Source organism: Chelonoidis abingdonii, chromosome 13 (assembly GCF_003597395.2).
Source record: "Chelonoidis abingdonii isolate Lonesome George chromosome 13, CheloAbing_2.0, whole genome shotgun sequence".
In the NCBI taxonomy this organism is placed as follows: domain Eukaryota; kingdom Metazoa; phylum Chordata; order Testudines; family Testudinidae; genus Chelonoidis; species Chelonoidis abingdonii.
In genome coordinates this window covers 5,684,759-5,756,389 of record NC_133781.1, presented here as the reverse complement: position 1 = coordinate 5,756,389, position 71,631 = coordinate 5,684,759, and the positions used below count along the sequence as shown (strand labels likewise).

General features: G+C 49.1%; 1 protein-coding gene across 1 annotated transcript; it reads left to right on the top strand.

Moving 5' to 3' along the window:
- The first annotated feature begins 25,374 nt into the window (after positions 1-25,374).
- Positions 25,375-55,329, top strand: LOC116822724 (E3 ubiquitin-protein ligase TRIM39-like). The gene is made up of 6 exons (XM_075072008.1): positions 25,375-25,800; positions 44,907-45,002; positions 46,595-46,825; positions 47,660-47,682; positions 47,771-47,874; positions 54,770-55,329. Exons 1-6 carry the CDS (start codon positions 25,375-25,377, stop codon positions 55,327-55,329), a joined length of 1,440 nt encoding a protein of 479 aa, XP_074928109.1.
- Positions 55,330-71,631: the final 16,302 nt, after the last annotated feature.

Genomic DNA, 71,631 nt, shown 5'->3' with positions numbered 1-71,631 from the left:
CTTCCAAATTACCTCATATGGCCCCTGCCACCGGGCCAGTAGTTTTGATTCATTGGAGGGCAAGAGAAGCAGCATCCGGTTGCCAGGTTGGAACTCGCGAGCTTGGGCCTCCCAGTTATATGTCTGGGCCTGACCTTCCTGTGCCGCCTTCAAATTCTCTCGAGATAGAGTTCCGGCTTGTGCAAGATGCCCCTGAAGCTGGAGGACGTACTGCAGAAGGCACTGAGCTAGTGATGGAGTCTGATTCCAGGTCTCCTTCAGGAGGTCCAGGAGCCCCTCGGACACCGGCCATACAATAGCTCGAAGGGGGTGAATTTGGTGGAGGCTTGGGGTACTTCACGGACAGCCAGGAGCAACGGTGGGATCAACTGGTCCCATCGGCGCAGGTCTTCGGGGGAGAACTTGCTCAGCATGTCTTTCAGCATGTGGTTGAACTGCTCCACCAGGCAGTCGGTTTGGGGTTACACGGATGTGCGCAGCTGCTTAATCCTGAGGAGTTTGCACACCTACCGCAGCAACCGGGAGGTAAAATTGGTACCCTGGTCGGTAAGGATCTCCAGGGGCAGGCCCACGCGGGCAAAGACCTTGACCAGTACATCCGCAGTGGTCCTGGCGGTGATGTTCCAGAGCGGGACAGCTTCGGGGAAGTGGGTAGCATAGTCCACGATGACCAGGATATACAGAAACCCAGCCCAGCTTCTCAGGAGGGGTCCCACCAAATCCATCACCACCTGCTCAAACGGTGTCTCCACGATGGGGGCCGTCCGTGAGGGCGTGACCAGCTGGCACTCTGGACAGGAGCTACAATAGTTCCACACTTCCTGGTGCACCCCGGGACAGAAAAACCGGGACAGAATTTGAGTGAAGGTCTTTTCCTGGCCCAAGTGCCCGGCCACTGGGACGACATGGGCGAGCCTCATCACTGCTCGTCGGTGGCACCGAGGCACCAGCAGTTGTGTCTGGACCTCCCTGGTGCGGGAATCTTGATCCACCCAATAGAGGCAGTCGCATCGTAGCTTGAAATGGAGCCATACTTTGGCCCGGGCCGGATCAATCAGAGCGCCGTCTACCGCTGCCAGTTGTTCATATGCCCGACCCAGGGTGGGGTCCTCCCTCTGGTCCCAGCAGAAGTCCATGTTAATTCTGGGGACATCTGCAGACATTAGCAGGGGGGTCTTCCGACGCATCTTTCTGGCTATCAGGCCCCGCCTCTTCAGCTCTCTCTGCAGGGTCGTCGCGGCAGTCCCCTTCCAATGCTGGGGCGACCTTGAGGCTTTCCTGTGCATATGACCCCAGGACGCCTGGAAACTCTAGCCACTCACGCCCCAAGATCATGGGGTAGGTGAGTCGCGGGGCCAGGCCGACCACCATGGTTTGGGTGACTCTATCTATGGAAAGTGGGACTCGGGAACTGGCATAAGGTCGAACATTGCCATGGATACACTGCAACTGAATGGTTCCCAGTCGAGGGTCTTCTGGGAAGCCTAGGCTTTGGCAGACTAGAGTCTGACCACAGCCAGCGTCAACCAGGGCCCGCGTCTGGCAGCCCCCGACAACCACGGGCACGGTGACTTTGGCAGCCTGTGGCGGTCGGGCACAGTTTTCTCCGGCGCAAACGTGCCCAAAGCTGCAGTCCATCTCAGGGCAGTCTCGTTGGAGGTGCCCATGCTTCCCACAGGAGAAACAGGGCCCAATTTCGGGTCGTCCAGGTTGGGCCGAACCTCCCCTCTGACTCGTAAGGGGACTCCGCGGGGCACGACCAGTCCCGGTCTCGGGGTCCTTGGGGTTTGCCGAGGGGGACCCTCGGGACGTCTATACCGGGGCTCCTGACTCCACGGTGGATTCCGTGGTTCAACCGAGGTGCTCACTCGTCTTTTGGGGTTGGGGTGCTCGAGTCCTGGAGGGTGGCCCCGCGTAAGCGGGCTGACCGGGGTTTCCGCTGCCAGGAAGCCCTCCATGAGGGTGACGGTGGCTGCTACCATTGGGGGTCAGTGATAGAGGACCCAAGCCCTTCCCCACGATGGGAAGATGTGGAGGAACTGCTCCAAGATGATTTGCTCAGTGAGCTCATCGGGGTTCAAGCTATTGGGCTGTAGCCACCGTTTACACAGGTCTCTCAGCTCCTGAGCCTCCAGTCGGGGGCGGGCACCCGTGTTCTAAGTCAGACTCTGGAACCGCTGCCAGAAGGTTTCTGGGCTGATGTCTAAGGTGTCCAAAATCACCGCCTTCACCCGAGTATAGTCCCTGGCATCCTCCATGGATAAACCCCGGTACGCAGTTTGGGCTGTCCCCTTTCGAAAGCCACCAAAAAGGCTTCAAGGTCATCCAGTGATCCCATCTTGGTCAGCCTTACGGGTGGGGTGAGTCAGGGAGCCCCGTCCATGCCCCCCCGTCTGGGGCTCCATGGGGCGGGGCGGTGCTGATGCTAGCTGCTGCAAACATTGCTGCTGGAACTCCTGGTGCTGGACTGTCAGGTCCTGGATCGGCTGCTGCAGCTGGGCTCCCAGTTGCTCGACAAGCTGTTGTTGTTGCTGGAGCTGGGCGGCCTGCTGCTGCTGCTGCAGCTGGGCCATCTGCTGTTGCTCCTGGCTCTCCGTCAGGAGTGTGAAGAGGTTGGTCAAATCCATGTCTCCTATGGGGGATCGCTCTCCCCCAGACCCTTTCTCACAGGGGTCAAGGGCTCATGCTCACATTCTGGGCAGAGGCCCCACTTCTGGTACCACGTGTTGTGCAGCTTTGCCGCGGTTCATCTGTCAGCAGGGCTGTGGGATATCCCACCACCTCTCTCTAGTCCGCTGGATGTCGGGTCTGTGGTCATGGGGAATAATGCACACTCGGTTAGAGGCTCAGGCCCTTGGAACGGGGGCTGAGTCAATAGTCAAATGGCAGCCCAGGCCCTAGGTCAGGGCGGGGCAGCCAGCTAACAGTCAGAGACTCAGGCCTTTACGCGGAGACTCAGTCAATAGTTCAAACTGTAGCCCAGGCCCTAGGTCAGGGTGGGGCAGCCAGCAAACAGTCAGAGACTCAGACCCTTGAGCAGAGGCTGAGTCAGCAGTTCAATAGCAGCCCAGGCCCTAGGTCAGGGCGGGGCAGCAAACACACAGTCAAAGACTAAGGCCCTTAGGCAGCGGCTGAGTCAGCAGTTCAAGAGCAGCCCAGGCCCTGGGTCAGGGCGGGGCGGCCAGCAAACAGTCAGGGACTCAGGCCTTTAAGCAGGGACTGAGTCAATAGGTCAAATAGCAGGAAGTCCTAGCCTCTTCAGGCCAGAGAAAAAGGGGAGTCTGCCACCCAAGGAGTGGGTGACTTGGGGGACGCAGGCCCTCCCTCTCCACTGCATCCCAGCCCGGGGCCCTAGCAGCGGCAGAAACTCACTGCTGTCAGTGGGGATCCTGGTCGCAACACACTGACATAGGCTCTGGGGAGAGGCAGGCTCGGCTCCTCCTCAGGGTACCTGGGGAGGGGTAGGCTCGGCCAGCCTGGTGTGACCTCAGGCCAGCCGCAGCCTTCTGCTGTCTCCCCAAAGGGAGCTCAGTCGTGAACGTCTGGTCTCTCTGGAGGCTGGTTCCCAACTGATCTCTGCCGGTGAGCTTTTATACTTTCGGCTCTGCGCCGTGACCTCTGAGTGACAGGCGCAGGCCCCAGTGACTCCTCCCACGTGGGTGTTAGGGGAGGTTCATCTATCAGCGGTATCCCACCGCCTCGCTACATGCCCCCACCCCCAGTTCCCCTTGCTGTGGGGGGAGCAGCGGCAGCTGTGTGACTGCTGCTGGTGTCAGTGAGGTTCACGTGGCTAAGGCCAGACACCTGGCCTGGGGACCCCCCACCTCCGCCATATCACTGGGAGAGTTTCTTGGCCCAGGTGGTTCAGATGACCGTCCTCACCCTTCCCTGAGCCCAGCCTGGCTCCTCATCTGGAACAAAGCAGCAGCGTCCATCGGCGTCGCTGCTGCTAGAGTCCCAGGCACTGCTGCTGTCCCATGCTGAGCTGCTGGTGCTGGGACTGGGATCTTCCACCTCCTGGCCTGAGGGGGCTGGAAAATCCTCAGTGACCGATGCCTCCTTCTGGGAATGAGGGCTGGTCTCCTGGGGCCGCTGCTGCCCACACAACAAGCCCTAGAGCCTCCCTGCCCGGTGCCCCCCCTGGGCTGGGTCCTGTCTGCGAAACCGCATCCACCCTGTGCTGGTGGCCAGGGCTGTGTGCCCCCCCTGGGCTGGGTCCTGTCTGCGAAACCGCATCCTGAGTCAGCTCCATCTGGGCCTGCTCAGGGCCTCTCCCAGCTCAATGACTGTGCCAGGAGCTGGTTTTGTTCGCCAGACAGCTGGGCACTTCTGCCTTCTGGCCTGGATGGGAGATGCTTCCCTGTCAGCAGGAATGGAGAGGTTGCTCTGCCCCATGGGAAGATGGCAGCTGCTTCCCTCAGACTCTGGGGTCACCTGCAGAGCCTTCTTCCTGATCAGCCTCAGGAGTCTGGCCATCCTGGAATTGAGCAGGAAGCAGGTGTGAGACTAGGGTCATTGCAGCCTTTCACTCATGGGCCTCTTTGGTCCCTCTTCAGCCCTGATCCAACCAAATCAGCCCCTTCTCCCCCAACAGGATTACAGGGAGTGCAAGCTACATACACTGGCGGGAGTTCATTGCATGATCTGCTCCCAATGTTCCCCCTCCTAATCCCTGCTGCTGCTGCTGCAATATCCAGGAAATCTCATCCTTTTAGAGCAATGTGGTCAGTCCCAAAGACCATCGGTTACTCTGGACAAGCAGCTGCCTCCTGTCATCCCAGGCTACACTCCCCCACCCATGCTAGAGAAGGAACAGAACCCAGGAGTCTGGACTTCTCCTGGGAAACCATTCCCCACGTCAAAGTCATAAAGACCATCGGCACAGGAAGACCAAGGGCCTCCTCTTTACCCATTAATTTCCATGCTCAGCAGCTCACAGGATCTGGCCCAGCTCAAAGACTCTCAGCCTGGGGAACAGTGTCCCACAAGGGAAGGGCTGGGAGCCCCATTGTTGGGACCTTTCCAAACACACTGAAGATGGTTCTGGAGAAGCCCCTGGCTAGTCTGAGGGTGAGGGGCTCTTGGGAGCTGTTTGCAAATGAAATCCCCCTTTGGAGATGTTCTCTCCCCCTCTTTCTGCCTCTATCCAAACAGACAGGGGAAGCCACCAAGGAACCTTAATGCCACTCACATGCTCTATGTGATGGTATGATGGATGGCGGATGTTCAGGATCAGCAGATGTCCCTCGCCCTCCTCCTCACTCTCCAAGCCCAATGCAGGCTGGAGAGGGTGGTAACCTGAGGAGTTACCCTGCCCAGCCAGCAGGCAGGGTGATGACTCTAGGGCTATTGACTGGCTGCGAAAACAAGAGTCTGTCTTATTGCCAGGGGATGGAGAAACTCAGCCTGCAACAGCGGGGTGCAGAAAACTGCCCTAGTGTGGAGGTGACAGCGGCTTCAGGATCCTAACATCCCAGCACTTTGCATACCTTCCTGGAGCCTCCCAACCTCCCTGGGCCGTAGCAATGGAACTCCAATCCCACTGAAGGCAAACGGGCCTCAGCTACTGGCTCAGGGTCACACCGAGTGTCAGAGCCATGGATGGACCCCTTCACTAACCACTGCTGTACACTCCCTCCCACAGCTGGCAATTGCAACCAGGCCCTAATGTCTGGTCCCTCTGGCTTTGAGAGGGAGTGTCATTCCTGGTTTCATTGCTGCCTATTGATCTTTGGGACTGCGCAAGTTGCTCCTGCTCTCTATGGCTCTCTAGCACTCACATCCCTGAATGGCTTTAAAAAAGACCATGGTTAAAGTTTGGCCCCAACTCTTTCTTGTTTCTCTACACCAGCCATTTCAGCAAAGTTTAGAATTCTTGACATTCAATATCTGGAATCATCCCTTTCTCCTTCGCAGACAGCTTGAGCCTCCCTTCTCACCCAGGCTCTCTGCTGCCTGGAGTTAGAGAATTGACCCTATTCCCATTGGACGTACCCAAGGAGTCCTACAGCAAAGCAGTGACAGCGCCAGAAAGAGAAGCCAACAGTTCTGACTCCTGTTCTAAATAACAGACAACAACCCCCACAGAGGCAGGGATACAGCCCAGGAAATAAAGGGGTAAACATTTTCACGGAAACCATTTTCTGTCAGAAAATCCATTCAGACTAAACCACTTTGTTTCTTGAAATCATAACAAGTAGGATGAAAATTCTTTGCAAACAAATATTTGTTTGCAAAACAAGAGCATTTCCTGTTTGTTACAGTACATTAAACTGTCTCATTGTACACCAAGAGGAGACTGTGATCTAGACAGTTAGATGAGCTACTTCAGTCTTGGCTAAGTAGTTGCCGCTTTTAACACTTTCAAAAGAATAAAATACCAATCAAATAGAATATTATGTCATAATCTGATATGGCTCAATGTGATAGGACACCTCCTATTCTGCACTGCTACTAGTGACACTCTTCAATGGATCCCCATCATCCACCCATCGTGAGGTAGGTGGGAGAGGATTGTTATTCATACTTGACAGAAGGAGAAACTAAGGCTGAGAAAGGAGCAGTGACTTGTCTTAGCTGATGCAGCCAGTCAGTAGCAGAGTTGCTTTCAAATGAGCTACAGACCAACTATTGTTCATAGGAATTAGTCAGCAAGTATTTTAGAAGAATTAGAATGTTAGAGAGGATCATGAACTGCTCCCAGACAATGAATGGAGAGCAGCATCAACACTGGTCAAACATATAACTGGTTGTGACTTATTTGCTTGGTCATAAAGGAGAAAAACAAAGACCAGAGTTTCCTCCCTGTCAATAGCCCCCTCCCCAGCCAATCAAGGTTGAGACTCTGAGGGGTGGGAGGCTAAAGGTTCTCATCAAATAGCCCAAAGAATGGTGCAGGTCACCACTGAGGGGATCACTTTCAGAGCACTATTCCAGTCTCGCTTCTCTGTGAGGGCCTCCCACAACCACCCCCATCCACCCCCCTGGCCCCCGGTGCACACACAGAGCTCCTGGTGGTGGGAGGAGAGCGGAGGAAAGGGACAAAGGAAGCAAGAAGAGAAAGGTAGGAGGGACAGAGGAAAAGGGAAAACAAAAAGGAGAAACCCCAATGTTCCCAGTGATTCTAAGGGACAAGTCCTACGTTGGGAATACAATGTTGCCACCTCAATCTAGTGTTTTTCATTCCTAGAATTCAACTGGCACCTGATGCATCAGACTGAACAGGTTCCAAACCTCTCGGAGGCTCTTACCTTCTATACAGGGACGTCTGTTTTCTAACAAAATCAATAAAGGAAAAGGAGAAAACTCCAGAGAGGATCCTCTGTGTGCTCACGTACGTGAAAATGAATTCTCTCTCAGTCCTCAAGGAGAGACCTCGAGAAGGAGACATGCTGAAGCAAAGCCACAGGGATCTCCAAGGTTGCCTCTGTCCTGCACCCCTGTCCTGTCTGGCTGATGTCAAGATATCTCTGTGAGATCATCACCTCCCCACCATCTTTGTCCAATAGGCTGTGGTCCTGCCAAAGGTCCTTGTGATGTCACTGCCACACCCACCCCTCCCCTGCAGTGCTGATGTCCTGCCCCTGTCCAGCCACATTGGATGTTTGAGCTGCTTCCCCTGGATCACCCCACTCAATGACTCTTCACAGTAGAACATGAGAGGCTCTTCTCCAGGCCGCAATCAGGTTTTCAAAAGTTAGTAGACTTTATGGCCAGAAGGAATCATTGGAGCATTTAATCTGATCCCCTGCATATCTTAAGCCCTTCTGTATGTCAGAAGAGCTGGGTATTTCTTTACTCAAACATTTTCCAGAAAGGCATCTAGTCTATATTAGAAGATCTCAAGAGATGGGGAAGCCATCATTTCTCTTGGTAGTTTGTTCCAATGATGAATCACCCTCTTACAAAGCTGGGTCTTATTGTCAGACATTTTCTGATTTCTGCTCCCATTCATGGGGTCTTGTCATGCCTGTCTCTGCTAGATAACAGAGCCCTTTTATACTCAACATTTTCTCTCCATGAAGTCAAGCAACTCACCTCCCATTCTTCTTTTGTACCTACTAAACAGATTGAGCTTTTTCAATTTCTCATTACAAGGCATCATCCCCATCACTCAATTATGAATCTTTTCTGTATCCTCTCCATTTTTTTAACATAATATTTAAAATGTGGACACAGGAACTGGATTCAACATTCCAATATCAGTCTCACCAATGCTGTATCACTTCCCTTTCCATACTCACTACTCTATCCATCCAAGAATGGCTTTAACCTTTTTTACTACAGTTTCACATTGACAGATTATGTTGAGCAGCTTGTCCACTATGGCACTGAAATCCTTTTCAGGGTCACTGCTTTCCAGTGGACTGTCCCCCATTCTGTAGGGTGCCACCTGACTCCTTTGTTACTGGAAGCATGGGTTTGCATATGGCTTTATTAAAACCTAATTATTCGGTAAGTATTTTAGAAGAACTAGCCCATTAGAGAGAGAATCATGAATTGCTCAAAGACAATGAATGGAGAAAAGCAGCAAGAGCAAACAAACACATTTGGTTATGGCTTATTTCCTTGGTCTTAAAAGGGAGTAACAAGGACCTGAGTCTCCTCCCTCACAATAGCCCCATACTCGCCCAATCAGCACTGAGACTCTGAGAATCAGAAAGCTAAGAGTTCTCACCAGCTGTCCCAGGTCACCACCAGAGGGAGTTACTCTTAGAGCACTATTCCAGCCACCTGTCTTTGGGAGGGCCTCCTGCAATGAAAGTTGGAGTGCAACCCCCCGCCCCCGACTCCATATGCACAGACAGGTCCTGGTGGTGAAAGGAGAGCAGGGGAAAGGACTAAGATGCAAGAGAAGAAGAGAAAGGAGGGAGAGACAGGAAAAGGGAAAACAAAAAGGAGAAACTCCAATGTCCCCAGTGATTCTAAGGGACAAAGTCCTAGGTCGAAAATAAAATGCTGCTCCCACAATCTAGTGTTTTCCTTTCCTAAAAATCAGTCGGCACCTGATGGGTCAGACTGAACAGGTTCCAAACCTCTCGGAGGCTCTTACCTTCTATACAGGGATATCTCTTTTCTAGCAAAATCAATAAACGAAAAGGAGAAAACTCCAAAGAGGGTCCTCCTTGCGCTCACATACGTGAAAGTGAATTCTCTCTCAGTCCTCGAGGAAAGACCTCGAGAAGCAGATGTGCTGAAGCAAAGCCACAGGGATCTCCAAGGTTGCCCCTGCCCTGCACCCTTGTCCTGCCTGGCTGATGTCAAGATCTCTCTGTGAGATCATCGCCTCCCCACCACCTTTGTCCAATAGGCTGAAGTCCTGCCAAAGGCCCTTGTGACATCACTGCCACACCCACCCCTCCCCTGCAGCGCTGATGTCCTGCCCCTGTCCAGCCACACTGGATGTTTGAGTAGAACATGAGATGCTCTTCCCCATGCTACGCTCAGTTGTTCATAAATTAGCAGACTTTATGGACAGAAGAGACAATTAGAGCATGTAATCTGACACCCTACATATCACATGCTTTCTGTATAGCATAGTAGATAGTATTTCACTCAACACATTCCAGAAACACATTAATCTTCATTAGAAGACATCAAGAAACGGGCAATTCCCACCACTTCTCTTTCCAGTTTGTTCCTTTGGTGATTCATCCTCACTGTTGAATATTTGTGGCCTATTTCTAATATGAATTGGTCTCTTGAGTTTCCAGCCTCTGGGTCTTGTTATGCTTTTCTCTGCTAGATTAATGAGCCCTTTCATACCTGATATTTTCTCTCCATGAAGTCACTTCAACACTTCAATGATGTCACCTCCGGATCTTTTTTCTAATCTAAACAGGCTGAGCTCTTTCAATAGCTCACTAGCAGACATTTTTCTCCGGCCCTCAGAGCGTTTCATTGCTTTTTGCTGCCCTATCTCCAATATTTCAAAATCTTTTTCAAACGTGGATGCCAAAACTGGATGCAGTATTCCAGGATCAGTCTTACTGATGGTGTGTCACCTCCCTATGCTACTCGCTGCTCTTTACATACATCTAATGATGGTGTTAGCCCTGTTCACCAAGCATCACACTGGGTGCTCATGTTGAATGGCTTGCCCAGCATGACCTCTAAATCCTCTTCAGTTAGTGCTTTCCTGGATACACGTCCCATTCTGTAGGTGTGGCCTGCATGCTTTGTTGCAAGGTATAGGACCTCTCATTTGGTTCTTTTCAAACTTGTTTTCTTTGAATGGGGCCAGCTTATCAAGGGATCCGATTGCTCTGCGTCACTGGCCTGTCCTCACCATTAATTCCCACTCTGCTAGTATTTTATCACCCACCGATGTTAGCGGCAGTGATTTCATATTGTGTTGCAGTTCACTGATATTTGTTTTCAAGAATTAGTCCTTGATAGCCTCTTCATATCCTTAGTGCCCAGAACCTGCTATGCACAGGCCAGCGAGAAAAGGCTGTCCAGCCCAGCTGTTCCATAGTGACTAAGCACAGAACAAACTTAAGAGCTTGTGTTCTCCATAGGTTCTGAACAACATGTGGGGGTCATCAGCTTACAAAGACACTCTAGACCGATAGTGTAGATAGGCCCCAAATGTATCTAAGTTTCCGTCTTGCAACATAGGAAAGAAAAAAACATAACCTTGGGTCACTTTATTTTATAGTTGTGGAAACTGAGGCACACAGAGCAAAGAGATTCGCTCATGGTCAAAAAGCCAGGAATAGAAAACGGCAGATCTGCTGATAATCAGTCCTGGGCCCTAGACATGTTTATCCTGGCCTCTCTGCTTCAGCTCCTGTAACAACCCGAGAAGAGGTTTTCTTCTTCTCCATGTTCTTTAACTTCACATCACTGCAAAAGAAAGATTTTTTTCTTAATAGCAGGCTCAAATGCATGTAGATGTCTTTCCAGTACATGTGCTCTGGCTCAGTCACATGTCACAGGTTTTCTGCAGGAAGCACTCGGTGACATTCTAGGGCCTGTGTTATACAGAAGATGGACATAATGGTCCTTTCGGACCTTAAACTTTTTCTTTTGCTAGGAGGATAATGCTGGACATTTTCTCACATTCATTTTCCTTTGGAATAATTTAAATTTAGTCCAAAGGATTTCCTCTTCCATTGTGTCTTCAGCATCTTTCACAGAAACAGTTACTATTAGCCTGCAGGTTTCCAGTTTAGACTGTCCCAGGGTGAGATGGCCATTAAAGGGGTTGCAGCTCAACTGAACCCATCCCCAGGTGAAGGGAATAAATGCAGGGCTCACATGAGAAGGAGCAGCATGTAACTAGGATCCAGGCCCGTTGGGTGATAGAAGGGCAGCCTGTGCTCAGCCAGGGGAAAGACCTGCAGGCCTGGGAGGGCTTGGATAGTCCTTTAAAGGAAGTTTAGGTTCACAGTAGGGGATGAAACAGCCAAGCTGCTAGGGATGGAAGCTGGGCCTCCTGGAAGTGTCCAGGAATGAAAGCACAGCATCTGCCAGGAAGGGATTCCCCACAGAGGGAGAACGTAATCTCCCAGGGAGGGAAAAGGCTCTCGTTGCCATTTCTTAACTATATGGGGTGTTCTGCTCCGCCAGTGCCACCCCTATTTCAGCATCTCCAGGTGCCTTAGGGAGCAGGAACCAGAGGCCATCCTGCACCTGAGACTGAGATGGAGGTTGATGACGTACCTGCACGTGTTGAACATGGTGCAGGACAGCACTCAGGACATGCAAGTGCAGCTCCAGATGTGGGAGCAGCTTCCTTTTGCTGGCAGGAGACTGTGTATGAGACCTTGCAGGTTGGGGGTGGGGGTGGGGAGGTGAGACAGGCACTAACTTGGGTATGGAAGTTTGGGGAACAGGACAGAGGGCAGGGTTTGGCAAAGAGGGCAGGGATTTGGGAAGAAAGACATAAGATCAATCACTTTCTGAATGTGGGTCAGGATTATCCCCACTTTAGAGTGGGAAATTGAGGTACCACATGGAAGCGGGATTGCGATTTGGCTGAGCGTTTGAATAATCGCTACAGCCGAAATATAAAAGCTATTAAGTGTCAGAAGAAGATTAATCATGGAATTGGAGAGTTCAGGGCTGACCAGAAAAGGTGTAGTATATGTCATAAACCAGTATGCACTCTGCCACCTCACTGTGCTCGGAGACAGGGGTACATCTCTTGGACAGGGGTTAGAGGATCTTTCTCTCAGACACAAAACTGTGAATAGTTTGGAAAACAAACCCTACTTGTAATTTTGTTCAGTGGCCCTGCTAGAAACTCCACCCTCCAACCATTGTGAACCAGGACCAGGGACACCATTTCACTGTCCTGTCTGCATGTACCTGTGCACCTGCAGACATTGCAGCTGCCACATGCATTGGTGCAGGCACTGTAATTGAGCTGGATGAATCACGCTGCTGGCCCACATACCCAGCATTCTCTCCCTGAGCAATCAGTCCCGCTGTCTGCTCCACCTCTCCTCATCCAGGAACCTCTAGAGCAGTCTCTCTTTGTGGATTGTGTCCTTCTCCTCCTTGGCTCTTTTGAAAGCAAGGTGCTTTGGCCTTCTCTTTGCCCCTACTGGCAAATCTCCTGCACGGTCCTTGTCCTTCTGGCCCACTGCTGGCCACTTGTACCACCCGCAGTCCCAGGCAGCAGTCTTGGCCCAGCAGGTGTGCAAGTGTCTTCTGATGGAAGGAAACAGAGGCTATATTCATTGTATTGCCTGGAGTGGGGGAAGACTCCCCCACTTTGCTTTCTGTCTGTCCACAAGGCCATGATTTGCAACACTGTGGAATGCTTCTAGATCCCTCTTTCATAAATTCTCATGTACTCTCCATCTCACTTCTGTCCTTGAAAGATTCACAGAGGCACAAGCAACCTATCTTCTGACAATGGCCAATGCCAGGTTCTCCAGCCTGAACAGAACAGGTATTCAACAAGTGATCCATCTTCCGTTGACTATTTCCAGCTTCTGACTGAAAGAGGCTAAAGGATACCATTCCTACCCATACTGGCTAATAGCCATTGATGGACCTTTCCTTTATCAATTTCTCTAGTTATTTTTTTAACCCTGCTATAGTCTTGGTGTTCACAGCATCCCCTGGCAAAGAGTTTCACGGGTTGGCTGAGCTTCAACCTGTTGTTTTACTTTAAATCAATTAAAAAAAATTAGGACCCTAGATCTGGCTGATGCAAGGTAAGCTGAAGTTGTGTTTTGGGGACAGTGACAAAGTTCCTCCTCTACCTTGGTGGGTCCTGCACTTATTGGTGGATTTTGCTCACCTCAGAGATTCACAGTAACCCTCAGTTTGGCCACTTTCGTGGCTCAAATCTGCCATTCATTCAGATAACCTCATCACTGGCCAGCATGGGGGAAAAAGAGTAAGAACAGTCCCCGCAGTTTCTGCTGATCCACTGTGTGGGTCAGGGAACAGCCCACAGACCTTCCTCTCTGGTGGAACCTCCTGTGTCTGATCAGGATTTGGGAGGTTTGGGGGAATCTGGGCCCGCCCTTTACTCTGGGTTTCAGCCCAGGGCCCTGTGGACTGCAGCTGTCTAGAGTGCCTCCTGGTACAGTTGCGTGACAGCTACGAATCTCTGGGGTACTTCACCATAGCCTCCTCCCAACACTTTCTTTATCCTCACCTCAGGACCTTTCTCCGGATGTCTGATAATGCTTGTACGCCTCAGTCCTCCAGCAGGAGGCCTTCTCACTCTCAGCTCCTAATGCCTCTTGCTCCCAGCTCCTCGCATGCACTTCCTCTCCTCTGGCTCCCTGGCTCCCCTTGGCCTGACTGGAGTGAGCCCTATTATAGCATCAGAGGGGCCTTAATTAGAGCCAGGTGCTTAATATTACCTGAAATTGAGTCAGCTAGTAAGCTTAGGGAGGACTAAAGACCCACCAGAATTTGGCAGAAAGCAGCATGTTTATTATATTGATAGCTAACCTTAAAAGAAGGAGGGTGGGGTCACACTCACACTTGCATACTCACGCTCCCAGGACAGGCACTGCACTGGAGATGTCAGGATCCTTCAAGCTAAGTGTCCCACAGCACAGTGATGGATGGTGCGATGAAAGTAAGTCATCCCGAGGCACGATGGAATGCAACACAGCGAATCCCTGGCCAGGCGGTCCGAGCGAAGGGCTTTTATGGGAGGTACAAGCTTGTGAGTGCACTCCTGAGCACATGGCCCCTTCCCCTTTTAAGGACCTGCTCCTCATGGCCTGCGACTAGAGATGACTTGGCCACCATGTCTGGTTGGTCACACTTCACCTCAGACAGCCCCCAACGATGGCAACCTGGACTGAATAAGCCCCCCGAACCCTGCTTTCCTGGGCTGATCCCTCCAGGACCAGATCCTTCAGGCAGGTAATTGCCTGGCTTAGAGTGGCATTCTCTACTTCCACCCGCTCCTGCTCCTCCTCTGCTGCCGCCACCTGTATTGCAGCTACAAAGATGGAAGACATCTTGGTGCTAGCAGTCAGAGCCTGCACCTTCCACATATCCCGTTTCTTTTCCAACTCATTACATCAGTCCTTGACTGAGTCTATTTCAGTGGCTAGCTGACTCTTTGCCACTTGCCATTGCCAGCCTGCTTGCCACAGCAGCCAGGCAGCTGTACCATCCAGTCCCACCTTATTGGGACCATATATAAGTACATATTTATCCAACATGAGCTCTAGTTCAGGAATTGCACTCCCAGGTGGAACGGCCCCTGGCATCCAGGGATCTGCCTCTTTCTTTTGGAGACATGCTAACAACACCCTGGGCAGCGGGCCGCTCCTCAAGTGGGGATGTATACTTGCTCGGACTGCTTTGCCTTTTCTTCCCCTTGCCCCACAGTGGCATACTTAGCAGCGGAGTCCTTTTTTCCCTGCAGTGGGTTGCTAGCCTACCACTTTTTCATACAGGCTCGAACCGGACCCACCCAAGAGACCACCAGGGGGCCACCAGGGGGTTTACACCTAATTCTCTCCCTTGTCCTACACTCGCACTCAACGTGGCGTCCTTTTTTCCCTGCAGTGGGTTGCTAGCCTAATACTTTTTCACACAGGCTCGAGCCAGACCCACCCAAGAGAGCACTAGGGGGCGGGGAGCACTAGGTGTCCCTTACTCTTGGGTCAAATCCTTCACTAAGCTGCCCGCATTCTCCACCATTAATATTACCGGAAATTGGCTCAGCTAGTAAGCTTAGGGAGGACTAATGATCCACCAGAGTTTGGCAGAAAGCAGCACTTTTATTATATTGATAGTTAAGCTCAAAAGAAGAAGGGTTGGGTCACACTCGCATACTCATGCTCCCAGGACAGGCACAGAACTGGAGATGTCAGGATCCTTCAGGGTAAGTGTCCCACAGCACAGCGATTGATGGTGTGATAAAGGTAAGTCTTCCCAAGGCACGATGGAATGCAACTCAGCAAACCCCTGGCCAGGTGGTCCGAGCGAAGGGCTTTTATGGGAGGTACAAGCTTGTGAGTGCACTCCTGAGCATGTGGCCCCTTCCCCTTTTAAAGACATGCTCTTCATGGCCTGCGACTAGAGATGACTTGGCCACATCTGCTTGATCACACTTCATCTCAGACTGTGTTCATGCAGTGTCCATGCACTGGATGTGTGAGTGCTGCCTAATTAGAGTCCCAGACACCTTGTCTACCTGGAGCTTTTCTGATCTTTCAAGTGTTCATCCAGCCCATTCATCCCACAAGCATTCCAGGGGGGAGGGGAAGGGAGAAAGCCACTTCACAGGTATTCAGAGAGGGAGAGGAGACAAAAGAGGGTGGAGTGTAACAGATCTTTTGAGCATACAGTTTATACAGAGCATAGAGATCACTGCTGCTCCTACAACAGAGGGGAGGGCGATGGGATCAGCATCAGGGGGTGGAGGCAGGGCAGAGATCAGACGTGGGGTCAGAGAGAGGGGCAGAGTTGGAGTTAGGGGGTCTGGCAGCCAAGCTAACGGGGTAGCACCTCTTGGTCGGGCTCAAGGGTCTGGGGAGTGAGAAAGGGGCCGAGATGGGCAGGCAGGGGGCAAACCCCCAATGTGGTGCCCGATGTGCCAGCGCCATGCAGCCCACCTCAGACCCTGTCTCAGTGGGAGTTGGGGGGGGAGCACGGAGGGAAAATAGCAGCCCCTAGGGGGTTGAGATAGGAGAACACAAAGGCCGCTCCCTGGGGATCATCCTCCTGGAAGGGAAAGGAGATGGCCCCAGGGGCAGAAATAGCAGCACAGGACGTGGAGGGGAGGGGGTTGTGGTCGACATCAGGGCAGGGCAGGAGTCAGGAGCAGGTTTGGGAAGAGGGACAGATTTGGAATTGGGGGGCCCGGCAGCCAAGCTACCAGGGGAGTGACACCTCTTGGTCAGGCTAAGGGGTCCATGGAGTGGGAAGGGGGCCCTCGACGATATCGGGCTCAGGCTCCAAGGCAGGTGTTGTGGCCAATGCATCAATAGATGGGGAATCAGCAGTGGAGCTCTGTGACGAACTGGGAATGTTCTTAATGTTTTATCTGAATACTGTGTTGGTGCCTCAGTGTCCCCTCTGCAGTTCTTTATATCTAGGTGGTGGAATAAGGGTGTGTGATTGCTGAAGAGCAAGGGGGCACTGTACCTAAATGCCTGGCACTCTGTCTCCTAGCAACTGATGGCCTTGGCCTCTTCTCTGCAAAGGTGCCAACTGAAGGTGTGACAAAGAGGTCAGGTGACCTCCTGGCCCGGGAAAGGAACTGAGCAGAGGAGGAGGGGCTGGAGGAATTGTCAGTCTGGAGCTGGCTGGGGACGAGAAGCGAAGTGCAGACGTGGGGTAAGTCCCTGCATGAGAGGGACGCAGCGTGTGCAGCTTTCCCTGAGGTGGCAGAGTGTTTTCTTGCAGATTATATTCCCGTCTCCTTTGCTATTTATTAATTATTACTATTTGATTTGATTCTGTTATATTGCTAGAGTGTGTTAATGCCCATTGCTGATTTGACCCCTTGGGCAGATTTTGTTTCCGCCTCAGGGGCTCAGAACTGTCGCACAGAAAGCAGGTGTTGCTCAGCAGTTGTGCACAGAGGACTCACAACCAGGGTTGTCAGGTATTTTCCAGGCTGTATTAGATCCAATCACATCTTCATTGGGACTGTTCAGCATTCCAGAGTATCAAAGCCTTCAGCTCTCGCCAGACATGTTCTAGAGGGAAAATCAGAAAGTCTCAGTTCTTGGGCTGAGATCAGGCGCTCCCGCCTCTGGTCCAGACCGCCATTTTCAATGCACAAGCAAAGTGACAGGAATCCCTGTGCATGAGACGCATGTTGAGAAAGTTGGCCTGGGGCAGATCTCCACATGGAATTACAGAGAAGGATTTCTGGGTGATTTTTCAGGTGCCTGTGTTCGGTTTGGTGTGTGTAATTCCCCCTGTAGCTGAGCAGGCAGGGATGTAAGGCCAGATGTTCAGAGGTCTTTAGGAGCCTAAAGATGCAAATAGGTACCTCACAGGATTTTCAAAAGTACTTAAGACAGTTTAGGCATGTAACTCCCAATGGTTTCAATAGCCCTTAAGTGCCTAACTCCCAATGGTTTCAATAGCCTTTGTGCACCTAACTCCCATTGGTTTTAATGGCCTGTAGATGCCTAAATTCTATTGATTTCAATAGCTCTTGGGTGCATTACTTGCTTAGGTGCTTTTGAGAACCCCGCTAGGCATCTATCTGCCTGTGTAAGCACTAATATACCTTTGTAATTCCGGCCCGTAGTGAAATTCCATGGGCCAAACTAGTCAGGACGTCTGCCTCTGTTAGACCTTGACCCTCTGTGCTTCCTGTGCCCAGCTCTGTGAGAACACAGGCCCTTCCTTTTGGGCAGCCAGGAGTCAGCCAGGGGTCAGCCAGGGACCTCTCCCACTGTGAGCGCTCTATCTCAGTGAGCGCTTCCCATTATCAGCTACCCCAGCACCTGCTGCACCCATTCTCTTCTGGCACCACAGGAGGAGCCCTAGGAAAAGCCAGACTGGGAGGAAAGCTGGGGCTGGAGTTTATGTTGCATTATTTTGAGTTACCTTGTGAATAAGTGAAGTCCCAGGGAAGGGGTGAGTCTGACCCCACCCAGTATGTGCAGGATCTGGTTGGAGCAGCGAGTTTACAGCATCATGTCCGCAGGAGTTTATAGCTATTTCGACAGTTTCTAACCACCAGTCCAGTGACACAAGGAGATCATCCATCAATGCCTCTAAAGCAGTTGCAGTTGAATGGCCTGGTCCCAGTTCCAAGTGAGCCATGTCTAGAGCATGAACTTCGGCTAGATGAGCTTGTAGTGGGCCATTTGCCAGCTCCCCTCTCAGCTTGCTCAGGAGTAGGCGATAGGATGATAGGTGGTTAGAACTGAAGCATCCAGGGTATGTTTGCTCAGTGTTGGTCAGACTATCACATGTTTGAAAGAGGGGAGGAAGATTCCTTCTCAGACTGAAGTCTTGGCTGTTTAGGTGAGGGGTGGCTCCCGCCACTGCTGTTTGCAGCAGGGCAGGGACACAGAAGATAAATATTGGGCAGCTGGCCCCAGCAACGCTGTGAATTCTGTGGCAGACACGCTGAATTCCACAGCATTGCAAGGCCACCGAGCTGTGAAGAATGGAGATATTCCCATTTCTTAGTGGTACTATGTCAGGCTGTCTGCAGACTCAGGCAAGTGTCTCTGCATCATTTATACTCAATTCCTTTTCACGGTTATCTCTGCAACCACAAGGGCTAGAAACAGGGTGCAAAACTGTGCTGAGCCTCTGCGACTTACAGCACAAACTCATGGCTCTGGGGGAGGATGGCAAAAGTCGCTTGACACCACTTTTGTATCCTTGGGATTCCAGGCTGCTCCAGTGGCAGGAGAGGAGCAGAGCACCCCAGTGTAATTTAAGGTAGCCAGTGGAGCTACCCAAAGTCACAGGAGCCCAGTGTGGGCCGCCTATGGGAGACCACACTGTGAAAAATGCCCATAATGCTAACAGTACAGACCTACTCCCTCTACCTGCAGCACATTCCCTCCCAGCCCCACTAGCCCCCAGCTCCACTCCAAGCACATCCCTTATGGTGGGGCTTCCAAAGGGCCCTTTGACACAGAGTCTACTGCTGTGTTGCTCAGAGCCTGTAGGGGGAAATTCTTCCTCAGCAAGATACAGGTTTTAACAGCCCCTGTACAGTGCCACAGTGGGCTGGGCCAAGAACTCAGATTCAGGATGCCAGGAATATGGCCAAGGTGAATTTGCTGGCTGTGGAATCATGAGATTCATTAGGCCCTGGCCTTGCTGCCTTTCTGCAGAATGTCACTGCGAGTTTGGAATGTGAAACTATTTGACAGGTTACCAAAGAATTGTGGTGACCAAGGCAGGACACACAGATCCAGCAGGTGACCTTTGGAATGGCTTCCCTGCGTATCTGGAAGAGGACATATCTGTGTGTAACTTTCTCTATTTGTATTTGGTTCTGTTTGCCCTCTCTGTGTGTGTGCACTTGGAGTCTATGCACGGGGAGGTGTGTGTGGGGGGGTGTTCATGGATAGAAAAAGTTTCTAAAAACAAAATGTCTGTGTTGTTAATTAATTGACTGTTTCAGGTATAAGCAGCAGAGAATCCTGTGGCACCTTATAGACTAACAGACGTTTTGGAGCGTGAGCTTTCGTGGGTGAATACCCACTTCGTCTCTGTTAGTCTATAAGGTGCCACAGGATTCTCTGCTGCTTTTACAGATCCAGACTAACATGGCTACCCCTCTGATACTGTTTCAGGTATGGTAATAATCCTAAATACTTATGAGTGAAGCATTTTGGAGCTCTGGAGTCTTAGGGGAAATATTTATTTGTATGAACTTCTCCTCACCTCTTTATAATTCATAGCCTACAGTGTAAATACCTCCAACTGACCTGAAATGCTCAGAGTCGTCACCTTTTTGCTTTGGGTTTTCTAGCCATCATAAAAGAGCTTTTACTTCCTGTCCCTGTATTGGGACCCAGAGGCTGGAACCCCTAACCCATACCAAAGCAGGGTGCTGCATTCTGCCCTAACAAGGTCTATCTTCACACTAGAGTTAACTTGGGCTGCTCCCTAAGGTAGAGGGACACAGCTCACCCCACCTTCCTCTGCGCTGGCTAGCTGCTGACTGACTCCAATTGCACACTAGCTCCCACTAGCCTGCATGCAGGACCAGGCGACCCCCATCCCCTGTTCTTAATATGATAGCCTGGACTTCCCACACAGTCCTCAGTACACCACCACTTCCTCAGCTTGGGAAAAGTCACTGAGTGGAATAGGAAAAAAAGGGAAAAAGTGATGGGAAAAATGGAGCCCTGGAAATTACTAATTGTATTGCACTGTGTTGTACTGTTACCCAGTGATTCTCTGGAGAGTTAAAATCCACACTGCACAGTGCCCTGAGGCTTAGAGACCCTGAGCGTTGGCCCAGGTTCTGCTGCTCACTTTCCCGTGGGTGAAGGGGAATTCAGCAGATGTCTGTGGCATGCAGGGATGCAGATCAGAGGTGGAAAAGGAGGCCCCAATTCTGCTGGATCTAACCAGTAAATACCACAAGAAAACTTCAGATGATGCAGCATGTGGCACCTCATCTTCTACCTAACACTGGGGATGTGACCCCATCACCCTGCCCAACTCCCACTGAGCCTCACTGCAGGGGCCGGATCCACAAACAAACTGGGCCACAATTCTCAGAACTCACTTTTCTCCCCATGCACCCGACCTGCTGCAGGAGCTGGGACCACTGAATTGGGGACAGGGCCTGCTCAATGACAGGTGCCCAGCTCTGGAACCCCCTTCCTTCCCCACCCCACACAATGGCCTTGGAGAATGTGCACAGACCTAACCACTGTCAGATCAAACTGCCTGGCCCAGCTCTGCACAGCAGCTCCCCACAGCGACCCCTGAAGGAAAGGGCAGGCTGTGTGCACTAGTGGATAGGACACAGAACTGACGATCAGGTGTCCTGGGCTCTATTCCCAGCCCTGGCTCTGACGGGAGCCATGACTTGGATAAGTCACTGTCCCTCCATCTGTTCCCATACAGAAATCAGGGCTACAGCACCTAGCACAGTGGGGTGCTGGTCTGAGCTAGGGCCTGTGGGTGCTACTGTAATACAGTAATAATGGAGGAGACGCAGAGGGAGGGGGAGGTTAGTATTTCACACTTCTCAGCACGTGATGGAACAAGGGGACAGACTGAGCGATTGCTTTGTAACGTCAATTGAGGTACTGCAGCGATGGGCACTGGGTTCCGTAGCTAGACAGACACAGGAGGTGTGTGCAGAGATAGCCAGACGCGTGAGAGAGTGGGAGATGTGATGCTCACATACACAATTGTTCCCTGTATAGCATCCTCGCTGAGAGCGGCTGGAGCAACTGGCTGGAGCTGAGGAGAGGCCAAGCTGCAGGAACGGGCTGACATGAGGATGGCCATGGCTCCTTGTCACAATGACTATTCACAACTCACTCGCAGCAGGAGGCAGTTGGCAGCAGGGAAATGCCCAGTTGCTGTTAGGGCAGCACTTTTATGGGAACAAGGAAGTGAAATTAAACTTGTAATTCCTGGTTCACACGGCGGCAAGCAGGAGAATCAGGGCAAGCAAACATGAGGAAGCTGCCAATTGGCCTGTGTGATCCGACAAGTCTGCACAGCAGCTGCCCCATGCAGAGCGGTGCGGGGGGGAGGACACACCGTGACAGGGCCGGGCTGTTGTGGTTGAGGGTGGTTCACTCCCAAGGGACAGACAGAGCTGGGGAGACATTGAGTCCAGAGACAGACGGTAAGGACTGACTGGCCCCACCCCCATCATCTCTTTATTTGGGCCCTGGGGCATCTGCACAGAGGGACTGGAGACCTCCCCTGCCATCCCCCATCACATTGCCCATGGAGCCAGGCAGAGCTGGGAACCTCCTTCCCCACTTCATTCCCCTGCTGCCCTTTTAAGTCTCCATCTCGCCTTGTCCCTCCTTCCCCATCCTCTCCCCTCAGGCTGGGAGACTCCGTCCCTGGCCCGGTCCAGGGCCTTCACTCTTCCAGAGCTGGATCGGCTCCTGCAGGTACTCGGGAGCAGAGCCGGGGCGGGGGGGTGGGGGCGCAGCTCTGGGACTCATAGACCACTGGGATCAGAGGTGGGGTGAAGAGGGGCCATTTATGCAGAGTCACTTTCCTGGGGGCTCCGGCTCAGGAAGGTCGTGCAGGGATCCAGGGATCTTCCTGTGCCTGAAACACCAGAAGCAGGAACAGCAAAGCCTAGACCACACATGGCAAATGGAGAGTGATAGACACGTCACAGGGCAGGGACAGGAAAACACACAGGACTTATGTAAATCAGGAGTTACCCACTGGAGTCACGGGCTGATTCCCCAGATTGCAGAGGTGGCAGTCCAGGATTCTTTCCCTCCTTCCCAGGAGCCACTGATGGGGGATGCAGCCCCAGGCACTCAAAGAGTGGGACCGGGGTTAGTGCCAGCCCAAGGAGAGACAGATGCTCTCAAATGGCACTGGATTCAGCAGAACTCTATAAGGGGTCAGGCTACCGATAAATGATACTCAGAAAAGTTATGTATTTTTGTGGAAGTTAGTTTTCCTGGGACTGGTCCATTGTGAGTAAAGCTGAGTGGATTCAGACTGACCAGTTTGAGTCTTCAGACGTGGGGCAGGAATTCACAACCCCCTTTTCTGTCCCAGCACTTCAGAGGTGCTGAGAGGCCCCAGCTCCCATTGAAACCAAAGTGAACTGCAGGTTCTTGTCCCAGGGGCGATGGAAGCTGCCTAAAAGTAGGGGGACCCTCAGCACCGAAATGTGGCTCTGCCCCTCATTGCCCATTCCTCCCAAGGCCCTGCTCCCGCATCATCCCTTCTCCGTAAGCCCTCACCCTCATGCTGTCCACTCCCCACAAGGCCACTCGCATGCCTCTTCTGAGGCCCTGCCACCACACTGCTTCTTCCCCCAAGACCCCACCTCCTGCTTGCTCCTCTCCACTCTCTCCCCCCTATCCAGCACCCCTGTCAGAGCTTCTTCCCAAAATCATGCAATGAACCATCCCTGCTAGGAGGTGCTGGGTCCTCTGCTCCAAAATCTGTGCTTGGATCCACGGCCAGTGAAATCCAGTATGGAAAGAGGCTGCCAGTGGCTCCCAGAGGGCAGGGATTGGTTCAGTGGTGTGGCTTCAGTTTAAGAATCTCTCCCTTGGTGCTGATAATCTTGCTGACTCCACCCAGTATCTACTCTTCTGTTTCTGGTTTCCTCCACTGGGTGACAGCACCCTACAGATAAGGTTGAGACAAGCTTACGTTTAACACCTGGTCTTTTAAATGCTATATATTCTAAATGCTGCTGTGGATTGTCTTGAAAATTATTGTGCCTTCTGCAGGTCTGGGCTAGTGTTTATGGTTCACATGTAAAGTTATCTGAGTAAGGGCTTCCCAGGGGGCAGGGCCCCACCTCCTCAAAAAAGTGACAGTAACATTTTCTGGTTATAGGTTTCAGAGTAGCAGCCATGTTAGTCTGTGTCAGCAAAAAGAACAGGAGTACTTGTGGCACCTTAGAGACTAACAAATTTATTTGGACATAACTTTTGTGGGCTAAAACCCACTTCATCAGATATATGCACTGGAAAATACAGTAGGAAGATATATATATATATATATATATATATATATATATATATATATATATATACACACAGAGAACATGAAAAAATGGGGGTTGCCATAACAACTCTAATGAGGCTAATCAATTAAGGTGGGCTAGTATCAGCAGGAAAAGAAGCTTTTGTAGTGAGAATCAGGATGGTCCATTTCGAACAGTTGACAAGAAGATGTGAGTAATAGCAGGGGAAAAATTTAGCATGGGGAAATTCTTTATTCAAGCCAAATTTAATGGTGTCCAGTTTGTAAATTAATTCCAGTTCTGCAGTTTCTTGTTGGAGTTTGTTTTTGAAGATTTTTTGTTGAAGTATTGCAACTTTTAGGTCTATAATTGAGTATCCGGCGAGGTTGAGGTGTTCTTGACATCTGACTTGTGTCCATTTATTCCTTTGAGTAGAGACTGTCCGGTTTGGCCAATGTACATGGCAGAGGGGCATTGCTGGCACATGATGGCATATATCACATTGGTAGATGTGCAGGAGAACGAGCCTCCGATGCTGTGGACATCATTAAATTAGGCTTGAATAAAGACCGGGAGTGGATGGGTCATTACACAAAGTAAAAACTATTTCCCCATGCTAATTTTTCCCCTACTGTTACTCACACCTTCTTGTCAACTGTTTGAAATGGGCCATCCTGATTCTCACTACAAGTTTTTTTTCTCCTGCTGATAACAGCCCACCTTAATTGATTAGTCTTGTTAGAGTTGGTATGGCAACTCCCATTTTTTCATGTTCTCTATGTATATATCTCTTCCTATTGTATTTTCCAGTGCATGCATCTGATGGAAGTGGGTTTTAGCCCACGAAAACTTACGTCCAAATACATTTGTTAGTCTCTAATGTGCCACAAGTACTTTTCGTTCTATATTCTGGTTATAATATCTTTGCACAAACTTGGGGCTCAGCCTATTGCTCTGATTCTACCCCAATTGACACCAGCTGCTGAAGATTGATCTCAGCTAATGCCTGGCACCCAGTACCCCTTTGAGGAAGCAATACTGTAAAAGTTAATAATTGTTAAAGTTAGCTCCAGCTAGTAACTGCCTCAAGCCTGGGTGTTGGTGCTGCAGAGACATGTGTAGCAGGGTTGCTGCTCTGTCACAGGAGAGTGTGTAGAAGCGCTCCTGATGTTAGTCACTGGGTAGCTCAAAGCAACATGCTGCAGGGGTCAGAGAAGTGCAATTATCTAGAGACTTTAACTTGGAGTCTTTTCCTTAGCGAAGTACTGAGGCTGCCTGTCCGCTGTGCACTATTACCCTGTCTGCCTCAGGAAATGGGCTTCTGTTGGAAACTTTGTCTGAAGGGCAGAGCTTTTCCTTTAAGAACTGATATTTCAAAGTTCTCTAAAATCTACATGTATCCTTCAAATATTGCTGTGTCATATTAGGGGCAGGGGCAGAGTCAGTGGTGCAAGTTGTGGTCATTTGGTGAAGGCATTGCTCAGATATCGCTCTCCCTCAGCAATAAAAAGCTGATTGTCACAAAGTGCTCTAAAATCCATTGGATCTACCAATATGATTTTTATTAGAGCCTCATATGTGTGTGTATATACTATACGTACACACACACATATGAGCTCTAATAACCTACAGAAGGTCAATAAACTTTTCTCATCTGTTCTCTCCATCTCACCCCATTTCACTTTCCCACCTACTCTGACACACTCCCCCACCCCCATTCCCTCACTTAATTCTGTGCATGTGAAGAGCTGATCCAAGCAGCAAGGGGACCGGCCATCAACAAGACACAGACAGCCATGGCCTCAGCAGCTCCCATAGAGAAAGTGTTAGAAGCCGCCACTTGTTCCATCTGCCTGGAGTATCTGACGGAGCCGGTGACCATAGACTGTGGGCACAACTTCTGCCAAGCCTGCATCACCCAGTACAGTGAGTACAGGGAGCCTGAAGCAGGCACAATGATCCCCTGTCCCCAGTGCCGAGAGCCATTCCAGAAAGGAAAACTCCGCCCCAACAAGCAGCTGGCTGATATTGTAAAGAACATAAAAAAACTGGAGTTAAAGCCAGAGAATGCACAGAAGGAGAATCTTTGTGAGAGACATGAGGAGAAGCTCCAACTCTTCTGTGAGGAGGACGGAGAAGCCATCTGTGTGATTTGCAGGGAGTCCTGGGCTCACCACACTCATGCTGTGGTCCCCATAGAGGAGGCTGCCCAGGATTACAAGGTGAGAATCACACACTTTAAGGAACCCCTTAAAGGCCCTGTTGTGTTTCTCTCCAGAGCCAGCTGCTGAGGGCTGAGTGGGAACTCACATGGCTTAAGAGAGGTGGCTCCAGGTGCTGCCAGACTGAGCAGTGAGGGGTCCAGCTGCCTCCCCCACCCTCTGCCAGACAGGTAGTGAAGAGTGGAGCCAACCATGTCCATCTCTATGCCAGGCTGGGCATCCAGTGCCAGGTGACCACAGCCACCTTAGGGAACTTGAGTGGGGGAAACCAGGGCTTGTGCCCTTTCCTCTTCAGTGTGTGGGTGAGGCCCAAGGCGTTGGGTCAGACATTGGATTTTGGGCTTGTTAGCACCTTTGCAACATCAGGAAGGTGGCACCATGGATTCTGCATTACATGGATGTCTCCCAGGAGGCTCAGGCATGTCCCAGTGCAGCTTTCCCCAGCCTAGGTAGGATGTGTGTGTGGCTTGTGGAGATCCATGAAGTTGTCTGAGGAGGGGCCAAATGGAGGGGAAGTGGAGCCTGTGGGGAGCAGGCAAAGGAGGGGGATCCAGTCAGTGTGGGAAACAAGTAGCTTTGGCCCTGAAATGAGTGACTTCCCCCAAATAAGGATCACCTGAGAGCGGAGGCAATGCACTGCCACAGGCTGGGGACCGACTGGCTAAGCAGCAGTTCTTCAGAAAAGGACCTAGGGATTACAGTGGACAAGAAGGTGGATATGAGTCTGCAGTGTGCCCTTGTTGCCAAGAAGGCTAATGGCATATCGGGCTGTATTAGTAGGAGCATTGCCAGCAGATTGAGGAAAGTGATTATTCCCTTCTATCTGGCACTGCTGAGGCCACACATGGAGTACTGTGTCCAGTTTTGGTCCCCCCACTACAGAAGGGATGTGGACAAATTGGAGAGAGTCCAGTGGAGGGCAACGAAAATGATTAGGGGGCTGGAGCACATGACTTATGAGGAGAGGCTGAGGAACTGGGGTTATTTAGTCTGCAGAAGAGAAGAGTGAGGGGGGATTTGATAGCAGCCTTCAACTACCTGAATGGGAGTTCCAAAGAGGATGGAGCTAGGCTGTTCCTAGTGGTGACAGATGATAGAACAAGAAACAATGGTCTCAAGTTGCAGTGGGGCAGATCTAGGTTGGATATTAGGAAATACTATTTCACTAGGAGGGTGGTGAAGCACTGGAATGGGTTACCTAGGAAGGTGGAGGAAACTCCATCCTGAGAGGTTTTTAAGGCCTGGCCTGACAAAGCCCTGGCTGGGATGATTTAGTTGGTGTTGGTCCTGCTTTGAGCAGGGGACTGGACTAGATGATCTCCTGAGGTCTCTTCCAACCCTAATATTGTATTATTCTATAATGAGAGAAGGGACATAGAAAAATGTTATGTTTGGACTAGCAGAGAAGGCAATGGACAGACACAGGGAGGTGACAGATAGACAGCTTCTGCTGTGGTGGCTTTATTGTTCAGCTGCAAAATTGAAACTTACATGAAAGCAAGGCTTAGCACTGGAAAGGGTGGAGTGCTCAAATATCTAAACGAACAGTAAATCACATTCATCTACCCCGCTTTAAAAAAACGTTCCAAACACATATACATTATCAATTACATGGCTAACATGAAACACTGTATAACGTAAGTAATAATTGCAGGTGGACTACTGCATGCTTTTAAATGGCAAGGGAGCATTCTCTATACTCAATACTCTAACTAAACAATTTATAAGTTCGGGTGCTCAGTTTGTTATTGTATTCTCTTGTGATGATGGTGTGGCAGTGTCCTGAACTACAGGAACAGTCAGTGGCAAGGAATCAACTGGATCTGGTATGCAATCACCTGGATCTCGTACCAAAGTTTTTCTTAACAAGTCATTAAAACTAGGAGTTGTAATGGAAGGAGATTCAATCGAGGAACAGAAGGTTCTATTATTGAGGCTGCAACTGGTCCATATGTGATCTCCATAAAATACCATTGGCTAGTTTTACTAAAAACAATACAAGTCCTGTGCATTTTACAAATTCTCCTGGCATCCATTTCTCTCCACAACTGTAGTTGTGAGTCCACATTAAGTCTCGAAGTTGAAAAGAATGATGATGAGTCTCACATAATCAATCAGTTTGCATAGACTGGGATTTGGCTACAAGTGCAGCAATATCAGGATGTAGCAGGTTCCAATAGGTACGCAAATATTGTTTCAAGAAAAGCATTTCAGTTGACTCCTGGGTAGTAGCATGTGGTGTGTGCCTATAGATGAGCAAGGAATTTTCCAGTCTCTGGCCATGTCTACACGAGGCCTTAAATTCGAATTAAACGGCTTTAATTCGAATTTATGGAGCACCCATCCACATGACGCAGCCCTCTAATTCGAATTAAAGGGCTATTTAAATCGATTTTAGTACTCCTACTAAACCACAGGAGTAACCCTAAAATCGAATTTACTAATTCGAATTTAGTGCAGTGTGGACGGAAATCGAAGTTAATGGGCTCCAGGAGCTATCCCACAGATCACCACTGACCACTCTGGACAGCACTCAAAACTCCTATGCACTGGCCAGGTAAACAGGAAAAGACCCGTGGAGGTTTGAATCAGTTTCCTGTTTGTCCACCGTGGGGCTCTGAGCAGCAGTTAATCACGCTGCACCTTTAAAAATGCAGTCTCCTGAGAATAGAAAAAGAGCTCCAGCATGGACCACAGAAGAGCTTTGGGATCTCTGGAGTTGCTCCTAAAACATGCAGGTTCTATGCAGAGCTACATGCAATTTTTGGGGGCTTGGCTACCAGTCGCCCATCCTTAATCGTGGATTCAGATGACCTGATTTCAGTTTCAACTGTGGCTGAGGATTCTGCAGAGGGGGAAGATCAGGAAGAGGTACATGAGGGAGACATTGCTGATAGCACACAGCTCTCAATTACCAACAGCAGCCAGGAGTTGTTTCTGACCCAAGATTTAACCTTGCAACAGGCTAATCAAGCCACTATCACAGAAAGTGAAGCCATGGAAGGGACCAGCGGTGAGTAAATGTTTAGATCAGTCATATTTAAAAACTAGCGTTTTTTAATTATCAATTTTTAAGCATGCGTTGTCATTTCTTTTTAGCCATTACAGTTACATGAAAAGTTCCTTAACATGTCTGGGGATGCAATGAAAATCCTCCCAAGAAATCTCCATGAATTGATATTGCAGGAAATCAAAGAGCCTTTTCAGTAAATTTCGGGGCAATGCTGCCTTAGCCGGTCCTCCAATGAAAGATGCTTTGCCCCTCCAGGCATGCATGACGTAATTTGGAATCATTGCTTCACAAAGCATAGATGCATAAGCGCCAGGACTCTGATCACAGGCATGAAACATTCGCTCTGCCTCTTCTGCTGTAACTCTCACCAGAGTTCTATCGTTCATTGTGACCTGGTTGAAATAAGTAATTTATTTGTAATTAGGAGAGCAAACATGGCCATTATGCTACTGTAATGCCACTCCATGTAGCTGGGTGGAGGGGAGTTGTGCTACGATGATGCTTTAGCAGGGAGGGGTGAGACAAACATAAAGACTTACCATGGCTGCTTGGAAGCAAATTTATAATGGCAGTACCAGCAAGCTGCATCTGTACTGTGCTCTGAGCCCAGGGACAGAGTCTCCCAGTATTAAAAGATGAAAAATGTGACCTTGGAGTGAAATCACATGTCCTGCGTAAGGTGCATAGTTTTGTGCTGTGTGAGTGAGTGGAATCATTGTTCTAAGAAATGTATCTTTTTACATACTTCTCTCTCTTACCTCCACCATACAGCTGTGCAGTGTTCTTTACTCACTACCCCATCTGCCAGGCTACCCAAGAGACAGAGGAAAAAGAGAACGAGAGACGAAATGTTTTCCGAAGTCATGGAAGTCAGCCACAGTAACACAGCTCATCATAGTGATTTGAAGGAACTGATAGCAAAATACAAGAAAGATGCCAGTGACCGGGAGGACAGGAGAGACGCTCGAGATGAGAGGTGGCGAGAGGAAGACCGGCAGGTAGAAGAGAGGTGGCGCAAGGAAGACAGGCAGGAAGATCAGAGGAGCAGGGAGGAAGATAGGCGCTGGCGTGATGGAACGCTGGAGCTGCTGCGTGATCACACTGATATCCTCAGACGCATGTTGATTGTTCAGGAACAGCAGCGGGGTTACAGAGTGCCACTGCAGTCCATGTTTAATCACCCTCCAAGCTCCCCAGGTTCCATATCTCCCTCACGCAGACGTGTTAGAACGCGTGGGGGAAGGCTTCCTGCACCAGCACACTCCACCCCCATGGAGAGCCCAACCAAAAGGCTGTAATGAAGCTGAAATGTATTTCATGGGCTTTTCCTTACCTGTGATCCTCCTCCCAAAGCACAGCTTTCAGGGATACCTAGATAAATCTGTGCCTCTGAATATAGTTCCTTTCTAATCAGACATACATCCAAAGGGGGGAGGGTGCTTTTATTACAGGGAATGATCCTTTAAAAATGAACGCATGTTTTTAAAGCAATAACAAATGAGTTTTAATAAAGATTAAATGATTTTTAAAACATACTGGCTTTCTTTCCTTCAGCCACATGTAATGAAAGGGTGGGGGGTTGATTTTGAAAGTCCTGCAGCAAGCTGTAAGTAAAGGGGGACGGTGGGTTGCTTACAGGGAGTCAATAGAGGCGGGAGTGTTCATCAAGGGCAAAGAAGCACTGCAATCACACCATACCCTGGCCCGCGACAAAACACATTTTCAGGGCTTCTCTGATGCGCACCGCCTCCTGGTGTGCTCTTCTAATCGCCCTGGTGTCTGGCTGCTCGTAGTCAGCGGCCAGGCGATTAGCCTCAGCCTCCCACCCCGCCATAAAGGTATCCCCCTTACTCTCACAGAGATTGTGGAGCACACAGCAAGCAGCAATAGCTACGGGGACATTCTTTGGGCTGAGGTCTGAGCGAGTGAGTAATGATCGAAAGCGCCCCTTTAAACGCCCAAATGCACACTCTACCACCATCCTGCACTTGCTCAGCCTGTAGTTGAACAGCTCCTGAGCACTGTCCAGGCTGCCTGTGTATGGCTTCATGAGCCACGGCATCAAGGGGTAGGCTGGGTCACCCAGGATAACGACAGGCATCTCAACATCGCCCACTGTTATTTTCTGGTCTGGGAAGTAATTTCCTTGATGCAGTCGTTTAAAGAGAGTACTGTTTCTGAAGACGCGCGCGTCATGAACCCTTCCTGGCCATCCCACGTGGATGCTGGTGAAACGTCCCTTGTGATCCACCAGTGCTTGCAGCACCATGGAAAAGTACCCCTTGCGGTTCACGTACTCGGCGCCCTGGTGCTCTGGGGCCAAGATAGGGATATGGGTTCCATCTATGGCCCCTCCACAGTTAGGGAATCCCATTGCAGCAAAGCCATCCACTATGACCTGCACGTTTCCCAGAGTCACAAACTTTCGTAGCAGCAGCCTAACGATTGCTTTGGCTACTTGCATCACAGCAGCCCCCACGGTAGATTTTCCCACTCCAAATTGATTCGCGACTGACCGGTAGCTGTCTGGAGTTGCAAGCTTCCAGAGGGCTATTGCCACTCGCTTCTCCACAGTGAGAGCTGCTCTCATGTTAGTATTATGGCGTTTCAGGGCAGGGGAAAGCAAGTCACAAAGTTCAAAGAAAGTGCTCTTACGCATGCGAAAGTTATGCAGCCACTGGGAATCGTCCCACACCTGCAAAACTATGCGGTCCCACCAGTCTGTGCTTGTTTCCCGTGCCCAAAATCGGCGTTCAATGGGCAGAAGCTGACCCATTACCAGCAGTAGCTCCAAAATGCTGGGTCCTGCGGTTAGGGAGAGATCACTCTCTATGTCGTCATCATCACCATCATTAACATCGCTCCTGTCGGTGCGCAGCTGCCTCCTCAAACTCCAAGTCCTCCTCCTGTCCCTCCTCCTCCACCTCCTCCTCCCCCTCTCCTCCTGAATTTTCAGGTCATGGCTCAGCATAGACAGCACGAGAGTGCGCGAGCTGTTTAAAACTTGCACGATTGCATTACTGGTCTCATCAGGGTCCATGGTCTCAGCAGGGTCCATGGTCTCAGCAGGGTCCATGCTTGCTGTGCTATGGCGTTTGCTCTCTTCACCCAGGAAAAACGGCGCGGAATGGTTGGCTGCTGCTTTCACAAAGGGGGGGGTGAGGCTGTACCCAGCAGCACCCGGGACAATGTTTTTGGTCCCAGCAGGCACTGGGCTGAAAACCAGGAAGTGGGAACTATGGGATAGCTGTGTCACAGCTACCCACAGTGCACTGCTCCTGAAATCGAAGTAAGACATGGGCCATGGACGCACAACTTCGATTTGAGATTCGTGGTGTGGACGCTCTAATTCGAATTTATAAATTCGGTTTTATAAATTCGATTTAGATAACTTCGATTTACTTCTGCCGTGTAGACAAGGCCTCTGACTCAAAATAGACTTTTTAGCTCTTAAGTGTTGATTAGGTGTCTGTACAAAGAGTTCTGCTAGTAAATTTGAAGCCAGATAATATGGAGCAGAGCATATGTGCTGAATTCCATTTGAAGCGAGGAACCTCTGAAATTCTGCAGAACAGAACTGAGGTCCATTGTTACTCACTAACTGTAACAGTAAACCAAATTATCTGAACGAGGTGCAAAGATGTCCAATGATCTTAGCAGCAGTAGTAGAAGTCATGCTGAAAACTACTGGTCATTTCAAATGGCACTGACTATGACCAAAAACATGTAACCTAAAAATCTCGCAAAGTCCACGTGATTAAGTGTCCAGTGCATCTGAGTAAACAACCAAGGTGTTCAAATAACCTAGCCAGGATCATGTTGAATTTGCTGGCACATAGTATAGCACTTCATCTTCTTCCAATACCTTTGGTAATCCCAGCTAACTGACATGTATCCAGGCTATGAACTTCATCTGTACGATTCCAAGATGGGCTTTGTGAAGAGCTGCCAAACCTGAGACTGAACTGATTTTGGAATGATCTTTCACATTTCCCACAAGATGCAACCATAATTCACAGATAATTCACGTTGACATGACATGAATTGTGTAAACTGGGGATTCTTATAATCCAACCCTGTATCTTGTAGTACCATTCCCTTCACAAGAGAAAGCACATTATCCTCAACAGTTTCTTTATTGATTCCTGTGCTAGTAATAAGTGAGATAGAACATTTCATCCGAAGTTTCTTTGGGTAAATGAGAGGGGGTATGGCTTGTGTGATGGCCTATCAACACTGCCATGCTGAGTCCCTTTATGGAACTGAATAATATAGGAATGAGCCAAAAGTAGCAATGCCCATCATTGCATGCGAGCAGTAGCTAATGAAGGAATTCCATGTTTCAGTCCAAATATTGAAAGTAAGGGTAATGAGCTGTCTGCAAAGTAACAAGTCTATGTATTGAGGCACAGTAGCCTCCCATTGACCTAGAGGGGGAGGGACCTGCTAGGTGGAGAATGGGGACAGCAACCTGTCCCCTGCAGTAACCGGTCCTGCATATGCCATGCCTTAGATATCCCTAATGGGAGAGATGGAGCTTGAGAAGTTCATTAAGTATCTGGCCAAGAGACAACAGCAGCTGCAGGTGTCATAACTCCAGCAACAACAACAACTGGTACAGATGCTGGGGGCCAAACAACAGCAACTGTTCTGGCATTTGGGGGCCCAACACCATGAGGAGCAGCAACAGTGTCTCCAATAGCTTGTTACCCTGCTGCCTGGACCCAGCGGGCAACCTCCCAGGGGCACAATGAAAACTTTCCCGTTGCCCATACGGCTTTCTAAGATGGGACCTGCAGATGACCCCAAAGCATTTCTTGTGATGTTTGAGCAGGTCACATTGGTTGCCCGCTGTCCCCAGAGCAGTGGGCCACCCTCTTGGCCCCCTACTTGACTGGTGCAACCCAGATTGCCTATCGGGGGCTCCCAATCAATGAGGCACAAGATTATGGATTCAGGAAGTTGGCCATTTTAGATGCCTTGGACATCATGCTGGAGACCTTCTGCCAGCGATACTGGACTAACATCTACCTGCCAGGAGCCTGGCTCAGGTCATCGCCCAGGAGATAAAAGACCTCTGCTGGTGATGGCTGCACCCTGAGCATTGGTCAGTGGGCAAGACTGCTGAGCAGATCACCCTAGAGCAGGTTGTTCATGTCCTCCTGCCCCAGAGGAGGGCTCAGGTACTATGGCACTGACCCACAACACTTAGTGCGACTGTCACCTTAATGGAGGACTTCTTGGCCGCTGAGAACCTTTTCGGGCCAGGAGCCTGAGCCCCGACCTCAACGCCAGGCTTGATGCTCCATGGCCAGGGAGGGCTCTATGTGTTTTGCTGTCCCAAGCATGGCAGGCAGGCGGCTTTTGGCAGCGCGCCTGCCGGCGGTCCATTAGTCATGCAGATTCGGTGGCACACCTGCGGGCGGTCCTCTGGTCATGCAGATTTGGCAGCATGCCTGCGGGCGGTCCGCTGGTCACGTGGATTTGGCGGCATGCCTGCAGGAGGTCCACCGGTGCTGCGCCATCGGTGTCCCCGCCACTGAATTGCTGCCGAAGCCGCGGGACCAGAGGACCTCCCGCAGCTGCACCACCGAAAGCCACCTGCCTGCCATCTTCACAGCGACCGGCAGGCTGCCCCCAACGGCTTACTGCCCCAGGCACGCACTTACTGCGCTGGTGCCTGGAGCCGCCTCTGTCCATGGCCCAGCAAGGAAGCCCAGGCCGAAGGCCAAATGGAACCCTGGAATCCAAACCCATGACGATGGGGACAGCAACACCTCTCGGTGACTTGGGCCCACATGGCACCGATGCTCTGAAGCCTCTGAAAAGAAGAGTCAAGACCACAACCCAAATCCCTTCACAGAGGTGATCCCCTGGCCAGGGCAACTAGAGCTTAGACCCTGCTTCTCCTGCAGCCGGCTTGGGCACTTACAGTAGAAGTGTCCCGAGATGGACTGCATCTTCGGCCAATTCTATATTGGAGAGTCTCGGGCCGGCAAACAACTACTGTGGAGGTTGGGTGAAAATGAGTCACAGCCCTCATAGACTCAGGCTGTAGGCAAAAGCTCCTCCACCAGGAATTCGTCCCTGGCTCCACAAGCGTGTAGGGAGATACGCCTCCAGTGTATCCACAGAGATGTAAAATCATACCCCAATGCCCAGATCTCTCTGACCATTAACAGACTGATGTGGGTGTTGACACTGGAGTTGGCTCCCACCTCACCTATCTAGTCATCCTGGGATGAGACTGCCTGGGGTTTGACAATCTTCTTCAGAAGAAGAGGAGGAGGCTGAAGAACCTCAAGGGGAACACCCTGATAAGCCCCCAGTCCCAATGATGATGTTGGGCCTTCCAGTGGAGAGTCCCAGGAAGACTCCTCCGCCCTCTTACAGATTTTTGTTGCAACCAGAGGGATGAACCCATGCTGAGCTGGGCCTACAAACAGGTAGACCAGGTCAATAGAGCCATGACTGATCCCCTGAGGCTGCACAATGGACTCAATTCAAGCTGACAGGTGATCACTTCTACCATGTTAATCAGGACTCCCAAACTCAGGAAGTCTGGACCCAGTTGTTGTCCCCCACTATCATTGGAAGACTATCTTGAAGCTTGCCCATGATGTTTCCATGGCTGGCCGTCTGGGACAAGAGGAAAAACCTAGCCTGAGTTCTGTTGTGCTTCTTCTGCCCTGGAGTCCATTGGGAGGTAAAGGACTAGTGCACCTCATGCCCTGAGTGCCAACTAGCTGCCTCCTTGGGGCTGGCGAAAGCACCCTTGGTCCCCCTACCCATGGTCTGGGTTCCCTTTGAACAAATTGCGATGGACCTGGTGGGCCCTCTCCTGAAGAGTAATGCAGGGTTCCAGGATAGCCTCATACTGATGGATTATGCCAGTCACTTCCCCGAGGCCATCCCACTATGGAACACTTCCATCACAGGAGAACTGGTGAAGGTATTCTCGTGTGTGGGCCTTCCCCATGAGAGTCTCATGGATCAGGGGACCAACTCCACTTCCCGGCTGATCTGTCAGGTGTGTACCTTGTTGTGACAGGTATGACAGTATCTGGGCTTAGCTGGGTATTACTGACACTTTATGCCCCAGTTTGCATCCATCGCAGCACCCCTCATGGCACTCTTAACTAAGGACAGCCCACATCTGTACGCTGATCAGTAGAACGTGAAGATATGTTCTGAGTCCTCAAGGAAAGCCTGTAGAGAACCTGTGCTTTTCAGTTGTGATTTCAACTGTGAGTACCTGGTGCAAATGGATGCTTCAGAGGTGGGGCTCAGGGCAGCCCTCTCCCAGGAGGTGGACGGAGAAGAGCATCCCACCCTCAATATCAGTTGGAAGCTCTTCCCCCCAAGAATGTAACTATTCAGTGATAGAGAAGGAGGCCCTGGCTGTTAAATGGGCTATTGACACCCTCAGATACTATCTTCCCCTTTCACACTGATCACTGACCACAAACCCTTAAAATGGCTAAATGCCATGAAAAGTACCAATGCCAGATTGATGAGATGGTATCACATTCTCCAGCAATTTGCCTTTGCTGTCTCACACTCAGCAGGTGAGGATAACACTAACATGGATTTTCTGTCTGACCTGGGGGGAGTCAGGAGGCAGCCATGGAGACCGGAAGATGGACTTAAGAAGGGGAGGATGTGTAGTGAGGTGAAGTGACCCCCCTCTGAGCCAGAGGCGGAGGGACCACTCTCTGAACCCAGGTGGGCAGAGCCAGACCATGCTCATCCCTCCCACTGGAAATCAGGGAGTATAAAGGGTTGGTCCTGGAGCTCAGTTGGGTGGCAACCACTGAAGGAGACAAATGTCTCCTGACCGCTCCCAAGCTGGCAGACTTCAGCAGATCCCTGCTGTGATGAGGAGTGACCAGAGCTTTTGGAGCCATGCACTGACCAAGGCACTGAAGAGTCGTTGGGACTGCCACTGGACTTCTACCCCAACAAACTGGAGGACCACCAATGGATATAGGTACACCCCAAGGGGAGTGTAGAAAGTGGCCCAGAGGCAGTCGACCCCAGTCTGGGTGCACTACTGCCAGAGACCTGGTCAGCAAGTTGCAGCTGGATTCCCTGCTGACCCAGTGGCGGAACAGTCCAACACTGTTAAGGCTCTGGGTCGGGGCCTGATGGAGTCGGGTGGGCCCAGGATCTGCTGCCACTGCACCCCTGAGGTGGCAATCTCCCCTTGCTAGGCCAAGAGGCCTGCGTTTGTTGGCCATCTGATGGAGCTCAGATACCCAACCCTCTTGCCATTCTACACAGAGTACAGGACAGAGCCACAGACTCCTTGCTGCCCCACCCTGACTGCAGGCTTGGGCTCATAACTGTTTGCTGCTCTGCCCTGACTGCAGGCCAGAGGCATAGACAATTTCTTGCCCCGCACTGCTTGGGGGTCTGGGGCCCCAAGACTAATTTGTGCATCTGCCTATACTGCAGGGCAGAGCCATATAATCCATGGAGTGCTCTGCAAATTCCCCGATTGTGGGTGACGCTCAGTTATTTAGTGAGGCAGAGTAGCCTCCCACTGACCCAGATGGCGAGGGACCCCTGCTAACCCACTACAGTCTACTATGTAGGTAGGTATGGAACAGCCAATACCAAAGATAATGCTGAGGGAGTCTAGCTGTATTTGCACATAGCTCTTCTCAGAAGTGATGAGTGTTTGTGGTGCAAAGGCAATTGGTTTCTCTATATCAGGAAAAATGTGGGAGAGAACTGCACCCATTCCATATGGTGAAGCACCACAAGCCACTTGCAATGGAATCAAAACATCAATAGGCATTAGAATGTCAGCTGACATCAACAGTTTCTTTACTTCATTAAATGCACGCACACACTCTTTAGTCCATTTTCTTTGCTTGTAACCGTTTATGCAAAGATGCTAAAACTGTCACCAGATTAGGAAGAAATTTACTGTAGCAGTTAAGCAGTCCTAAGAATCAACATAACTGTGATATGTTCTCTATCAGTCCTGCTTCAAGAACCACCTCCTCTTTCTCTGGCGATTTTCTTCAAGCCCATGGCATCAATTATATATCCAAGGTATTCAGCTGAAGGGTTGAAAAACTCACTTTTGTCTTGAAAAATCCTCAGTCCATGGTCTTCCAAATGTGTCAAAACAGAACCCAAATTTCACAGATCATAGAATATTGGGGCTGGAAGGGATCTCAGGAGATCTAGTCTAATCCCCTGCTTGAAGTAGGACCAATTCCCAACTGCCCCTCTCAAGGATTGAGCTCACACCTTTGGGTTTAGCAAGCCAATGCTCAAACCACTGAGCTACATCTCACCCCAGCTTGAGTCTTTTGTGTAACAAAGATGCCATCCAAATAATACTGAGCTCCATTCAGTCCCTTCAGAATCTCATCCATGGCTTTCTAGAACAGGGCAGGTACTGATGTGATACCAAAAAGCAACCTTTCATAACAAAATAAGACTTATTGTGTGTTGACTGAGCCAGCATCTTGCAAATATCTCACAATCTCCATTTGTAGGTATGCACTGAGCAAATCCAATTTACTGAAATGCTGTCTACCACTAAAAGTAGCAAACAAATCTTCAGTGTGAGGTAGTGGTTACTAATCTGCACATGAAACTGTATTAAGCATCACTTTGAAATATCCACATATTCAGACTTAGTCCTTCCTGATCACTGGTACAATGGGTGTAGACCACTCACTGTGTGAAACTGGTGACAGGACTCCAATGTTCACTGAATGGTCCAAATCAGCTTCCACCAGATGCTTCAGAGTATAAGGCACAACTCTGGGCTTGCAATATTTTGGCTGGCTGTCAAAAAGTTTCCCTGACATGTTGCTTATCTGTCCAAGTCCTTTTTCAAAAACTTTAGCATGTCTGTCCAGTATCTTGAAGATTTTGAGGTACTTTTGTGATCACTTTGATCTTGATCCAATTCATCTTGAGCTTCTCAAGTCAAGATCTTCCAAATAATGGTGGATACTTTCCTTCAATCACATGAAAAGGTAAAAAAACTGATTGATCATCTAGTTGAACTTTCACCTGGCATATCCCTTTTTTGGACTAATTTTTCCCCAGTATAAGTCTTTAAAGTGGACATTTCTCCCAGAGGAACTTGTGGAAAAATCTAGTGATAGGCAGACACAGAAATCAATGAAACAGTATCAAGCTCCATTCTTATGGGAACTCCTTCAGTCAGATGACATCTTTGACTCCAGCTTCCGATAAAACATGAAGTGCTAAATCTTGATCAGTGTCCCTATAGCTCTTGTCTTTTTCCACATTATGAATTCCCAACTTCTATCATTTCTTAGGTTCAGTCTTCATAGGTGTCTTCGTGGATGTATAGTTACTCTGTGTGGCTGGTCTTTGAACTGTGTGACAATGATGTGTCCTTTCTTCTGACAGTTCTAACAAATCCTCAGCAATCTTTCTGAGCATGTGTAGTTTGTGCATTATAGCCCTGTGGAAATTCTTCATGTTCCCATGGTCCTCTGTCTCATTAATTCAGAAGATGAACTCCTCGGTTCATACTAATGTCCAGAAAATCCTTCTTTTCAGTTTCCATGGCAACAGCCACTTCAACAGTCTTTTTTAATGTAAACGGTGACACAGTCAGTAACTTCTTCTGAACCTGGTCATTGCATAATCAAGAGACAAATTGGTCATACAGGGCAACACAATGTTTTTCTGAACTGACAATGCTCTGCCAACGCCCTTAGAGCAGCAACAAACTGTGCTACTGATTTTCTAGTTCCCTGATGTCGCTGATGGAACTGAAATTGTTCTGCTATCACTGACGATGTAGGAGAAAAGTGTTCCCACATTGTGGCAATAACTGTGGCATACTTGGCAGTTCTTGGCACAGCTGGAGACAATAAGTCATGTGGCAGTCCATATGGCTTCAGACCAGCCGCTGTCAGCAAGATTGAAATTCATTGTCGGGAAACTACAAACTGCTCAGAACATATGAGGCACATCACCCATGATTTGTAGTTTTCATCATCATTGCCCACAAAAGGTGCCATTTCTCTGCTCTCCTGTTGAACTTCAAGCCTCCTGGATGACCTTGTCTGCCACAAATAAATTTTTTCATTGTTACTGCACTATCTGTGCTCGAACCTCCCCTGCTGGTTGTGTGTCTACACTGCAAACTGCAGAATTCTGCCTTTGGCTGCCCTTGGGCTCTCTCTGCTAGCAATCTTGGGCTGTGTCTGCTAGCACTGTGATTGCCTGCTTTCTCTTCAGTGCTTTGTCTCTGCAGCAACTAGGCAGCAACAGCAGAAAACTCCTCCTGTGTTCTGCCCTGAATTGCCAAGTTCCCCATCTCTGCTTTGTTTGCAATAGCAAAATGCAGCAGACTGTCTCATTGCGCCTCTGATGAACTGCTCTCCGCCCCCACACCCTTTTTATATAGTATTATTTGCTGTTTTTTTCTTGTTCTTGGTCAGGCAATGGGAGAACTGGACACTTGGGAATTGTTGGTTCCTGGCCATCAAATGTTATACTTGGAGCCAGCAGAGAAGCAGCTAAATAGACATGCTAATGCAAGCAGGGGAATGGTCCTGCTATTGTGGGGAACTTTCCTGGCTTCTTCACTACCCCGGTGACATGAGCTAGCGGAAGGATCTGAGTCCTTGCTCCCACTCCCTTTACCCAGAACCCAGCCTGATCTCGAGGGCTCCCCTTCCACTCTTCTGTGTGGCAAAGTCCTTGTAACCTCAACAAGGCTGAACCCAGGATTCCTAGGGGGCTCAACCCACAACCTTGTTGTGGTCACTTAGGGCAGGGGCTAGGTTGCCCCCACTCCAGGGTGCTCTCTTTGCACTGGATGCTTCCCTGACCCACTGATCATTACATACAGTTCAAAGCAAATACAATTTATTAAACAGCAATCAATTTTTAAAAATAAGGAAAAAATGAGAAAGGTTAAAAGAAAACACATCACCCCACTCTGTGGCACAGGGACGTCACAACCAGCATCTCTGGAATGTAAAGGAAGTTCAGTCTGTTCCTCACAAGTCCCAGGCCTCTTCTCAGGCCCTGGCTGTGCTGCAGGGATGCTGCGGGTCAGACACTTGCTCTGGAGGTAGTCACAGGTTCTCAGGCTCCAGGTGACAGGACCCTTCTTCCCAGTATCATCCGCCCTGTCAGGGTTACAATTTGCCTCTAAGTCTGGCCTGCAAGGCATGTTGGCTGGTGGCATCACCCTGCGCTGCGCCCACTGCCCAGGGCCCCCCTTGCTTTCCCCAGTTGCTCACCACAACTGGCTCTGGACTGCTGCAGCCCCAGCTCCACCACAGCGTCTCAGCTCCAGCTCTAGCACTTTGCCTCACCACCGCTGCTGCTACTGCTCTGCCTCCAGCTCCCTGGGCTGCTTCTCTGGCCCCCCTGGCTCTGGTTGCTGCAGCTCTCCTCCCAGCACAGGTCTGCTCTGTGGACTGCTTCTGTGACTCTCCTTCCAGCATTGACCTGCTTCCTGTGCTGCTTTTCTGGCCCCTTTGGATCTGGCAGAGCTCTGCTCCCCAGCTCAGCTCAGGGCCCTGCTTTCTCCTTAGCTTGGCCCCACTCTAACTGACCCAGGCAATTCCAGCTCACATGGAGGACAGGACCCCCCCGGCTTCCTGTCCTGACTCCCTAATTAGCCTTCCTGCCCTGTCAATCAGGCTGACCTGAAGCATTAGCCTCTCCCCATTGTTCCTGGGGACTGTCAGTCTCAGAGTCGTGATTTCCCATCGACCCTTCCCCTTTCTTTTGGTACTGGGAGCTAGCCAACCAAAACACCCACACTGAGTTTCAGGAAGGGGACAACAGACCCCTTACACTAAAAGTGAGCTGATGGAAGAACAGCTTCTGTCCTGATGGTTTTATTGTCATCTGAGAAACAGTGCTTCTATATCATGATGCCAACTTATCCCAACCTAGTGCTAAAAATTCCCCAAATCTGGTGAAAAATTCCCAGATAAAGTTTTTTTATTTCAAAATCTCAAAGGAATGTAATATGTGTGCTTTTAATAACTATATAATACATATTATATACAAATTATTCTTATTCGTTCGAGATATTTCACATTTATTGTAATTTTTATATGTATAAGTGTTTTTCAATTTTAAACTTATGTTACTTATACAGTAAATAAAACATTTAACACATGAAGAGTAGGACTGAAATTATAGAAAACAATGTATTTTACACAAATTTCACTATTTTAAAAACAAAGTATTAATAAGTACAGCATGTGCCCTGCAGTGTGCTGTACATCAGTTATTTTGAAAAAATAAAAAGTAAACTTATTATTATAAAATAAGATAAAAAAGCAAACAAAGAACAAATAACATTCTTTTATATAATCTTCCTTATTATTATAATCTCTGACTTTTATCCATTTTCTGATTCATGGTCTGAGTCGTCTCTAGGAACATCATTACCATCATTAATATTTTTACTAGTTTTATCACTGTCATTTTTAATGTACATATTTTCATAATGTAAATACAAGTACCTAATAATAATTACAAAATTAGAACATGTCGCTTGCTTTGCTTTCAAAGCTGACCTTATAACTACACTAGAACTGAGTGTTTTGGTTGTCATACAGTTTCTTTTTTTGGTTTTTATGTCAATTACCATGGAAAAAATTCTTTCACATCCTGCATTTGAATGCAGTAATGTGAAAACCTTTTTAGCCAGTTTAGATATATTTGCAAACATGAATAATATAAATTCATTAACTTTCAATTTTTCTACAAGTTTCTCCATCTCAGTTTGTTCCAAAAATGTGCTAATTATAGCAGTACATCTTTCTTTAATGTTACAATCTCAGCAATTTTGGAATCTGGGAAACATTTTTTAACTACTTCAGTCAAGTGTTCTACAGATTGAATACTGACTTGTTCAGCAAAGTAACAGGCATTCTAATCTCTGCATTTTTAACTTGCTCTTCAAATTTTTATGCTTTTTTAACTTCACAATCTTGTTTATTAGACATATCATCAGTTTTCTTTGTATTAGATACTGTCTCAACCTTTTGTTTGTTTTTTACCATTAGCGTGCTTCTCTAACTCACTAGTACCTGCCTGGATTTTTACATCACAACATTTGCAATAAGCTAAAAAACGATTGTTTTCTACTTTCTGCATCCAGTCTTTGTATTTACCTTCCTGAAGCCATGAGTCTTGAAAGGCTTTTGTGAAAGTAGATGGCTTCTCTTTTGGTGGAAATTCACCTCGATTCTTCAATACTCTGTCAGGGGTGCTATCCCGTTGTTTTCATTTCAACATGGACGGATCTTTATCGACTCCTGCAGTCCTCTTCCTCTTCTCACCAACCTTACCAATCTCTTTATTAATTTTTTACGTTAGATAAAAAAGGAAAGAGATCTCTGAAATAATAGAATGTGATAATTAGTATAATATATATTTCAATTTATATTTAAATCAAAGAAGGGAACATATTATATTTTATTACCTAACACAGTAGACGAAGATATTTAATATTTGCCTGGAGGCAGGTGCTTTTAAAATTTATGAACAGCCGAAGTGGTCCACATTCTCTGTGCAACTGCAAGCACGAAATACAAAGTTTTAGAGATTTGATGGCAGATCAAGAAACTAATCATAATCAGTAAGTACTGCAATATATTTGCTTATTGGAAGAAACCTTACCCAGAAGATAAATTTGATAACCATCTCCTCATTACCTGCCAGCCAGCTGTTGCTGAGGTTGGTTTGCTGTGAGTGCATGTGCACACTTGTCACTTCACTTGTGCCATCATGATATAGTACATTGAAGCACCACCAACAGGAGAGCAGCACAGCCTGATTATGAAAATCAAGTGACAAATATTGAAGAACGCATTTTGAGGGAAATTTAAAAGAAGCGCATATATTTTACTTTTTTATGAAAACTTCCCAGGATTTTTGAGATTTGGAAAGTCTTTTACTTTTTATGAAATTTTCCCAGGATTATTTAGGTTTTGAATGAAAATTCCCAATTTCCCAAGTTGAAATATTTTACTCAAAAATTCCCAGATTTTGGGAAGTGTCCCAGGATATAGAAGCACTGCTGAAAAACTGAAACTAACATGCAAGTGAGGCTTTGCACTGGGATGGGGGAGTGCTCAAACATTTAAAGGGACAGCACACTACAAGAAGGGGCCAGATCCTGGGCCCAATGATGGTTGCTTGGTAATGCCCATAAACATACATTCATCTCCCTTCTGAGGCCTCCCCTGCCCAGGTGAACACTAGTTTCTGCAAGGCTGCAGCTTGGCTCAGTGTCCTCAAACTTCAGCTAAACTCCTCCATTCCTGAGAAATCTTGGAGCATAGAAGATGAATGGGGAAGTGTCTTCCCCAGGATCAGTGTCTCAGCCAGAGAATGCACCAGAACGTGCTGCTCTGACCCTGCTGCCTCTGCTCAGGTTATTCTCCTGGCTTTGTTATTGAAATGTGCATTTTGCACAGAACTGAACTGAGGCACCCCAGGGCTCCAGGCACAACATGCTGACAAGAGGCCCTGTCATGGTCCTGGCCCCATTAGCAGTGGCTGTGGAAGGGGCCACCCACCCAAGGGCTGTTTGTTTCCACAGGACCAACAGTAGGAATCCCCTCCCTCCCACTGAGAGAGAGAGACTTGAAAAGGGTCAGGGAGCCCCCCAGTCCAGCAGCCAGGGTGTCTATGATTGGATGGGGGAGCTGAGTCATATGATTTGCCCCCTGCTGCCACACAAAGCCCCCCTTTTGGGGGGACTGGCTGGCCCCTGGAGCAGTGAGGCTTGGTGTCAATGTCCCATACACATAAATGGGGCAGGCCCCTCTGAGGGCACTGGGTTCAGGCTCTCTACAGTTTCAGGCAGGAATCGCTCTATCTGTCACATTTGGGATATGTTTTCAATATTTTCTTTGCAACCCAGAGGGTTTGAAACATTCTTTTTTTAATGGAAGCCAAGAGCCTGATTTTATCACAACTCCAGCAGCTGGGGCCTAGATATGGGTTTGTAGTGCCTCTGTTTCATCTGGCCCTGCCTCCTGCAATCTTCACCCATCAGGAAGTGCAGATTAATGGTTGTTTATCACACATATTGGCCCTGCAGGTGAAACTCCAGGAAGCCCTGGGCCCTCTGAGGCAGGAGCTGGAGGAGACCCTAGAGCTGACATCTGAAGAGGAGGAGAAAACCACAGAGTGGCAGGTGGGTGTCTGGGTTTATCCTTCCCCAAGCCCTTCCCCCTGCAGTGTTCCTTAGAGCGAGGGCCCAAAAAGCTATAGACTGACATAATCTGCTTTAGCTGTTTGCCTTGAACTGGTGCTGTGGTACCAGGAGCAGGAAATGTCTACAGTGGGGATCACAGAAAAGCAGACTAGGGGACAGTTCCTGTCCCGTGGTCAGTGGCACAGACTCACCTCCAAGCTCTCTGAGGGCAGGAAGGAGATGACACACTCTTACAATAGGGGGTGCAGTGTTCACATGTGAGTCTGTTGCCTCATCATACCCTTGAACCATGCTGGGTAACTGCAGACACAGACAGCCCTCAGGAGTGCAGATCCTCAAAGGTGCTCTCTGCACATCCACATACAGGACACTGAGATCAGCGTGGGCAGACATTGCACTGGCCTTTAGGAGTTTGGCCCTAAGGGGCAGAGCTCAGGGGAGCCCTGGGAGTCACTCAGCTGAGCAGACAGACAATCGTTCCCCTCTGCCATTCTCTGCAGCCATCAGGGGGCCCCTTGACTCATTAATCCTTAGCTGCTGTCTTCTACAACTATAACTACATGGCTGTGTGCAGTCAGCCGGCCTGCCAATATTTACAACACAGATAGTAGCAGGTTGTAGAAGGCTGGCATTTGTATAGAATATATATATTCTATTTGTTCACTCACACCCACTTCCGACATTCGTTCCATACACCCAACCCACACTCATTTCACACCCACTGTCCACTGTCACTACCCCCCCAACTGTTTTGTGTACACACACACACACACAAAGAGTCACATTCTTTATGCTGCGAGACCTGCCTAATCTAAAGGGAACACCTCAGTCTCTTGAGAAAGCCCTTCTGATTGGCTACCTTCCCCCTGCCTGATAGTGATGGGCAGCCAATCAGAGTTGTGACATGTGCTGATGGACTGCCTGGTCTCTCAGCCTGTGTAGCAGGTAGAGCTCCCTCTTTCTAGGTACATAAAGGGCTGCCCCATTTTCTGCCCCCTGTCCTCCCACCCCCATATACAATTGCCTCTGTGTGCTGGTCCCCCTGCCCCCCTCCCACCCCTCACCACTGCCTCCAGGCACTGACCGCTGCCGTCATGTATCATTGCCTCCAGGTACTGGCCCCTCTTCTCCCCTGATCTGATCCCCTGCTGAACCCCCAGATCCCCCTTACCGTAGGGGTCTTCTGTGGCAGAACAGTGGTTTTAGGGAATTGCCAGATGCTCCCACTCAAGCATCAGTGTTCAAGGGTTCACTGCCTGCCCTAATCCAGTGAGAGCACTGGGATCTTCAGGACAAAGGACACAGTCTTCCCACCCTGCTGCTCAGACCCCCCACCCCACAGAGCAGGATGGGCTGAAGGTGGGAGGGGGATACAGGGGCAATAGTTGGGGTGGGACTAAGTTACTTTTTGCAAGAAGGGGATTTTGCAATTCCATTACACTGAAAACTTACCCATGTTCATGATCCCTGCAACTCATGACTCTAGCTCCCTAATCTATGAGGCAGACTTTGCATGCCGTGTGCCCATGTCTGGATCCTGGACTTTGTTCCTTTTCCATTTTTTACCAAAGGAAAAAGTAGAGAATCGGAGACAGTTGATCACACGTGAATTTAAGAAACTGCACCAGTTTCTGAGTGAGGAAGAGCAGCTGTTACTGCAGCGACTGTCGGAGGAGGAGAGGGAGACTCTGCAAAAACTGCAGGACTATATAACAAAGCTGTCAGAGCAGAGTGCCATGTTGCAGCAGCTGATCACAGAGGTAGAAGAGAAAAGTCTGCAACCAGCTGCTGAGCTGCTGAAGGTGGGACTGTTAACAATCTCCCCATCCATCCCTGCAGCATTAAACTCTCCAGTCAGTGACTAGATCCCAGGAATTAGTGACAAATCCTATTTCCAGTGCCTGGTCTGACAGTTTCCTGACACAAACAGAAGCCCAGGCATGAGGCCCTGTCAGCCTGACATGCACCGTCTGTGTTAGAGGGAAAGGGAAGCAGTGGGGGCTTTGCCTGTTGAAGGGACGGCACAGAAGGAGCAAGGGGCTGATCTGGTCCCTGCTGTGACTGCTGGAACTTGGCCCAATGTGGCTGATGATCAGAGATTCTGAGCTGTGCAGAGGTGGGAGAGTGGGGGCGGCAGAGGGGGGAACCACGACCCAAAGTGAGCTCTCAAATTAATTAATGCTGGGGACCTCCATCAATGGGTGCCAGCCTGAGACACCTGAAGCAGTGGGAGCTGAAGCTGCTCAAGGTGAGGATCTGTGCACTGTCTCCTTAGATTTGCAGCAGGAAGCTGGACAGGAGGGAGGCTGGAGACAGTTTGGGTGGAAGCTCTGCAGGGAAGTGGAGGGACAGACAGAGGCACATTAGGGATGTTGCTGCTTTTCTTGTTCCAACAAAGCTCCTTGTTCAGTGTTCACAAAACATCACATTCTTCGCCATTGTCACATGACACCCGGTTCCTTTGAGAATCAGAACCAGGGTAGATGGGGCCCCTGAAATCAGTGATCACTGCTGAATATCCTGCACAAAAGAGTCTGGCCCTGTTGTGTTAAATGTTGTGAATTAAATCTGATCGCGTGTGGAAAGTCACTCAGTATTTTTGCATGTTGTGTTACTGACTGTCTGTCTCCTTTCAGGATGTGAAAAGCACATTGATCAGGTGTGTTCCCCTTTCTATTTCTCCTTCTATTCCCGTGAGCGATGTGTGCGCAGAGCAGCCGATTGATGATGGGATGTTTTCGTCACAGGACTGAGAATGTGACACTCCAGGAACCAGAAGCTGTTTCTCCTGTCCTGAAGAATGTTTATAAAATCTGCCTTGACATGAGGGAAATGCTGGAGAGATTCACTGGTGAGTGAAAGTTACGGTGCTGAGTTTCCTTTACATGTGGGTGAGGAGGAGAATTGACACAGGCAGTGCGTGAGTCTTCCATTTGGGGTGGCTTACACACAAGCACTGGAAGCTACCTAGATGGGGGAGCCACAGTGCCCAGACTGTGGCCCCACCCCACCAAGGCCCCGCCGCCCGCCCCCTCTTCCGAGCTCCCCATTTGCCCCTTTCTCCTTCCTCTCCCGAGTGCCCCCTGCGTGCTCCTCTCTCAAGTACCCCCTGCTTGCTCCTCCCCTGAGCTCCTCACACTCCCTATGCCCCAGGGTCCCCATCTGCAATGGATAAGGCCCCTCGCTGTCACACAGCCCTTAGAGGCTGGGCAGTGAATGTTATTATTGATATAGCGCCCACGAGTGAACCAGGCACTGCAGAGACAGAACAATGGGCTCCCAGACCTCGATGGGCTCCTAATCTGAGTGCAGACAAGGCTCAGCAGGGGGAGCAGCAAATGCTAGGAGGAGATGGGCGTGAGGGTCCCAGTGTGGGGCCGCCCAGTCCCTGGGCCTGTCCTTTGCCTTTCTGGATCTGACAGAGTACTGAAATGACCCTGTTGGCTCCATACTGGGCCCTGCATCACCCCCAGTTCAGCATCCAGCCAGCAGGGGACTCCATATCCCCAGGGCACGGTGCAGGGCAAATGCAGCCTGAGGGTCAGGGGAGCTGGAGGCTGTGAGGGAGTAGGAGCAGCCTGAGAGCTGGAACAGGGACTCTGGGAACCAGGTGGGAGGCACAGCACCCTGTGCTCAGTGTTCACTGGACGTTCTCACTCAGTGATGCAGGCTCCACTGGGGTCAGATACTATGGTGAGGGGCCCACACAGACAGACTGAAGAGAGTGAGGCTCTGTCTGCATGGGGAAGTGGCAACAGTTCAGTTAAACAGGTGCCACTTTTGCACTCATTATGGGGTGAGACCATGAACCCCCTTGCCCCACAGCTGGCTGAGGTGACCCTGCAACAAGTGCCTTGCCTCAGCTTCCCCTCTTCAGCACTCCTTAAATTACCTCACATAGTCCAAAATGTCTGAGACAAAAGTCCCCTGCTACTTCGAGTCCAAATAAATGCCAAAATAAGATAATTACCTTTGCTTGGTTTCAGCCCCGACTCTCACTCTAGCTCCTCCCTCTCCTTGAGTCAGGAGTCCTCAGCCCTCCTTCCTGGAGCTGGGCTCAGGACAGACTGTACCTTTGTTCCGTGCAGCTCTCACCTGCAGTTGCTTTCTCCAGCCAGGTGCAGTCATCCAGGCTTCTGCCCTGCTGCTGCCAGGCATCGCATCTAGGCCCTTGTCCACACTACCCCAGTAAGTCGACCCAAGTTACACTGCTACAGTTACATGAATAATGCAACAGGAGTCGACGTACCTTAGGTCAACTTACCGCAGTGTCTTCATTGCGCTGTGTTGTCTTGTCGACTTCCCTTGCACTTCCCCGAGAGGTGGAGTACTGGAGTCTATGGAGAGCACTCTGCTATCATTTTAGTAGGGCTTCACTAGACCCACTGATTCAATTGCAGCAGTGCCAATCCAGCCATAGGTAGAGACAAGCCCTAGGAGCCCATCTAGCCTAGGGGCGCTCCTCTCTAGGAGCACTTCTTCTAGGTTCCTTGCTCTGGTGAACTCTCCTGATCAGCTCTCCAGGAGGAATTGGGAGTCCCTCTTCTCAGCAGCTTCCTCTCTAGGAGCTGAGCCCTGCTAACCCTTTATCTAACTTAGTAGCTAATTAGCTGCCAACCAGCCAAACAGGGATTTAACTACTTCCAGCTTGGGCTGGTTTGGCTCCTTCTCCCTTACAAGAGCCTGTCAAAGGGCCAGCCCTCATGACACTCAGATTTTGACCCACATAAAGTTAAACCCAATCAGCCACATCCACACGACACTGGGACAGTCACACAGGGGTTTGCTTCAGGATCACAACAGGAGTGTTCAAAGTGATTTAAATTAACCCAGTGAAGCTTTCTCCTGTGGCCAAGCCCTGGGGCCCTCACAAGTGGAGCAGGCTCAGTAGGGACCCAGATCTCATAAGCCTGCTTATCTGCAGCATCTGGCCTGTCCCATCCCTCAGGCCCACATATACATGCTTCCAGCAGTGCACAGATGTCACAGCCACTGTTTGGATCAGACTGGCCTGGAGCAAGACTGATCACTGTGACATCCTGCACTGAGCTAGTTCGCGCTAGTTCGCACGGAGATCACTGGCATAACAGTCCCAGCAGTGCACACAGCCCCAGTGCTCCTGCCCTGTCACTGATGGGTCTGACAGCTCAGAGCACTAGCTTTGTCACCTGTTGAGCTGGCTGTATCCAGGCCAGAAAGCAACATGAGTGGCTCCCAGATTCCCTCTCCTCCCAGGGTGGGAGAGAGGTGAGTACCAGCCCTGGCCCCTCATCCCCGGGGAACATCTGTGTAATTGCCAGGTGTGAAGACCTCTCTGGGAGACACTTTCACGCTGACTCAGGAATCAGTGCTGGGAGGCCCTACCTCCCAGGAGGCCAAGGTCTTTCACTTCCCTGCCCTGGGGAGTGAAGGGAGGGGCCCTGGGGCTGCTGTTCTTCATCCTAGGAATGGGGGGAAGGGGATGTGGACGCAGACAATGTCCCTGCATGCTCTATGAGGGGCAGACCAGGCTCTCTCAGCGGGTGCAGCCTGTCAGCACCGCAGGGGCAGGGAGAGCTGGGTCAGGAGCAGAAATGCTGTCAGAGCTCAGGGTCCCAGAGAAACCACTTCCCATTGGGGCCTGCGGAGCCTGTAAACTCTGTGAGGAGCATCTGGGCAGCCTCAGCCTGGAGCAGCTGTTTGAGGAGTGCATGAGCCCTGCAGACTCACTTGGCAGCATGTCAGTGCCATGGCCCAGAGATGGAGGGGACTCACACACTCTGATGGCAAAGCTGGGGAGTCTAAACCCCACGGGAGGAGCAAGGGTTTCTTGATTGTGGTTGTGAGTTCAGAGCTATCTAGAAGCTTCCCATATTAACTCTGATCTTACCTCCTCTGACTGTGAAATTAAACTGCTTCCCACCTGCAATTTTTCCTTAGTGCTCTCCAGCCTGGGAAGAAAACTTTGGACATTGTAGGCCAATCTGGCTGGGCACAGGGAGAAAATAGAGTGTTTGACTTTGTGAAATGTCTTACATTTTGAATCCAAAAGCCCAGATCCCCAAAGAGACATAGGTGTGATGCTGAGTACTTCCAGTGCCTAATTTTTAATCACAGGAACAACACTGCATTTCACAAAGCCTTAGTTAGGTGCCCAGGCTCCATCTACAATGAATGTAAGAGACTGGCATCTCAGAGTGTGATTCACAAATGCCAGCACACTAGGTGGGGCATCACATTAGCTAACCAATGGGAGATATTGATGACAAGAGGGTCTGCTGAAACCCGTCAGGCTCACAGAGACAGGTGTCTATCTCTGCTTTGTCAGCCCCGAAAGGGAACACTTCGACTGGAGTCAGGCGACTTAGGCACCTACAGCATTTCTTGTGGGAATGAACTGGAAGCCTTTCTCACTCTGCTCAAAACAGCCAGAGGAGGTTCAGGTGGTGCTGCCTCCCTTATAACTTTTAGCCTTGTGCTTAGAGCACCTGCCTGGAATGTGGGTGATCCTGGTTCCTACTTCCTAGGTGAGTTGCCCTTGGGTATGAGAGAGGCTGTTTTGGGCCTTCCTCACTCTCCTCCGTTGAAGCTGTTGCACTGTGGATTAAATAATTAAAGGTCATTGGGGCAGAGAGCGAATTTGAGAATGAGTCCAGAGCTTGGTGGTTTGGGCACCCATCTGCAATGTGGGATAACAAGGCGCTAGTGTCCCTGCTTCAATGACTCTTTCATTATCTATCCACCTTGGAACATTTTCAACAGGAAAGACTGAGGCACGCCCCACATCAGCAGAGCCCAGTGAGTAGAGCACTGTCCTGAGCCCTATTCAAATCCCTTCTCCCCCTCAGGCAGAGGTGGCACTTAAACGAAGGGTCCCCCACATCCTAACCACTAGGCTAAAATTTATGATGGAAGCCCTTCCCCACCAGCTGTTCTCTGTGATCTCGTCTGACGGACCCAATCTGATAGACAGCCCCTGAGCACGCTTACCAAACTGGGTCTGGCACACAAGTGAAGTGGCTGCACATGTGTCTTCTCCCAGTCCGTGGATCATGCTGGGGCTCAGGCAGGGGACAGGCATCCTCATGCTTTGAAGGAGCCAGCTATATGCATGGTGAGACAGGAGAAACACAGGCACCGAGGGAACTTTTATTGCACAAACTTAGGCTGGGAGTGAGTTTCAGTGCCAACAGGGTCAGCAGGAGTTTTAGAATAATACAATAGAATAATAAAATCATAGGACTGGAAGTCCAGACTCCTGCACTCATGGCAGAACTAAGTATTATCTAGAACATCCCTGACAGGGGTTTGTCTAACCTGCTCTTAAAATCTCCAATGATGGAGATTCTACAACATCCCTAGGCAATTTATTCCAGTGGTTAACCAACCTGACAGTTAGGAAGTTTTTCCTAACGTCCAACCTAAACCTCCCTTGTTGCAATTTAAACCCTTGCTTCTTGTCCTATCCTCAGAGGTAAAGGACAACAATTTTCTCCCTCTTCCTTGTAACAACTTTTTATGTACAGTACATGAAAACTGTTATCATGTCCCTTCTCAGTCTTCTCTTTTCCAGACTAAACAAACCCATTTTTTTCAATCTTCCCTCATAGGTCATGTTTTCTAGACCTTTAATCATTTTTGTTGCTCTTCTCTGGACTTTTTCCAATTTGTCCACATCTGTCCTGAAATGTGGTGAGCAGAACTGGACACAATACTCCAGTTGAGGCCTAATCAGCACGGAGTAGAGTGAAAGAATTACTTCTTTTGTCTTGCTTACAACACTCCTGATAATATATTCCAGAATGATGTTTGCTTCTTTTTGCAACAGTCTTATACTATTTTCTGATATTTAGTTTGTGATCTACTATGACCCTTGGATTCCTTTCTGCAGTATTCCTTCTTAGGCAGTCATTTCCCATTTTATATGTGTGCAATTGATTGTTCCTTCTTCAGTGGAGTACTTTGTATTTGTCCTTATTGAATTTCATCCTATTAACTTCTGACTATTTCTCCAGTTTGTCCAGATCATTTTGAATTATAATTCTATTCTCCAAAACACTTGCAACCTCTCCCATCTTGGGATCATCCCCAAACTTTATAAGTGTACTCTTTGTGCCATTATCTAGATCATTGATGAAGATATTGAACAGAACCAGACCCAGAACTGATCCCTGCGGGACCCCACTCATTATGCCCTTCCAGCATGACTGTGAACCAATGATAACTACTCTTTGGGAATGGTTTTTCACAGTTATGCACTGGACTTATTGTAGCTCCATCTAGGTTGTATTTCCCTAGTTTGTTTATGAGAAGGTCATGCAAGACAGTATCAAAAGCCTCACTAAAGTCAGGATATACCACATCTACTGCTTCCCCCAATCCACAAGGCATGTTACTGTGCCAATAAAAGCTAACAGCTTGGTTTGACACAATTTGTTCTTGACAAATCCATGCTGAATGTTACTTATCAACTAATTATCTTCTAGATATTTGCAAATTGATTGCTTAATTATTTGCTCCATTATCTTTCTAGGTACAGAAGTTAAGATGACTGGTTTGTAATTCCCCAGGTTGTCCTTATTTCCCTTTTAATAAATTGGCTCTATAATTGCCCTTTTCCAGTCTTCTGGAATCTCTCTCGTCTTCCATGACCTTTCAAAGATCACATCACAGTGGAGCTGAAACCAGGAATTTAGGCCCAAGCTCTTTTTGTGCAGCCCAAAGTGACTCAGGTGCACACATCCTATTCACAATCACTGGGATCTGTGCTCCTCAGTCAGACAGACACAGGCAAAGATCCACCTCTGTCTGTGCAGTGCCTGTGGCACAACAAGGAACCAGCCTAAGTGGCCTCTAGACCCTACTTCAATGTCCTTCATGTCCCCCTGGCACCAAACCCTCTCTGCAACTCCAACAGCACCTGCTCGTCCAGGTTCCTTGCTGCTGCCTCCAATTCCTACCTCCTGCCCCACCCCTGAGCACCTTCCCCTTGCTCCCTGGCACCTGTCTTTCCTCTTCCCTCGCCCCCACCACCTTTGTTCCTGCAGCCTGCACTTCCTCCCTCTGCCTCCCTGGCATCTATCCCCTTCCTCTGCCAGCCCTTACCCATCTCTTCTCCCCAACCCCCATTATTCTCCTCCCTTCCCCCATCCCCATGTCATGTGCTCCTCCCCTCTCTCCACCTCCAGAACCTACTATTCCCCAATATCCCCGTGGCATTTGCATCTTCTCCCTTCACTTCTCTTGCCACTCATCCCCACCCCCCTCATGCTTACCCCTCCCCTCCATCCCAGCACCCACCTCCACTTTCTTCCCTTTGCCCCATCCCCTAGCACCTGCTTCTCCCCTCCCCCTCTGGTCCCTGCCTCTCCCCTTCCCCCATAACCTGGGCACCCACCCCTGTGCTACTGGTGTCTGCCCCTTCCCCCCGATGCCCTCCCCTATACCCCGCACACATATCCTTTCTGATTCCTTGGTGCCTGCCCCCTCCCTCCTCCTACTCCCTGGAGATCTCCCCCTTCCCTTCCTGTCTGCTCCCCCTCCCTGGTGCTTGTCCCTCCCCTCTCCTATGTCCCTCACAAGCACCCCCCCTTCCCATCTCCTCTCCTCTCCTTCTCCTGCCCCCTTGGCCTTAGATGGGGCTCTGACTCCCCTTAAATGGCCAGCAACCCTGTGTCACAGCAATTAATGGGGACACAGGTTAATTTCCCTTTGATCCCAGTAACCAGCCCCTGTCCCCAGCAGTGACTCTGTGACTTTATCCCCAGTGAATGTGACTCTGGATCCAGACACAGCTCATCCCACCCTCATCCTGTCTGAGGATCAGAAAACTGTGACATATGCAGACAAACAACAGGATCTGCCTGACAATCTTAAGAGATTTGATACTTATCCCATTGTCCTGGGTTTTAACAAATTGACGGGAGGGAGGCATTACTGGGAGGTGGAGGTGGGAGACAAAACAAACTGGACTCTGGGGGTTTGTACAGAATCTGTGACAAGGAAGGGGAATATTTACCTATCACCTGAGAATGGGTTCTGGACAGTGTGTCTGAGATATGGGGAATACAAGGCCCTCACGTCCCATTTGACTCCACTGTCCATGAGTGTCAAGCCTAGACGAGTAGGGATTTTCCTGGACTATGAGGCGGGCGAGGTCTCATTTTACAATGTGACTGACAAGTCCCATCTCTTCACTTTCACTGACACCTTCTCTGGGACGCTCCACCCTTATTTTTATACTGGTTACAAAGAGGGGTTTAGAAACACATCTCCCTTGATAATCTGCCCAGTCCCAGCTCAGGCTGGAGGGAATCTCTGTGCCTGACAGTGACACCCATGGAGGATCCTGTCCCCTCCCAGCACTGACCAGCCCCCAGGTGTGTTCCCATAGGGATGGTCTAGGGTATCACCTGCCTGCCACCACCTCCCCCTCATTTCCCAGCACCAAGCCTGTGAGGTAGGGGAGAGGAGAGGGGCAGAGGGGATGTAGGCTGCTGGGTTGTGGGCATGCAGAGGCAGAGATGTGTGTAGATACAACGTCAGGGGCAGCTGCTGTTGCTGGTTTAAGGGGGACTGTTGTCCCCTTACTGAAACTTAGTGGGGATTTTTGGTTGGCCCTCTCCCAGTAACAAAAGAAAGAGGAAGGTCAGGTGAGAAACCAAGACCTTGGACTGACAGTCCTCAAGGCCAGTGGGAAGAGGCAAATGCTCCAGGTCAACCTGATTGACAAAGCAGGCAGGCCAACGAGGGAGTAAGGAGCGCGGGGTCCCATCCTCTCTCTGCCCAGAGGGGCCGACCTAGAGCCACACTGGCCAGAAGGAGAGAAGCAGCCCAGGGATCAGAGCTGTGCTGGGGGCAGAGCCACGGCAGCCAGAGCCGGAGGAGCAGCCCAGAGAGCAGAGCTGGAGGCAGAACACCAGCAGTGCTGAGGCAGAGTGAAGATGGGGCTGGAGCAGTCCAGAGCTGGATGTGGTGAGCAGCTCGGGAGAGCGAGGGGGACCCTGGGCAGCGGGCCCAGCGCAGGGAGATCCCACCAGCCAATAGGCCTTACAGGCCAGAATTGGCAGTGAGGCATAACCCTGATGCAGGGGCTGATGCTGGGGAGAAGGATCTTGCCACATAGAGCCTGAGGGTGTGTGGCCACCGCCAGAGCAAGTGTCCGACCTGCAGCATTCCTGAAGCACAGCCAGGGCAGGAGGCCTGGGACAGGTGAGGCAGAGACTGTGAACTGCCCTTAAATTGCAGAGACTGCTGTTTGTGATGTCCCCATGCCACGGAGTGGGGTTACTTGTTTCCTTTAACCTTTTGCATTTTTTCCTTGTTTTTTTAATTGGCTGCTGTTCAATAAATTGTATTTGCTTTGAAATGTATGTAATGATCAGTGGGGTCAGGGAGTGTCCAGAGTGGAGAGAGCACCTCAGAGTGGGGACACTCTAGCCTTTGTCCTAACTGACCATGACAAGATTGTGGGTCAAGCCCCCGAGGAATCCTGGGCCCAGCATTGTTGGGGTTACACGGAGTCTACCACACAGGAGAGTGGAAGGGGAGCCCTTGAGGTCAGGCAGGCTTCTGTGTAAAGGAAGTGGGGGTGAGGACTGAGATCCTTTCTCTAGCCAATTCCACATGGGTATTGTATAAGCCAGGAAGGTTCCCCACAACAGTGGGACCATTCTCCCACTTACACTAGGGTGGAGTGGGATGGGGGCTGCAGCAGTAGGAAGTAAAGAGCCCAGATCACAAGAGGAAGACTTGAGGGAAGGATATGTAATGGGGGGAGGGAGGAAGAGGCCACAAGTAGGAAGAACCCCTGGCAGAAATGAAAGAGAAGAGATCTCAGTATGGGGAGGTGGAGCTCTAAGAAGTGAGTGGGGAGATCCCAAGGAAGGGCTAAGTGGGAAGAAGGGAGGGATCCAGGAACAGAGAAGGCTGGAGCCAGGGAAGGGAGGAATGGTGTTGGGAGAGGTGTGGACGGGGTAGGCAACGTGTCCAATTTTTGAGGTTCGTGATAAGTTTTCAGAAAACATTGAATGACTGAATGATATATTCCTCCCCCCTCCACCAGTGTCCATCACTAAGTACAATAATTTTGCCAAGTGTCCATCGCGCAACATGGTGGTGCCAACTCCTGGTTGTGGGCAGCCCCCTGCAATCTCTGTTGTTTTGGGGGAGCCACTGAGCACATGTGGCTCTCAGAATCCTCAGTGCAGACAGAACTGATCAAGGTCCCATCTGTGCCCTTAGTTGCACTGCCTCACAGGGTATATGCAGGCCCCAGCAAGACTTGGGGGAAGGGGAGCATTTAGCAGAACTTTATTCTATTGCAAACCCTACCATGGTCTTAGCTGGACTGGGGCGGTTCTGTTCAGTAACCAGATGCCTGGGCAGGCAGTTTGCTATTGTATACAGGCCCAAAGTGGGAGAGTGGGAGTGAGTGTGAAGTTGAATGGAAAGCAGATCCTGGGAGTGAAGTCACTGAAAGGAAAAGCCATCCATCAGAGAGAGGCAGTGGGATAGGGAGAAATGACAATGGGATGGTGTTGTGTAGAAATTCCAGGGCCAAACTATTTCTGAAATATCCCATGTGATGCTGAGAGTCCCTCAATGACAACTGAATCAGAAATCAGTGTAACTCATCAGAGGTTTGACACTCACTATCCCCAACACACTGTTGTCATAATGTGTATCTAAATAGTGTCATGTAAGTTATCATATGTAAACTGGTGGTACACTTGTCCCAAAAATCAGTGTGCCAATTATTACTTCTTCGTCAACTTGTAGCATGCAAGCCCAGCTGAATGCACCTGGGTGTTGTATAAAATAGGATGTAAGGAAAGAAAGGCCCAGTGAAGGTATAGCTGCCCTAATACTATCTCAATGTGAACTACTGAAGGTTATTGGATTTGTCTGGCAGCCAGGACGGGTGAGTAGGCTAAAGAAAAGGCTCTCAAGAAATGTATTGAACTGGTGGAACTGGATTAGACGTTGGAGTGCTGGATGCTACTAACATAGAGGTATTGGCAAACAAATGAAGTTATGTTCATAAAGTAAATCATAATCCTTAGGAATTAGGGGATGTGATCTTGAATTTAATGTACCTGAATTTAAACAGTCAGTTAAAAATATCTTATACTTTGTATTCTTTTGTAACACCGGTGCCCCTTGGAATCAGTTTAACTGCTTTACAAACATTGCTAGTACACCCGGATTTACAGAACCATCTAGATACTGCAAAACAGGAAGGGTGCAGAGTCATGGTTCACCATGCATCATAATGCCAATGAAATTAAATGGGTATTTGCAAGAATTGACCAAGACCTGTCGCACCACTGGTGGGAAGTGTTATTGGGATGGTCTCCCACTGGCACAGGCATCCTGAATTATGACCCCATCATATTAATCTTGGGGTACCAAATAGTAGTAGTTTTTGTTACCAGCCTGTTGACATGCTGGACCTGGTGCAAAATCTGGCAAGTGCAAGCCCCCCAGAGAGATGAGTCAATGGTTACTGCCACCAGCATTCATACCCGTGGGAAAGAAACATATCATCCCTTCCTCAAATGGGAAAGGAGGCTAAAATGATCACTTGTCAATTGCTATGCTGCTGCATATGGGATGCCAACAAGATGATCATTTGCTCGGTCTCTGCTGACAGCCTTGAGTTTTCATTGGATCTACTCAGGTGCATCCAGAAAAGTTGTGACCATGTAAAGGCCCCCTTGTGTGAAAGGTGACCTTTAAGGAGGGGAAAATGTATGGGGAGATTTTGGCAAACCAGTAAAATGCCTAAAACCACTATTTTGTATTGCTAAAAGCACACAAATCAGCAGGCCGTAAAGTGGCCATGTAGCAAGCTTAGCTTAGTCAAGGAAGGAGGGGAGGGGGTTTTGGGTGCCACAGAAAGGGCAGCTTGACCCTGCACCCTTCCTGATAAGAATTGTGTTGAAGTTGCTGATACATGCATTTTAGAAGAGCAGGATGTGCCCTCAGGAATGTGTCTAACAGAGTCTCAAGGCTGCAAACTCTGGGGAAAAAAACCACACCTAGTTAATCAATAATCAGAAGAAAACCTCTTGCTTGACTATTGAAACTGCTTGCTTAACAAATTTTTTTTTTTTTTTAAGGGCCATGTCATTCTATTGCTAATGCATAAATAATGGGGAAAAGTTTGAAGTACAGGACTTTGGGGACTGGTCTCTCCCACTGTATGCATCAGAAGACGGGCTGCCGCTGTGCCACTTGAGAGCCCACACTTAGCTTCAGTAATTATCGGGGGTTGGGAGTGTTTTACTAACCTGTTGTGGACGTGTGTAAGTGCTTGAGACTAAGTAAAGTTTAGCTCTAAGTGAAAGCACTCGTGTTGTCCTCTTTGTGCCATCCATCTATCAGTCGGATGGCCGTGTCTCCCCTGATTTATTTCCTGACACCACCTCGCATAGAGTAAAAGTTATCAAGAGCTTTGGGTTTAAAGAACCCCAGGTAATACTGCTCTGGAGAAGGAGCCTCCATTACCAGTCACCCTTGTGGTCTGTTTGCTGTCCACCTGAGACTTCTCAAACCCAGGCCCCAGCCCACATGTAGACTGTTTGTTGCTGGCTGCCTAAGCCTCCTCAAGCCCAGGCCCCAGTTCAGTTATAGACCCTGTTTAAGGGCTGGCAGCTTGAGTCACCCAAGCCCAGGCTAAAGCCTGCTTGTGACTGTTGGTCGCTCAGCCCTATTGTGGATGCTTGACTGTCCTGCAGACTCTGGTCCTGGCCAGACGGGATTGGACCGAGTGGCCTCCCTCACCATGGGAGAGTGAGGGACCATTGCACGTAGTGGAGAATGTGGGCAACGACCCCTCCCCTGAGATAAGGGAACAAGCTAACTATAAGGTACAATAGACCCCTCCACCCTTCCCTGATATGTAGAGGATGGAGATTGAATGGCTGATCAAATGGCTTGCCGAGAGCCAGCAGCAGCAACAACAGCTGCTGCAACAACTTGGCAGTCAACAGCAGCAGCTGATTCGGGAGTTGGGAGCCCAAAACTGCAAGCAGCAGCAGCAATGCCTGCAGCAGCTCATGGCTCTTTGGCCGAACCCAGAGCATCCCAACCCCGGTGGGGCCATGGGACCCCCAGATCCCGTCATGCCCATACACCTGACCAAGATGGGGCCTGATGATGACCCCAAGACATTTTTAAATGATATTTGTGAGAGTTGCCTCCACAGCTAAATGGCCCTCGGCCGAATGGGCCACTTTGTTGGTGCCGTATGTAACGAGTCCAGCCCAGGCCATCTATAGGGCACTTCCCATGGCTGAAGCCCATGACTGTGAATGACTGACGGCTGCAGTCCTTGATGCCCTGAAGATCACCACTGAGATGTTTAAGCAGCGGCTATGGGAGAAGACGTACACTCCAGGAGCCCAATCTAGAGTGGTAGCCTAGCAGGTGAGAGAGGCATGCTGGCGATGGCTACAGCCGGAAAAGCGTACGGGGGCCGAGCTAGCAGAACAAGTGACGCTTGAGGATTTTTTGCATATCCTTCCAGCATGCGGAAGGACTTGGGTCATACGCCATCAGCCGACTATGCTGAGCAAGGCCATAGCTTTGATGGAGAACTTTCAGGTAGCAGAGACCCCTGTAGGACCAGGGTCCCGTCCTCCAACCGCCGTGCCATTCCATTCTCATGGAGAGAAGACCCGGGGCCAGAGGAGCGAGCCCTAACCTGGGCCAAGACCCTTGGAGGGATGGGAAGTTGGCCAGGACCGATGAAGGCCCCGGAGAGAGTGGGGGCCACCAATAGATGACCCTACTGAAGGGAGACTCTAGGCCGCAGAGCAACCCGCTCCATCACCTACTGCATCAGACCAGCCATGACGCCCTGAACTTGGCCCCTATTTCACCTGTAGTCGTTTCAGACACCTCTATTGAGAGTGCCCGATGATGGACTGCAATTTCAGGCGGGTCTGCTCGGGAGAGGCCCGGGCTTGGAAGCAGCACTATCAGGTAAGCTGACTATCCCTATGACGGTGAATGGAGCCCCCATTTATTGATTTGGGATGTGGGCAGATGCTTGTCTTCCAGGGTCTCGTTCCGCTGCCCGACCCACCCCTTGGGGTCGTGCAGCTCCAGTGTATCCATGGGGATGTGCGGCTGTACCCCAAGGCCAAGGCGACCCTGACCATGAAAGGGGAAATCCAGACCCTGATGGCTGGGCTAGCCCCAAAGTTGGCGTACCCAGTCATCTTGGGCCAAGACTGGAAGGGCTTCGCGGCCTCCTGCAAGCAGTGGCTGGTAGATCCTCACCTGTAGAAGCTGCATTTGAAGGTGAACCCATAGAGGAAGCCAATCATGCCCGGGGGGACCCCTACTGGGATGACCAAGGCATGGGCAGCCCTAAACCCAACACCCTGGAAGAAGGAGGGAAACCCAGGGGACCCAACCAGAAAGAGTCCCCAGCATTGGGGATGGACTTTAGTTGTGACCAATGGGAGGACCTAGCAATTGGCTAGGGTTAATGGGACCCTGACAGTTCCCCCAGAGGCCACCACATACCCTCATTTTGAGTTGATGGGGGATTGCTTATACCGGATCACCTGCAAACCCCAGACTGAGGAAACTCGAGTGCAACTCGTCATTCCACAATGCCATTGACATGCAGTTCTGCAGCTGTCCCATGATGTCCCTGCAGCTGGCCACCTGGCCCATGAGAAAACTCTGGCCTGGATCCTGGCCACTGGGGATGAAAAAATAGTCTTCTCTAGCCCCAGTCTATGACCCTGGAGCACTGTCATCTAACTAACCCCTCACTCATCTCTGACTGTGGAGGATTCCTGTCCTCAAACCCCAGTACCTAATCTTCCCTCTCACTGCTGGGAGCACAAGGGATGGGAAGGGGGAGGAGGTGAAGAACTCCTGGAGCTGCAGAAGGAGTAGATATGCCTGAGGAGCAGAGGAAGATGTGGCTTCACAGTCAGAATTGATCATAGAATATCAGGGTTGGAAGAGACCTCAGGAGGTCATCTAATTCAACCCCCTGCTCAAAGCAGGACCAATCCCCAGACAGATTTTTGCCCCACATCCCTAAACGGCCCCCTCAAGGATTGAAGTCACAACCCTGAGTTTAGCAGGCCAATGCTCCACTGAGCTATCCCTGCCCCCCCCCCCCCGCAATGCAGGTTCAAGGTCAGAGGTGAGGACCAGTTCCCTAATTAATAGTGGTGCTGGGGGACAGGCAGATGTGGGGTGACCAGGACACAACATTAATTAATTAGAGTTGGGGGAGGCTCTGCATCAGCAGAGAATCTGGGGTAGGGAGACCCAGGGACTGAGGAGTGTGACCTCCAAGCCATCATGGAGATGCTGCTGTGGGAAAGAGTTGGGGGTGGTGAGATATCATCTGGATGAATGTGAGCTGGCTCTATGAACTGGAGAGGGAAGTACAGGGCAGGTTTAACCAGACAGGAAAGAAGAAAAGAAAGGCGGGGAGGGGAGTGAAACAAGAATAAAGGGAGAAGCCTAAGGAAAGTGGGGGAAACTGAAATGAAGAGTGAAAACAAAAACAGTCCTGAGAAGGGAAAAAGCTCAAGACACAGAGAGGGGAAAGGAAAAACTCAGGGGAGAGAACTGGGAACCTGAGATGGAATGATCTGAGTGTGACTAGAGTAGAGCTAAGGAGACAGAGAAATAGACAGGAAGAGTGTGCTATAAAAAGTGATGTGTAAAACTGGACAAAATGAACAAAAGGGATGAAGAAAAGAGAACACTAGAGGAATACAGAGATTTATAAAATGGTGCAGAAAGTCAGACTGGTTATGAAAATTCCCTCTCCGCTCCTTTTAAGCCTGACTTTTACTTAAGAGAAATGAAGCATATGTTTTCTCATTTATTTCCTTTTAATTTCCCACTTGTAATTTTGAAGGCAGACATGGGATTCCCCCTCACCCCCAATTGGTTGTGTCACCCTTACAGCAATGAGGGTATGTGTGTGTGTGACAATCTCATGATACCCTGGACCTTACTGTAATATGTTGCTATCCCCTCTACACTCTGGGGCATGTGCTTTATATTACATGTATGTCAAGAATTGTTCAGCTGAAGAGAGCTGGTTTGGTCACTTCACCTCCTAACCCCCAGAACTGCTGGTGCGTGACACAAGTAAACAAAATACGTGACAGATATTTGCAGTGTGGGACTCTTGGGTTTTATGATTCATCACATCAGAATCAATAGCCCATAATGGTTTTAATGATCATGTTAATTAAATAAACTATTTAAAAAGAAAACTAAAATATACACCAAATTAATCCCCACTCCCACAGCAACAGGGTTTGTACTATGACCTCTCTGGTCTCCTGCACTCATCTCCACCACTGGAATTTCAGGAAGAATTGCTATTATGTCTGCGGGCCAACCACTGGAGAGGAACTGACAGATACTTTGCTGGTGAGTTACACAAGGGTCTACTAGACAGTTTAGAAATATTAGATCAGGACACCCGAGATCTCTTCCTGGCCGAGTGTGGGATAATGATAGAAATAATTTGGTTATCTATTTTATACACTCATTCTGCAAGGCAGTAGAAGGAAGTGGCCATTGTGCAGTGGTGGGTATGATAGGTAACCAGATCATATCTGTTTTCTGTATTCATCCCAAAAGGCACTAAGAAAGTGTGGCTAGTTTTTAGGCTTTACACAGTGGAGACCTTGGTTTTCTGTCCAGTTCCACCTGAAATGACCTTTGTATCCTGTCAAGTGCTGGGGATTTTTTTTCCCTGTTTGGAGCATCAGGGTCTGGGGGAGCTAAATTACTGCTAAGTGGCCAGTTCACATTACACAGGACAGTGTAGCCAATGTGACACAACAACAATAAAACTGACCCAGTTTCTCAGCTGGTGCAATTAGTGTGATTCCATTGACTTGAATAGATCTTATCCAGCTGATAACTCATGGCCAGTTCCAGAGCAGCCTGTGTAACTACCTACATTCCCAAGAGCATCTCAAGTCAGTGCTTCCTTCCCATCGCGGTCAACTTCCTGTTCTGGTCCCAGGAAGTTGCTCCACAGACTCTCCTAGGTCTCCTCAGTCTGGCCCCAGACCCCCCTCCTGCAGCTGGAATGGACAAGTAGCCTGAGAGCCTCGCAAACTAGAGTTCACTGTTTATGCTGGACCTCGTATGGGTGCAGGGGCCCAATACTGGCTGATCTCCACAGAGTACCAGGACTTTCCTAGAAGTGGGGACTCTGGCCGGGGAGCAGAAGTAGCCAGGCCAAGAACAGGGACCAGAGGGAGCCAGGGTCTTAGGGAACCTGAGGCCAAGTGAGGAGGAGACAGTTGTAGTCAGAGGACAAATTCTCAACCTCATCTTGCTCTTCCTCTGTTTTCCCTCTTTTCATTGTCTTGGTGCTCAGTAACTGCTTGCAGTTCCCTTAAAGCACCCAGCCTCAGGCCCCCATTCAGACATATATGTCAGATAGGATGATTACTGAAAATCATATAAAAGAAAAGGTTCTCCTGATCCCAAAGGACCAAGCCCCAGACCCAGGTCAAATGATAACTTAGATCTTACCCAAAATGCATGCTTAGAGCCAATTCCTATTAACTAAGTTAAAATTTATTTAAAGAAAGAAAAGAGTGTTAGTTAAAAGATCAATATACATACAGACTTGAATTCAATTCTTGAGGTTCAGATACATAGCAGAGATGAGCTTGTAGTTGCCAAAAGTCCTTTTAGAAATTGGACTACAACCCATGGACTATGTCCATATTCAGGGTGACTCTAATCGGTGACTGGGGATCTCAATCTTTATGGCTTAAGGTTTCCCTCTCTTGAAATCCAAAGCAGATCTGAGATGAAGGATCATGTTCTAGGGTTTTTATACATTTCCTGCAGCCTTTTGGCCTGAGAAAATGGTAGGCTTAACTCTCCTTCTTCCAAACATCATGGCAATTAGCACAGGATAATTTATCCATTAAACAGTTCAGATACAGGTTACCACAACCTTCAAAGAGACATATAGACAATAATACAGTTTCCCTCAAGTGTCTTCCTAAATATTCATACTCCTTTTTTTGATCTTTGAATTAAAGCTATAGCAACGGACAAGACTTGTTTGCTTACATCACAAGACCTGAGCAAACAGCTGCTCTTCTATCTCTAACAATGCAGACTTGCATTTTAAAGCTCTATTCATTTACACATCTTCCGAACCAGTCTCTAAAGTTTGGTCATGGGTCAGGTCAGTTTGTGAGTTAACTAACTCTTTCTGACCCTGTCATCTTTCAATTAAATATTATATTACACTCATAACATCACCCTATAATTAATTTTTCCTGCCAATGGAAGAACCTAGAAGTCTCCAAATACTGGCTAAATGCTGAGGTCAAAGAAGCAATGGTACAACCTGAATCAGAATCTAGACTGGGATAGGCAAACTAAGGCCCGCAGGCCATTTTTTCCAGCCCGTGAGCTCCAGTCGGGGAAGTGGGGTCGGGGGTTTTGTCACGCTCTAGCTGGCGCTTTGGCCGGGGGAGCGGTACTGGGGGTTTTGCTGCGTTCCGCCCTGTGCTCCTCAGTGATGAGCAGTCATTTTCAGCACCATCTTCAGGGAAGACTCTGCACACAAAATGCCACATTCCTCAGATATGACCTCATCACCCTTATGCAGCAGGAGAGTGCCAAATCCCCTCCCTCTTTCCTGTGGTACCACCCTCTTTCCTATGGCCCCACCCTCGAGTTGTGGGAAACCTCCCAGGGCTGAAGCTCCTCCCACCTGGGTTCATCTGCACCTGGCACAGCTGCCTTGGTGTCACACTGCCAGCAGGGTCTGTAGGAGTCCCTGGCACCACCCCATGAAGCCCCCTGCGCCACCCCTCATGAATCCTCTTGCCGCACCACAGTAAAATCCCTTATTATATACAAACTTTTAATGATCACAACCATGCAAACAGAATGCAAAGTACAACAGTAAGAATTTTTTTGCGGGGGAAGGCTGGGGCATAAAGATACAAGGAGTTTATACTTGCCTCTTTTTGTCCACATGGATTCTAGGATAGAGTGCCATGGCTCAAAATTGTCAGGGGCATTGACGCCTGACAAATCCAGGGTAGAGAGAGGGCCCAGTTTTTTCACAGTGCTGCCATCTTGTAAAACAGCTGTTTGAAATAAGGGCAGCAGTTAGGATTTTCTTCTCCCTTTAAACATGAGTGCTGCAAAAAAAAAAAGAAAAAAAGAAAAGTGGACAATGAGGTTCGGTTTTCAACAAAGAATGGAATACAAAATATTTTTTCACAAACATGAACTTGGAGCCTGTATGCCTGATTTGTCAGGAGAGCATTGCGGTGTTCAAGGAGGACAACTTGAATTGCCATTTTTCAATGAAACATCCTAATTATGGCAGCAATTTAACAACTGATGAAAGGGCAAGAAAAGCTGAGCAACTCGCCACAAACTTAAAAACTCAGCAAAATATTTATGTGCGGCAGTCTGCAATTCAGGAAGCCACTATAAAGGCAAGTTATATTCTGGTGTTTAAAATCGGTAAACAAAATAAGCCTTTTGCTGAAGAGGAGTTTATGAAAGAATGCATGGCTGATGTTTCTGGCCTGCGGTTCCCGGAATACCAAAACAAATTTGAGAACATTAGTTTGTCGCAAAGAACTGCTACTCGCTGTGCAGAAGTGATTAATGAACATTTGGCTTCTGAGTTGAACAAGAAAGCACAGGGCTTTACGTTGTTTTCATTAGCTCTCAACGACAGCACTGACATTAAGGACACAGCACAGTTACTGATTTTTGTCAGCGGAATTGATGACAAATTTGAAATCAGAGGAATTTTTATCAATGGAATCAATGAAAGGCACAACTAAGAGATCAGATTTATACGAGAGGGTGTCTGGGTACCTTGAACATGTGAAGCTCCCCTGGAGTAAACTGGCAAATGTAACCACAGATGGATCACTAAATTTAACAGGGAAAAACATAGGACTTTCAAAAAGAATTCAGGACAAAGTAAAAGACAATAACCATCATAAAGAGGTGATTTTTCTGCACTATATTATACATCAGGAGGCCCTCTGCAAAAATGTCCTGGACATTGGTCATGTTGTTTGCACAATAGTGAAAATAGTGAACTACATAAGAGCGAGGGGACTTAATCATTGGCAATTCACTTCCCTTCTCGAAGACACTGATGCTGAACACCAGGACTTACTTTATTATACAAATGTCCGCTGGCTCAGCCTAGGAAAGGTGTCGCAGCAAGTGTGGGAGCTCAGATGAAATTTGCACTTTTCTGGAGATGCAGGGGAAAAAAATGATTTCCCCGAATTAAAGAATTCAAACTGTGTGTGACCTTGCTTTTGGTGGGGATATCTTGGCACATCTAAATGAACTTAATGTAAACCTGCAAGCAAAGAGTGTGTTTGTAAACATTTTGCATTCTAGTGTGACAGCTTTCAAAGCCAAGTTATTTGTTTTGAAAACAAGACTAAGGACAAAGTGTTTGCTCACTTTCCAACACTGAAATACTTGGAAGTGTCACCAGAGCAAAGAGAAAAGTATACCAAAATTTTGAGTGACTTGCACAGAGAATTTTCTCATTGATTTTCTGACTTTGAGAAGCTAGAGAAGGCACTGGAGCTGGTGTCATGCTAACTGTCATTTGACTACAAGAAAGCCCCACAAGAATTACAACAGGAGCTCACTGATCTCTGGTGTGATTTCACCTTGAAGGAAAAGTACAATTCAGAAAAACTGGATGAGTTTTATGCCACCTTCAGTGAAACAAAGTTCCCAAATATCCACAAGGTGGCACAGAAAATCCTTGCTTTGCTTGACACCATCTATGTGCGAACAAACATTTTCCCTGATGAATTACAACAATTCTCACTACAGATCTCAGTTAACTGATCAGCATCTCAGCTCGGTATTGCTGATTTCCACAAGAATGACACCTGACTTTGATGCCATTGTAAGAAAGAGTGACCAGCTGCATTGTTCACATAATCAAAAAGAGTGTGGAAAGGTGTTGTTTGGTTTAGTTATTGTAATATGTTGATGGTATATTTATAATAATAAGTAGGGTTTTATGTTTATTTCCACTAAATGTATCTTTATTAAATATAGAGTTTATTTGAATATCTCTGAATTGTTAATTTTGTGAGCTTTCATACCCACCATGAGGCAGTTGGGGTAGTGGGGTGGGAGGGGGCAGGAGCCAGGCTGTTTGGGGAGGCACAGCCTCCCCAACCCAGCCCTCTGTACAGTTTTGCAATGCCAAAGTTTGCCCACCCCTGATCTACACTAACACTCTCCTGCATGCTTGCTTGTGGCTCCACCACCCCACCAGCTTAGAGACTGGACCCTGTTTTAAAGAGAGACCAAATCCAAAGTGTCTAAGGGTATGAGCTTGCCTGCTCTTCCCTGCATCCTTGTGCATTCAGTCATGAAGCTGTTCTGAAAAAAACAGTAACCAGAACCTGAGTTACAGACTGCTTACTCAAAGAATCAGTGTGGAGAACATGCTGGCCAAGCCCAGTCATTTGGCTACAGGGCTGCTCAATTTCTTTAATAATTCCCCTCCCCAAATCTGAAACCTTCTCTAAGCTATCCATACTGGATCTTTCTAAAACAAGATCAATGCATCTATACAGCTCAGAAAAGACTCTGGCAGTTAGGAACTGAAACAAATCTCCTAAACAAACTGTTGCTTTCTTAGCTCAATCAAATCACTTCCACACCACAGTTGCCAATTTTCACACAGTAAATAAGCACCCCAAATTTCACAATAAACCAAAAGTCAAGATAATCCCATTTCAAAACAAGGCCAAAACAAAGCAATGCCTAAGAACCCCAACACTCCATTGTTGTGTATTTGGTTGTCATGGTTTTTGTTCCTATGGCAACTGAGTTAGATTATTAGGGGATAGTCCAGCCAGCTTCAGCTGGTTAGGTGAGCTCTGTGTCTGTAAATAAATGGTAGCTTTGTTAGCTGTCTGCTTTCCGGCCTCAAGTGATTTCTTCCTAAACCGGCTGCCCCCAAGGATATAACATCCATGTGACTAGATCCCCCTGACGTGCAGTCTGGGACTGTGGTGGGCCCATTGTGCACCCCTGACTCTTCCTCCCTTGCTCCTGCTTGCTGAGAGCTGATTAAAAAAAGTAACAAGCTACCACAAGTAACAAGCTACAAGCCAAAGACTAGCCAAAAAGGAACTCACAAGCCAATTAAACCCCAAACAAGCCAATTTCTACATGGGGGGGGGGCAGTTGGCATATCTGTTCCACATCCATCAGTTACAGCAAACTGCTTGAAAAACTACTCTGAAGATTTTTCTCTTCATGAATTTCTCTAAGCAACAATCCGTCTTTTTTCTGCACCACAGAAGCATTGCTCTGTGGCGCTACAACAAACTCCTTCTGAGTTTCATTTACACCCAGAATCACCTCTGGCACATTAAGAGGACTTTCACATAACCTCCTTTTAGGACATCTGCTAAACTCCATGATTAATATTTTAGAGCAGGGATCTCAAACTCAAATGACCACGAGGGCCACATGAGAACTAGTATATTGGCCCGAGTGCCCTGTCACTGACACCTTTTCATATAAAGGTACAGAAGGCCTCCTGCTACCTCTTGCCCCATCCCAACTCCACCCCTTCAATGATGCCCCATCCCTTCCCTGCCCCCAACTCCACCCCCTTCCCACCCCTATTCCAACCCCTTCCCCAAATCCCCACCTCCTCCCCTGAGCACGCCACATCCCCGCTCCTCCCCACTCCCTCCTAGAAAGCACTAAACGCCACCAAACAGCTTGTAGAGGTTGTTCCCCCCTCCCCCATCTGGGTGAAATTAGTGAGTGAAATTTTAGTCATGTGTAATGTATATAAAGAAACAAATCCTAGCTAAAAGGCAGATAAGGTTACTCATGGGCAGTTTCCCACCACAGCCCCAATCTTTAAAAGGAAGGCATGATGGAGCCTTCAGTGGCCAGATGGCCCAGTGGCTAGCTCATTGCTCAAAGAGGGTGTAGGAGGATTTGGGCCCTCCCTCTCCATCAGGTCCTATCCCAGGGCCCTGTGTGGTTCAACCCTGTCATAAACAGATAAGAAAAGTTAATAGCACAGAAGTACTTTATATCTCTTTGACTATAAAGGGTTAACAAGTTCAGTAAGCCTGGCTGTCACCTGACCAGAGAACCAATCAGGAGACAGGATACTTTCAAATCTTGAGGGAGGGAAGTTTCTGTGTGTGCTGTTAGTTCGGTTGTTGGTCACTCTGGCTCAGAGGGACCAGACGTGCAACCAAGTTTCTCTCCAATCTCCCTGATAACAGCTCTTATAAGTCAAAATAGTGAGTACTAGTAGATAAGGCGATTTAGGCTTATGTTTGTTTCTTTATTTGCAATGTGCATTTGGCTGAAGGAGTTTCAAAACTGTATTTTGCTGAAAGGATTTTAATATGTACTGCTTACTTAGGCTGGGTGGGTTACTCCCTGTCTATAGCTGAAAAACCTGTACCTAATCCCTCTGAAATTTACAAAGATAATTTTTACTGTTTTTCTCTCTTTAATTAAAAGCTTTTCTTGTTTAAGAACCTGATTGTTTTTTTATTCTGGTGAGACCCCAGAGGACTGGGTCTGGATTCAGCAGGGACTTGGTGGGGAGAAAAGAGGGAAGGGGGAGAGAAAGGTTAATTTTCTCTGTGTGTCAGGATTACTTTCTCTCTCAGGAAGAGTCTGAGAGGGGGAAAGAGAAGGAGGGGGGAAGGTGAATTTTCCTCTCTGTTTAAAGATTCAAGGAGTTTGAATCACAGTGATCTTCCAGGGTAATCCAGGGAGGGGAAGCCTGGGAGAGGCAACGGTGGGGGAAAGGGTTTACTTTCCTTGTGGTAAGATCCAGAGGGTCTGAGTCTTGGGGTCCCCAGGCAAGGCTCTGGGGGAACCAGAGTGTACCAGGCACTGGAATTCCTGGTTGGTGGCAGCACTACATGTTCTAAGCTGGTAATTGAGCTTAGAGGAATTCATACTGGTACCCCATCTCTTGGACGCTAAGGTTCAGAGTGGGGAATTATACCATGACAAACCCCTAAACAGATAAGTGTCCCTCCCTGCCAGGGGATGGGGGGGGGGCTTCAAAACCAGTTCCCCTGGGCTGCTTCCTACTAAAGTCTCTTTAGTTTGGGGCACAGCCCCACTAGTCCATTTGTCCCACAGTTGAGACTTATCTGCAGGCTCCCCTTGGCAGGGGGAAGGCTGGCTTCCTTCCTTACCTCCAGTGGCTGTGTTGGCTGGCAAGTTGCTACTCCATCCCTTCAGGCAAACAAACATGGTCCCTTCTTTTTTCCTCCCTCCAGGCCTGGCATTGGCTGCAGGTATAGCAGGGCAGGGCTAGCTAAACCCACAGGTTTTTTTTAACACCTGCTATGCCAGGTTGCACTGTCTCTTCTCCCTCATACAAAGAAATATAGATTTAAAGAGAATACCTACCCCATTCCTGGCTACATACTCCTAAAATCATTCATAGGCAATAGGACACTGCCCCATCCCAGGTAAGTGCCTTCGACAGAAAGCATTCTACACACAACACTCAGTGTGTTCATCTTACTCTCACTGTAAAGCAAATCCTGAATTCTGACCTGAGCAA

Bases quoted from the DNA above. Each gene is read 5' to 3' on its own strand.
- LOC116822724 (XM_075072008.1), top strand. From the start codon at position 25,375: ATGGCCTCAGCAGCTCCCATAGAGAAAGTGTTAGAAGCCGCCACTTGT. The intron at 45,003-46,594 runs GTGGGTGTCTGG...TTTTTACCAAAG, and splicing joins AGAAAACCACAGAGTGGCAG to GAAAAAGTAGAGAATCGGAG. The intron at 46,826-47,659 runs GTGGGACTGTTA...GTCTCCTTTCAG, and splicing joins CAGCTGCTGAGCTGCTGAAG to GATGTGAAAAGCACATTGAT.